The sequence below is a fragment of the Dasypus novemcinctus genome, chromosome 24, assembly GCF_030445035.2.
Source record: "Dasypus novemcinctus isolate mDasNov1 chromosome 24, mDasNov1.1.hap2, whole genome shotgun sequence".
Taxonomy (NCBI): Eukaryota; Metazoa; Chordata; class Mammalia; order Cingulata; family Dasypodidae; genus Dasypus; species Dasypus novemcinctus.
Genome location: NC_080696.1, coordinates 50,159,100 through 50,220,047, shown reverse-complemented (window position 1 = coordinate 50,220,047; position 60,948 = coordinate 50,159,100). Strand labels below are relative to the sequence as shown.

Below are 60,948 nucleotides of genomic sequence, written 5' to 3'. Positions count from 1 at the left end.
AAGGGAACAGAAGGGGAGGAGAGGATATGGCCATGGTCCAGGAAAGCCAAGGAACCCAAGGTTTGCAGGTCATTTGGAACCTACTGACTCAGGAGGAAACAAACCATGAGTCAATGGGTTTCTCTGGTAAGCCACCCATCGTATGGTGCTTGTCTTAGCAGCCTGGAAACTAAGACAAACCAGTTAGGAAAGTTTCACTCTCCTCTGTGGACTCTGACCAAATGCCCAGAAGGCTGGAACTTTTGAGAGAGCTGGCAGAAAATTACCAGGAGGATGGGTTCTGTTGACTTCTCAAATTGTTTACTTTTGAAATAAATCATACCAAAGAAAAATTCATAATATATATCTTTAGCATTTAAACAAACACCCATGCACCCATCTACCAGATGGGTAAGAGTTAGGGGTGGGGGTAAGTTATGCGTAATAACATATAAGAACTCCCCTTTGTTCACCTCACTGATTGCCTCCTACTACCTTGAAATTTTATGAATCATTTTCTTATTCTCCTCTTTAGTTTTATTGTGTTATGCCTTAAAACAATATATAATTTAGGTTTCCCTAAAACTTATACTTGGTTTTGAATATTCTACATTATAAAAATGAATAATACCTTTGTAGTCTTTTCTGATTTACATATTTGATTCAATATATTTTTTAAAGATTTATTTTATTTCTCCCCACCACCTCATTGTTTGCATTTGCTGGGTCTATCCATCATATCTTGTCTTCTTTTCTTTTTAGGAGGTACTAGGAACCAGACCCAGGATCTCCCATGTGGGAGGGAGGTGCCTAATTGCTTGAGCCACCTCCACTCCCTGCTTTGTTATATCTCTCATTGTGTTTTGCTCCTTCAGTCTCTTGTTATGCCAGATCGCTGTGCCAGCCCGTCGCTCCAGCTCGCTGTCTTGCCCATCTTCTTTAGGAGGCACTGGAAACCAAATCTAGAAACCTCCCGTGTGGTAGGTGAGAGCTCAGTCGCTTGAGCCACATCTGCTTCCCTCATTCAATATTTTTTATATTCATCTTTGTAGATGGGTACAGTTCTAGTTCATTCAGCTGTGTATGAATCGCCCTCAAGTTATCTGACTATTCTACTGTTGAACTTCTGAGTTATTTCCAGTTATTAATATCATAAGTAATGTTACAAATATTCCTGTACTTTTTTTAGTGAACATATATATATGCGTTTCCATCTGGTATATTCTTAAGGAGTGAAAATACTCGATCACAGAGTATGTGATGTTCAGCTTTAGAGCTATTACCAAAGAATTTTCAAAATAATTGCACCTGTTTACATTCTTATCTGCAGTGAATAAGAATTCCAGTTGCTTCACATCTTTGCAACACTTTTTATTTTAATCATTTTCATGGGTGTGTGGTGATATTGAGCCGTGATTTTAATTTGCATTTTCTTTAATGAATAACGAAATTTAGTGCCATTTCACATGTTTATTGGCCAATTGCATATCTTCTTTTGTAAAATGTCTGTTCAAATCTTTTGCCTGTATTTTCTCTCTGTTTTTCTGCTTGTTTCTTACTCATTTGTACAAGTTATTTATATATGCTGGATCAGTCATTTTTTGGACAGGTGTATATTATAAATATCTTCTCTCATTTTATAGCTTACCTTTTCACTCCTTTATTGAGCATTTTAAGAACAGAAGTTTTTATTTTACTGTAGTGCCATTTATCCATTTTTCTCCCTCTATGGTAAGCTTTTGTGTGGGTGTCCTTATACTTCCCATGTTTTATTTTTAAAAGCATTGCCTTACCTATCATTCATTGACTTGTGTGTATGCTCTAAAGTAGGGGTTAAGATTCCTTTTCTCCATATGAACATTCAGTTGGCCCAGCATCACTTTTTGAAGATATTCTTTTCCCACAGTACTACAGTAACATCTTTGTCATAAATCAGGTGATTTTATATGTGTGGCTCTATTTCTGGACTCTCTGTTCTGCTTCACTGGCCTGTCTGTGCCCGGTTGCTCCAGTACCACACTGTGTTCATTGCTGTAGCTTCGTGATAAGGCTTGCCATCCAGTGCAGGAGTTGTCCTGCTCTACCATTGCTCTGGTAGTGTCATTGTTGTTCTTTCTTCTCCCTTCCTCATTTTCTTCTCCTCTTCTTAAATCTCTATCAATTAAAAAAAATCACTAGGCCCAGAGGGTTGTACAGATATGTTCTAGGGTCAGAAAACAAATCCTAGAAAAACTCTTTCAAAGAAAAAAGGGAATGTTCCCCAATTGATTTTATAAGACTTTTTTACATGAAACCCTGAACCTAGACCCAGAAAGAAAAAATACAGGTCAATATCACTAATACATTACCTAGATAAAAATTAGCCATCTAGCAGAGTGGGTGTAGCTCAGGGGTTGAATGACAGCTTTGCATGTACAAGGTCCCACATTCAATCCCCTGTAACTCCACTCCCCCAGAAACTTAGCCATCTAACTCAGAAATGTATTATAGCCATGCTTTATAGATGAAAACCTATAGATGATCTTACTCATTTTAAAAGATTTATGTCTCCCCCCTTCCCTTGTTTATACTTGCTCTCTGCTTTCTGTGTCTGTTCATTGTGTACTCCCTGTGTCTCCCTGGATTCTTTTTAGGAGGCACCAGGAAGCAAACCCAGGACCTTCCATGTGGGAGGGAGGTACCCAATTGCTTGAGCCACCTCTGTTCCCTGCTTGTTGTGTCTCTCGTTGTGTCTCTTTGTTGTGCCCTTTCACTGAGTCAGCTCGCTGTCTTTCTTTTCTTCTTTTGGAGGCACAGGAACAGAACCCGGGACCTCCCATGTGGTAAGTGGGCAGCCTACCCCTTGAGCCATATCTGCTTCCCAGCTTACTTGTTTTTAATGGTGGCCTAGCATTGCTTTCTATGCATATACCATAGCTACATGTGCATGTACATTATTCTCGACTATTGCATGTTTATGTTCTTTCCTCTTTTATTTCTATTATAAACCATGATACAATGTGTTGGAGATTTGGACCCAAAGGGTATCGGGAATGAAAGAAAGAGAAAAGGAGAGAGTGAAACAAAGAGAAAGAAAGAGAGAACTGGGATCAGGGGCTCTGCGAGTAGTCACTCCTCAGACAACTTTATTTTCTACACGTGGCATTATATATACTCAAACTATCGAGATAACAAGCAGTGTAACTACCCATTAACAAGACTCGTAAATTAAAGAACTTATCTCAAAGTACAAAGATTTAGTATTCCTTTCAAACTACAAAGTGTGTTTGCTCATATTTCTCTCTGCCCGGGACAGCTCTGTCTTGTTGACTCGAAAGGCTTAATCGCTGCATTCCTATGTTAAAAGCGTAGCCATGGAAACAGCACGTCTCCCTTTGTGAGACCACCATGCCTCAGTTTCCAACAACAATGGACATCTGTGGAGAAGTAACTTTGTAAATGTAGGTATTATGCTAAAAACTCACATCTTGAGAAACAATTAAAAAGCAACTCTATTTTAGTCTTCTCACTAATTTTTAAACTTTACTTATTGAAAGACCCTCTCACTGGATAAAAACTCAACAAGATCCATGGTTTTTATGCTTACTTTGAGGTGACAAGCACACCTGCTACAATAGTGTCGATTTACTCATTAAAAGGAAAGCCCTAGACACTAATCAACTCTATAATCTTCATTTGATGTACATGGATGAAGATCCCTTCAACTCTATAATCTTCAAATCTTCATTTTCCTCACCCTCTGGCTGAATAGAAATGCAAGGAAGAAAAGTCAGGATACAATATCCCAAGTATCTGGTCATATTAAGTAAAACTATGATTTCTTCCTGGGTTAGAGAGAATCTGTGGCATATATACTATTTATATAGACATCCTGCCTGAGAGCAGAGTCTGAACTAGGATTTGGGTGCAGGTAGTTTTTTGGGGAGATGACTCCAGAAAATAGAAATGAGGGAGTGAACAAAGTAAGATGAAAAAGGGAAGAGATTCAACAAAGGGTTATCATTAATAGTAAGGTCAGTGCTTCAGGAAACGGAATCAATTCTGCCAGGATCTCTGAGAAACTACAGAAAGTTTCTAATATTATTTTTCTGAAGGACTGAAGTCTAGAGCATTTCTTCATCATTGTCTTCCTGGTGGAACTGTCCTGATTCATTCAAGAACCAAGAGCTCTAAGGCAATAAAGTTTAAAGTTGCAGGGATGGGAAGCTCAAATTCTGCAAGAGGGAGTAATGGTAAAAAGGCCAAATCTTCTGTCATCCCTTTGCTCCCAGCCTTTTTATGGCTACTGAGGACAAAGCATCACATATCTGCCATGGTTCAATACATAAGCTACATCCTGGTGCAGAGCATCCCAAACTCTCAGAGTATTCTCCTAAAACTGTTGTCTTAGTCGACCCTTTAAGCCAGGGTTTTTAAACAATTTTTGTCCCATGGACCCTTTGCCAGTCAGGTGAAAACCATGAGCCCCTTACTAAGTCCACACTGTTGTGACCAGATTCCGTCTAGGTTCTTGGCTATGCTGCAGAAATGAATTTCAAGAGCACACCAGGTGAGTTAGGCCAGTAATTTATTCAGGTAGGGAGGGACGAGAAATGGGATAAAATAACAGAAAATAACAGAGCAGGCATCCCAGGTAGTGAGGAAGGGGATGAAAAGGGATGAAGTGGGCTAATTTACAAGCTACAATTCCCCATTATAGATTATAAGTCCCCAGGGTTACTTGTGTGGTCACATGGCAGAGGAAAAATGGCAAAAGTGGCATGCAGAGGGCAGGACACGTCCACAGGCAAAAGTGTAAGGTGAGAGAGAGCGCACTCAAGCCTCCTGGCTTCCTTTTAAATTGCTAATTATTCCCCCCCTTTACTAATGGAAGGGAGGGGGTTCCAGCTGTTTGCTGTTTGGATTGATTTCCCCTCTCATCAATTCCTTAGTGAGGACTCAATGATAAAGTTTCTAGGGAACATCCGGGTTTTTCCTTGTTCTCAGGAAGGAGTCCTTGTTCAAGGTAGCAGAATCCTGGGGTGGGATTCCTCCAGTAGCCATCTTTGGGGTTTCTGATGTCCATGTGGACTCCCTGTCAGATTCCAGATCCATCTATTAATTCCCTATCTTATTAGCCTGCTTCACAACTTTAATTAACAGAGGGATAAAGAATCTCTTTAACACTTATAACACTTTCAACCATTTTCCATTCAACCCAGAACATATCAAAGGAACTTAACTATTTTATTATTTTAATTTTTTCAAGGTAAAAGAACAAATCTTTTGCAATAGTTTGAAAGAAAAAGATACTTTTCAGGATCTGACTTTGAGAAAGTAGGTTTGAATACTACATTCCTCCAAAAGTGATAAGCCTTGCTTTTTCTTAGAAAACCAAGGAAACGATAAGGCTAAATTACAAGAAGCTACTTTGAAAAAACAGACTTTTCTTGGTATACTGATTATTCAGAAGAAGAACTCTTTACAAATTTTTACTAAAACAGCCTAATTACTTGAGAAACTTTGAGAAATAACAAAATTTAACTTGGTATAATATTTGCTATTAAAGGTTTAAAACTTTATAGATAGACCCATTAGATCGGACTCAACTTTAACCAAAAAATTCCTTTTGCACAACCTTCTGTACTTTCTGTGTTCATTCAGGTTTTGTCCCACATTTTACTCTTTCTTACTCTTTCTTAATAACCAACCATTTTGTCTTATGTTACCAAAATGATTTTGGAAACTGTCTGCAAGCTTACCAAAATGATTTTGGAAACTGTCTGCAAGGAAACTTCTGGAGTTGATGGACTCGAGGGTATCAGGAATGAAAGATAAAGAAAGGTTGTGTTCAGGGGATCTGCGAGCATTGAAGCCTCAAGCTCATCAGACAAATTTATTAATCTCAGGGGCTTCTTTATATACCCCAAGCAGTTGTGAGAACCAGCAACTATTCTAGCTAACCATTCCCATTATCTCATTCTAAATAACACAGTGCACAGTGGATTAGGTATTTACCAAAGCTCATAATGTTCTATTATATTATTGAAACAAATACACTCATTAATCTTGTTGCCCAGGTTACTTGAGATATCAAGTCTGAGTTCTGCTGGAAAGTTATGTTTCCAGAGAAATTAGCCTCCTGCACATATATCTCTAGGGACAGCATGACCCAGTGGTCAGAAAGTAACTTGCTTCCATGGAAACAACATGCCTTTGTTTCCCACATTTCCCCCTTTTTGTTTTAGTCAGGGTGGCTGTGCCTGTCTTAGGTTGCCCTCCTCTGAGAGTCTTACCCATCATTGACTACCAGCCAAGCGTTCTGACCATGGGAGCTATATTAGACTTTTTGAAAGTACCAAATTATTAGCTTGTCCCATTGCATCAACATGGTGCAGTCTTCGGCATACTCCTCGTCCCAGGAAAGCGACAACAATGAGCAACAAGATTAATACACAAAATCCTATTCCTAATGCTGATAAAAATGTTGAGACTTCCAGCAATCTACTGGAATAAACTTATTAAAATGAGAAATCAAATCATTAAAGATATCTTTACCTTCAGCTACATAAATCTAATTATGGGACATTTCTAATATCTTTTTTTTGTAATTCTTCTATTTCTAATGACATATTACCTTTATTACCTATCAAATGATTTTTAATCTTTTCCCAATTAAACATAGAATTATTATAAGCAAGTGGAGTAATACAAAAGTTACTTTCATTCCAATCCCATTTCAATCCCCTTAAGTTTAAATTATACAGTTGATCTCCAATATGCAAAACAGCTGATTCTAAATCATTAACTCTACTGTTTAATTCTCCATCAATATGTTCTTGACTATGCCATAAGTCACTAGCATTCTTATGCCATTCATGCACATATTGTTGAGTCTGCACCATCTCATGCAAGGCCATGGTAGCTATAGCGGCAGCTTCAGTGACACCAATCAATCTTAATATGCCAGCTATTATCAGTCCCACAAATCGCTTTGAGCGCTTCAGGATTTCTTGAGCCATATGGAACAGCAGTTGACTCTCAGGTGACAATTGCCAAATTCAGTTCAGTCACACTGGGATCCACACTCCTTACCGCCTTCAAGCCATTGTAATGAAATCTCCATTCTGTAAAATATTCTCAGACAAACAAGTATGCAAGGCCCCACTTTTATAAAATAGAGCATTCTTGGTTATAGTTAATTTTCTGACCACAAACACATAAGAATCTTTTACACACGATTGAAAATGATGAATTTGATCTAAATGCAGATATTGACCATTCTTACTATTATTCCCAATCCATTCTATAGTAGGAGCTAGTCTTAGAAAAACTTTCCACAAATTCTTTTATTTATGTATAGATGTAATGTTACACCATGGAGAAGGGATCCATTTCCCTTTCTGTTTCCAAATATTATTATTTTTAGTAAAAATTATTTTTTGTTGTCCTTTACTATTTAGACCATGCCAAATAAATCTGTCATTATATTCAATGGAACTCCCCATAGGGGCACTTTCCCACACTATTCCATAGGAATCATTAAAAATGGCAGATCCTCTTCCTATATGGCACTCTTGCCATCCTTCTTTATCCCTATTGTCTTTTTGCGGACAATCATAAGTAGGATTTTTGGTCATGAATAAATTGAAAGAGGGAAATAAAGTCACAATAAGCTGAGTATTATTATTTTTGAAGATAATTATGGCCCGATTTTTAAAAAATTATTTATTATTTTTTTTTAAATTACATTATGAAAAATATGAGGTCCCATTCAACCCCACTGCCCCAGCCCCCCACTCCCCCCACAGCAACACTCTCTCCCATCATCATGACACATCCATTGCACCTGGTAAGTTCATCTCTGAGCATCACTGCACCCCATAGTCAATGGTCCACATCATAGCCCAGACTCTCTCACGTTCCATCCAGTGGGCCCTGGGGGGATCTACAATGTCCCGTAATTGTCCGTGAAGCACTATCCAGGACAACTCCACGTCCCAAAAACGCCTCCACATCTCATCTCTTCCTCCCGTTCCCCACACCCAGCAGCCACCATGACTACCGTTCCCACACCCATTCCACATTTTCTCTGTGGACATTGGATTGGTTGTGTCCATTGCACATCTATGTCAAGTGAGAGCTTAGATTCCACATGGGTACTGGATGCACTCCTCCCGCTTCCAGTTGTAGACACTCTAGGTCCATGTTGTGGTGGTTGACCTTCTTCAACTCCATGTTAGCTGAGTGGAGTAAGCCCAATAAATCAAAGTGTAGGAGCTGAAGTCTGTTGAGGCTCTGGGCCTGGGTGTCATATTTTCAGTCCAGAGATTCAAATCCCCTACATATATCTTAAACCCAGCACCAACTACAATTCCAATAAAGTAGCATGCAAGTCTTGTGAAAAGAGATCCCCTCTGAGTCCAATTCCATCACGCAGAAACACCAGCTCCAAAGAAGGGCCATCTGTCATGGCAGTGAACCCCTTCTGCCATGACCATAGAACCCGTGGGTCTCTTTATCCCTCAAAAGAACCAATACCTGGGGTTGTATCTACCTTATCTGTCTCTTAGACTCTGTTCAGTTGTACATAGGGCTATTCCTTCTGACAACCTCCAGACTCTTTTTTAGAGACTCACAGCCTTATAATCTCATTTCTCCTTTCCATTTCCCCCTTACATTAGGTCAAACAGCTTCCCGAAGTCATGTTATTATATGTAGACAGGTATATTCTGCTGTTCCGCATTGAATCTTTAATTCAAGGTCATTTTCTAGTTGCTTCTTCAGCTTGTATGTGGTAGTGATCCCTCGGTGCCAGGGAGGCTCATCCCCGGGTGTCGTGTCCCACGCTGGGGGGAATGCATCGCATCTACACGCTGAGTTTGGCTGTGAGAGTGGTATGGCCCGATTTTTAACACACATACTGGAAGGATGGTTAACAATGCATAAGGGTCAATAATCAAATGGTAATACGAGATTATCAATTATTTGTCCTTCTTCATAGGGTTTAATTGGCAATCGATCATCAATTGGTCCAGGGAATATATGGGTCTTATTCAGATATATATGAAAGAATGGATCTTTCCAGGTTAACACGTTAAGTAATGGGGGGTTAGGTATATAGGCCCAATAAGTGTAATTACCGGCAGCTTCTTCATTACTTACAATCACCATCATCAGAGTTGCAGGAGACCCCATCTCTTCATTCTGGGGTTTAATCCTCTTCACAGGTAACCAAATTTGTTCTCCATTTTCTGAAATGATAATAGCATAGCCTCACCACCACACTTTAATCCTGCCTTTTTTCCATTCATTGCTTAAAATATCTTTCCAGAATATTGGTTGATCTTCATTTCCTGCGTCCACTGTAGATGTTTGACATTTTCCAAAGTGACATTGCGCAGGTGTCAATGAATTATAAACATCAAGAAAATTTAAAGTAAATAAAGCTTTTGCCAATTGATCTTTTGGTGTTATAATACAATCATCTCCCCCTTTTTGTTTTAAAAGCATAGTTTTTAGGGTATGATGGCTGCTTTCAACTATGGCTTGACCTGTAGGATTATAAGGAATGCTGGTAACATGTTCAATACCATATTTTAAACAGAAAGATTCAAAGGATTTACTAATGTAAGGTCTATTATCAGTTTTAATTTTCAGAGGGCATCCCATTACAGCAAAAGCAGACCATAAATGTGAACGAACATGATGAAAACGTTCACCACTTTGTGCAGTAGCCCACATAAAATGAGAATAAGTGTCAATATAAACATGAACATATTGTAGTTTACCAAAGGATGGTATGTGAATAACATCCATCTGCCACAGTTGATTAGGAGTCAGGCCTCTGTGATTAGTTCCAGCCTGAAAAGGCACCGCTGTCAGTGGTCCACAAGTAGGACAAGTGCGAATAATTTCTTGTGCCTGTAGTCTTGTTAACTTTTGATATTTATTTTGCAGGCCTTTAGCATTAATGTGAGTTAAAGCATGGTAATCACTAGCACTTTGTAAACACCCTACTAAAAAATTAGCTCTAGCATTATTTGCTGTCATAGGACCAGGCAAAGAGGTATGAGAGCATATATGAGTAATGTAAATAGGATACTGTCTTAACCTGATGAGATGTTGCAAGTCAGTGAAAAGTTGAGATAATTCATCAGTAGCAAAGATATGAGCTGTTTCAATATTCTTGACAGTAAGACATACATATTCAAAGTCAGAGACAATGTTCAAGGGCTCTCAAAACATTTGTAAAACCTTAATGACAGCTGAAAGCTCTGTGTGTTTAGCAGATGAATAAGGAGTTTGCCAAACCTGTTCTTTTTGAGAAGTAACGTATGTTGCTTTTTTATTACTATTACTATCAGTAAATACTGTACAAGATGGTTGGGCTATGCACATAGCCCTGAAAAGCACTGCAAAAGTTTATTGTCGGGTTTTTTACAGATAGAGGAATGCAGCTGGCTTGATTTGTCTAAGAAGACACTAAAGAAAGTCTTAGCAAGTTTTAAAACAAAGTGATAGCAACACAGCTGGACATTAACTTTTTGCAACAAACTAGCAATGTTTGGGATTGCTGCATACTACAGTGCTGTTACTTTAATCTATGATAAGAGATTGTTTCTGTGACACATACTCTTTTATAATAATTAAAACCATAATTAACCACATTGTACTTTTCTTTAATATTATGCTGAAATATTGGTAACTTTATACACTCTTAAGCATTTATAGAAATCTTTTACTCATACAACTTTAATTAACAGAGGGTTAAAGGAAAGAAAAAACTTGTTAATTTTATAACACTTTAAAACACCTTCTATTCAACTTATAACATATTAAATGAATTCAACTATTACTTTAATTTTTCTTTCAAGGTAAAAGAACAAATCTTTTATAATTAGTTTGGAATAAAAGGCTACTGTTCAGGATTTGGTTTTGAGAAAGCAGTTTTGAACATTATGTTCCTTTAAAAGAGATAAAACTTTTCCTTCTTGGAACACTGAGGAAATGATGAGGTTAAAGCACAAGAAGCTATTTTGATAAAACAGACTTTCTTTGTATACTGATTATTGAGGATAAAAACTTTTACCAAAACAGATTAATAATTTGAGAGGCTTTGAGAAAGAAGAAAATTTTAACTTTGCATTAGTATACTACTTGATACTAAAGCCTTTAAAATTTTATAGATAGACCCATCAAATCTTATTTAACTTTAACCATAAAAATTCCTTTTCCACGAACCTTCTGCACTTTCAGTATTCACTCAGGTTTTGTTCCATATTTTACTCTTTCTTAATAACCAATCATTTTATCTTAGGACAAAATCATCTCCTGTTTCCTTAATAATAAAAACACATTTCATATAGCCCACATACAAAGTTATCAAGCAAACTTCTTATAACATAATACCATCAACACTAAACAAGCTTGTTAAAATAATGAACTTTTCTTTACTTTAAATACTTAGTAGCATGCAATATCAGAAAGAGTTTCCTAGAAGCAAGTTGTCAAGGGAGGCTGGCTGCAGCCAAGCTTTTCTATTATAAAATTACCTTTTATTATTATTATTATTAATTCAGGTTTGTTTAATAGTGACCTTTTGGAATTAGCCACTTAAACACTTTAATTTAAACAATGCTTCATAAGACCTTTTATAATTATTTATAACCATATAGACTATAATTATATTATTTTAAGACAAATTTTACCTTCACAGAACACATTTCTTTACTTAAAGTTACTACAATATTTTCTATAATTGCCACATGCATTTAAGTTCCAAGAATTTATGAAAATTAGCCATCCTACTTTAAGACAAAACACACCTTTTTGCAAAAATGTATTAAATTTCAGTTAACATTCTCACAAACTTTTAACTTTTTTAATATTCATTTAAGTTTTACATCTTTCATATTATCCTGTGAAGAAAAATTAGCTATTCATTTTAATCTAGGCAAGAACAGCTTATTATAAAAGGACTTATAGTAATTTGTTAATCAAGACTTATGATTTTTATCATTGTAGAGATCTTATTAACATTTAAACTTAAGTATTAATATAAGCGCTTATTTAATTTTTGGCCATTTGAATAGAGCTCTTTTATAAATTTTTATTAATTTATATTACCATCCAGAGGTATCAAAATATACACTGACATTGAACAAACAGGCAAACACAGAACAATCACAACACAGCAACAGAAACATTAAGTTTACAATTGACTCATAATTCTTACTTTCTTGGTATAGCTGCTTTTAAGTTCTCCATTATAGCATATTTTAAATTTTACCTTTTTTTTTTTTTTTTTAAAGATTTATTTTATTTATTTAATTTCCCCCCCTCCCCTGGTTGTCTGTTCTTGGTGTCTTTTTGCTGCGTCTTGTTTCTTTGTCCGCTTCTGTTGTCGTCAGCGGCACGGGAAGTGTGGGCGGCGCCATTCCTGGGCAGGCTGCTCTTTCTTTTCACGCTGGGCAGCTTTCCTCACGGGCGCACTCCTTGCGCGTGGGGCTCCCCCACGCGGGGGACACCCTTGTGTGGCACAGCACTCCTTGCGCGCATCAGCACTGCGCATGGCCAGCTCCACACGGGTCAAGGAGGCCCGGGGTTTGAACCGCGGACCTCCCATATGGTAGACGGACGCCCTAACCACTGGGCCAAAGTCTGTTTCCTTAAATTTTACCTTTTAAGATTTCTTCTGTAATCCATGTTGCCTGTAACATGCAAGCTTGTGCTTGGAAACATTTTTATTAGTTATCAGCAATCAGTTAATAATTTGAGCAGCAGAAATGTAGCTAAACTCTAATCTAGCAGTTTAGACACTGTGAACACACATTTTTGGATTATTACTCTGTAAGACTCTACTGAGACTTGAAATTCAGGAGTAAACTATTGATTTAAAACTGAAAATTCCTTTTTAAACCTTGATAAAAATTTTGTACTAATTTTATTATCTTGGTTAAATAAACCCAATCAGAATTAGCATGGAAACAAAAGTGAACACCAATGTTGCCATGTTTTTCTCTTTTTCCAGTGGCTTAACTCTATTAACCCCCACTAGCCCACAGCCACATTGTCATGTAGACAGCAGGGGGTTTGCAGAGTTGCTGCCAGAACAGTTTCCTTATCTTAGTTAACACTTTAACAGAGAGTTTTCTTACAAGCTTGATTTCACTAACAAAGACTTTATTTGATATTTTTGCCCGTTTTAAATCTTCTAATGGTTTAAAAGGTATTGACTTGGGATGAAACTCGACACCCCCTTGCAGATTCTTTGTATCTGGTGGTATTGCATGTAATGTTACGGTGAAAGCAGATAATAATTGTTTAACATAAGGCAAAACATCGGCAACATCTGAAGACATTCCTAATTTAGGCTTAGTAACAGAAGGCAATTTAGTAGGTGCAGAGGGTTGTACTGCATACACAGAAGATATTTCATTAAGACACTTCACTGAGCTTTTATTGATGAAAAGGTTAATATCAGGATGAGGGAAAAAAACCTGATGGTTCCCCATTCTCCTCAAGCTCCTGTTTTTATTCCAATTTACTTTCTTTCATTTTAAATTTACTTATGGGCTTAGAAAATACAGTAATTTCATCTTTCTTTCCTTCTTCAGACTGTAAAGGATCTAAGGCGGCAGCAATTTGCTGGCACAAAGCCCACACAGATAAAGGAATGGATTCCCCTCTTTGATATACTCTTAGTAAAGCTTTCATTACACCTTTCCACTGTTTCAAATTTAAAACATTAGGCCCCTGAGGCTGAAACTAGTAACAATGTTTCTGAACTAAGGCAAAAAGCTCAATAAATCTGCTGTTTTTATTGTGACTCCAACCATAGGTAAAAGCATTTTTAAAACTTGTAAATATTCTTCCAAGCATCCTGGCTGATTACCCATACCCTGATGCTAGTGGAAACAATATTAAAATATATTTATGCACAGCAATGCCAAACCCAGGTTACTGCTGATTGACGCTCTTACCTTAAAGAAGGCTTTTCTGTTTCTGCGTCCCCGATACTGTCTTGGAAGAATCTCTGCTGAAGTTATTGCCTCGGACCCCACATTGGGCGCCACTTGTCGGAGTTGATGGACCCGAGGGTGTCAGGAATGAAAGATAAAGAAAGATTGGGTTCAGGGGATCTGCAAGCATTGAAGCCTCAAGCTCATCAGACAAGTTTATTAATCTCAGGGGCTTCTTTTTTTTTTTTTTTTTTTTTTTTTTAAAGATTTATTTATTTATTTAATTTCCCCCCCCCCCTGGTTGTCTGTTCTTGGTGTCCATTTGCTGGGTCTTGTTTCTTTGTCCGCTTCTGTTGTCATCAGCGGCACGGGAAGTGTGGGCGGCGCCGTTCCTGGGCAGGCTGCTTTCTTTTCACGCTGGGCGGCTCTCCTCATGGGCGCACTCCTTGCGCGTGGGGCTCCCCCACGCGGGGGACACCCTTGCGTGGCACGGCACTCCTTGCACGCATCAGCACTGCGCATGGCCAGCTCCACACGGGTCAAGGAGGCCCGGGGTTTGAACCGCGGACCTCCCATATGGTAGACGGACGCCCTAACCACTGGGCCAAAGTCCGTACCCTGGACATATGTTCTGTACAGCTCCCTGTCAGTCATATATCATCTGTCATTGGTATCCCATACCAGTATCCCTCCATTGCCATTGTTGAAACACTCTGTGATCCAGAACTCCCCGAAATTTGAAGCCCAATATAATGTCATGGTCCCTTACTAGGGAATGGCATATAGCGATGAGTTTAAAGGATAGATAAAGAACTTGGATAAAGTTAGATAGAGAACTTAGATAAAGAATGTTGACTTGAAAAAATTCCACATCCTATTTCCCCCCCCCCCCCCTAATTATTCAGCTTTTCTTCACAGGAGTCCTAGACCACAGCAATGATATATATAATATACAGCACTCCCACACATCCACCAGAAAACCTTTTCCCTTCCACAGTGATACTCTTATGCCCTATTCATATCATATTTACTTAAAGTGATGTACAGAGTCTGAGACATTAGCTTTCTAACAAGGTGACATCTGTATTTACATTATGGTGCATACTTTAGGATACACAGTTCTTTACATTTTTAGTTATCCTATGTTTTACATTATGGTTTACATTATCAGTCTGTCATCTCCTATATGTTATGGTGTAATATTACATGTTTTATATCCATCCTTGTGTACTCTCAAGAAACTCCTCTCTTACCCCCCATTTACTTTGGTTCCACACATTTAACGTCCATTTTCCCTTCCACCTTAGTGCCCTCAGTGATAGCCAACCTCCGTTTCCTGAGGAGCCACTTCCAGAGATAGATGGAATAGTGTTCAGGGCCTAACTTGCTCAACTGCCCCAATGCCCTGGGAGCCACCCTTTCTCTCGAGGGATACAGTTCCCTCTATTGGATGGCATTAGTCCTCCCCAGGATGTGGGTCCACCCCCACTCTCACTACTTGGGTTTCTACCCCATGGTGTCACCCACTCTGGCAGAATGAGCATTTAGACATTCCCCAGGAGCCCGTCCTGCATCAGACCCTCCCCTCCGAGCATTCTAAACAGGTAACCCTCTTTATTATATTTTGATATGATTTTCTCGGCATTTTACTCTCCACCAACACCTGACCCTCTCCTGGTTCGTATGCTACCCCTCCCTCCCCCCACTTTTGGGCAACGTTACCCACCCGTCCCTCCCCAGCCACCCTCAAACCCGCAAAGCCCCAAGCAAAGGCAACCCCTTGCCCCCCTTTTATCTCTTCTTTGTGTTCATACTTACCACCATCTCGTCTTAAATTCCACCCCTGCAGACATCGGCTCATATCCTTCCTCCACCCTCCGATTTCCTGCAAGCCTATCGTTCAGTCTCTTGCTATCTAGGGCAGCTTGTTTCAGGGGCTTCTTTATATACCCCAAGCAGATGTGAGAACCAGCAACTATTCTAGCTAACTATTCCCATTACCTCATTCTAAATAACACAGTGCACAGTGGATTAGGTAGTACCAAAGCTCACAATGTTCTACTATATTATTGAAACAAATATAGTCATTAATCTTATTGCCCAGGTTACTTGAGATATCGAGTCTGGGTTCTGCTGGAATGTTATGCTTCCCAGAGAGGTTAGCCACCTGCACATATTTCTCTAGTGACAGCATGACCCAGTGGTCAGAAAGTAACTTGCTTTCATGGAAACAACATGCCTTTGTTTCCTGCAGGAAACCTCTTACAACATACAATTACTATCAACACTAAACAAACTTGTTAAAATAATGATTCAGTTTGCTTATACGCAAATATAACATTTCTTCACTTTAAATACTTAGTAGCATGCAATAGTAGAAACAGTCTTCTAGAAACAAGTTGGCAGGATATGCTGCTTGCCAACATGTTTTCCTGTTACAACATCACATTTTGTTATTATTAGTTCAGTTAATGTTTAATAATGATGCTTTGGAATTAGCCATTTAAACACTTTAAACAATGCTTCCACAAACTTCTTACAATTATTTATAACTATGTAGATTATAATTATTTTATTTTAAGACAAATTTCACCTTCACAGAACACATTCCTTTACTTCAAGTTACCACAATAGCTTCTACAACTTGCACATGTTTTCAAGTCCTGTCCTGCATATGTTCATTTTGATTTTATGAAAACTAGCCATCCTCTTTTAGGACAAAACACACTTTTGTGAACAAACTTAATACATTTTAATCATCACTCTCACAAACTTTTACCTTTTTAAATATTCATGTAAGTTGCATATCTTTTATTTTATCCTGTGAAGAAAAATAAACTATTCATTTCAATTTAGGCAAGAACTATTATGTATGAAGAGACTTATAGTAATTTTGCTAATCAAAACTTACAAATTTATCATTGTAGAGATCTCATTAACATTTAAACATATGTATTAATGTAAGTATTTAATTTTTGGCTATTTGAATAGAGCTCTTTTAGAAATTTTTATTTATCAATTTATATTATCATCTGGAGGTATTAAAATATACACTGACACTGAACAAACAGATGAACCAAAAAACAATTACATACAACACACCAACAGAAACATAAAGCTTACCATTTGACTCATAATTCTTACTATTTTAGTATAGTTGCTTTTAGTTCTCTATCATTGCACATCTTAGATTTTACCGCTTTTAAGATTTCTTCTTGGGGCGGTGAACTTGGCCCAGTGGTAAGGGCATCCGTCTACCACATGGGAGGTCTGTAGTTCAAACCCCGGGCCTCCTTGACCCGTGTGGAGCTGGCCCATGCGCAGTGCTGATACGCACAAGGAGTGCCGTGCCACCAGGGGTGTTCCCATGTAGGAGAGCCCCATGCACAAGGAGTGCGCCCTGTAATGAGTGCTGACCAGTGTGAAAGAAAGTGCAGCCTGCCCAAGAATGGTGCCGCACACACGGAGACCTGACACAACAAGATGACACAACAAAAAGAAACAGTTTCCTGTGCCGCTGACAACAACTGAAGCGGACAAAGAAGACTCAGCAAATAGACACAGAGAACAGACAGCTGGGGTGGGGGGGGGGAAGAGAAATAAATAAATAAATAAATAAATCTAAAAAAAAAAAAACATTTCTTTAGGAATCAAGTTGCCTGTAACATGCAAGCTTCCTCTTGGAAATACTTTTATTAGTTATCAGCAACCAGCTAAGAAAACCTGAGTAGCATAAATGCAGTTAAGCTTTTATTTAGCAGTTTAGACAGTTAACACACATTTTTTGGATTTAAGACTTTGGATTTAAGTCTTTAAGACTACACTGAAACTTGAAGTTTAGGAGTGAGCTATTGATTCAAAACCCAAAATTCTTTTTAACACCCTGATAAAAATTTGTACTAATTTTATTAATTTGGCTAAATGGGCCCAATCAGAATCAGCATGGAAACAAAACGGAACACCAATGTTGCCATATTTTCCTCCTCTTCCAGTGGTTTAACTCTATCAGCCCCCACTAGCCCACAGCCACATTATCATGTAGGCAGCAGGGGGTTTGCTCAGTTGCTGCCAGAATATTTTCCTTATCTTAATTAACACTTTAACAGAGAGTGTTCTTACAAGCATGATTCCACCAACAAGGACTTTATTTAGCACTCTTGCCTGTGTGGAATGTTGTACTTGTTGCAAAGGCTCATAGGCTCCAGTGTCCGTAAGCAGGTCCAAGGTAATAGCGATATCATGGACCTGATTACGTTCAGCCTGAGCACTGCATTCTTCAAGCCAATTATGCTTCCAAAGAAGATAATTACCCCTCATCAAGCAAGCTTTAGCCAAGACCATCCAATCTTTGGGACAAAGAGGATCCTGACCTACTGATTCTACCAAGGATAAAGTGAATGGGGGCAGTGGGCCCATGTGTGCTACAAGCAGATTTCAATTCTTTTAACAACTTAAAAGGAAGGGGTTCATGCAGACATACATATTGGCTAGGATTGTTGGGATCAGGTTTTCTGTGATAGGAAAAAGAGTAAATTTAGAAGCATCTGAGCCCTGCATCTGGGTGGACCGGTGACTGGCCTATAAAGGAGGTAGAACAGGAGGGACCACAGCTACAGAGGACACTAGGGAAGGAGAACCCATGTTAGGGGGAAGGCACTGTTGACAGACTGGGGTGGCTTTCTGCAACACTTGTTGTTCCTCCAAAGACAATTGTGACAGCTGCCATTGGAGGGCAGCAGGGGTAGACTCACAATTGTCTTCTTCCGGAAACCAAGGACAAGTCTGCTGGACAAAATCTAAAAATTGTTCTAGTGTTGGGTAGTTACCTTAGAACCTCAGTCAGACAACAGTGCCTTCAACACTTGAACCTACAAATCACGTTGAGGAGAAGTGCGATTCCCCATGTCTTATACCTGGTGAACGGCCCCGTGCTTACCTCTAGCACACGGGCCATGGCCGATGTGTCTATCCCTTTCACCAGTCTTGCTGCAGCTGACAACCACCAGGATAGGACCTCCTCACCTGTTGCATACAGATTCTTTGAAATTCCCCCGTGCCTCAGGTCCCTGTTCGGGCACCACTTGCCGCAACCTGAATGGTACAGTTGCAGCTGAACAGGGTCTGTACAGTCCCGAGGGGGGAGGTGAGAGGGTGAAAAAATGAAAGATATAGCGGGGACCAGGTGAACTGTAAAGATACTGCAGGAGTGCAGCAGCTACCTCAGGCACCTAGGTTAATCAGGCACATTGTTTTATACCTTAAGTGACATCAGCACATTCAGCAGTTCTCAGGGGACACTCTTGTGTCTAGGTCACTAAAATACAATAGTTATTCTTCTTTTCAATAGCCCTCTGATAACAGTTCTCCTGGAATTCTTATCCACACTTTGCATATTTTGTTTAGCACATCACCTTGCCAGGGGCACCTCCTTTTTACCTACATCCTTCATGTGAATTTTGGATCCTTCTTTGCAGGTTTCCATTAGCATGGTATACTTTTCTAGTTAATTAGAAGACTTAATAAGACTTTAAAGAGAGTTTTTCTTTCTGTAGTGACCCTGCACAAAATTTATTACATTTATTTCTTAGTTTTTCTTATTTTATTATAAGCTTATAAAAATCATCAAACTTATTTGCTAATTGTGTGTTGCTGATGTATTCCCTTTGTATCCATCTATCATGATAAACTCTCTTATTTGATTCCAATAATTTACCTGTAGATTTGTTTAGGATTTTATAAACACAGTTGCATCATTTATGACTAATGACAGTTTTGTTCTTTCTTTCCAATACTTGCATTTTTTCTTTCTTTTGCTTGCCTGACTTTGTAGGATAGAATCTCCTATAATATTATTAATATTAATATTTATATTAATATCTATAATATATATTATATATATAATATATATATAGATAGATATATAATATCTATAATATTAAATAGAATTGGAGATAGCATAGTCTTTTTCCTGATTTAAAAACGAGAATTTTAAACATTTTACCCTTAGGTTTGATGATTGCTTTTGGGCATTTTAAAAATCAGATTAAGAGAGTTAGTCTCCATTCCTAATTTGCTCTTTTTAAAAATCATAACTGCATCATATTGAATTTTATGAAATGTTGTTTTGTGTCTGTTAAGATTATGATATATTTTTCCCATGTGATAAATTACATTGAGTTTCCTTTTGTTTTTCTATATGGTACCCGAAGTTGAACCCAGAACCTCATATACATGAAGCAGGTACTCAACCACTGAGCTATTCCGGCTCTGCTACATTGAATTTCTATTGTTAAAATAACTTTGCATCTCTAGGGTAAATTAAAATTGATCATGATGTATTATACTTTTTACATATCACTACAGTTTGTAAATTGTTTATTTAAGGTTTTTTTTAATCTTTGTTCATGTGTGAGATTGGCTCGTAATCTTCCCTTTTCAAAGTATACTGGCCAAGTTTTTAAATTTTTATTTAAAATTTTTAATAGATTTATTGAGGTATAATTGACTTAAATCCTCGTAAAGTTCCGGCATCAAAATTTTGCTTACTTCATAAAATGTGTTGGCAATTCTTTCTTATTTTAAAAAATTGTGTGGAAGACTTTATGTAGTTCTAAAATTATTTGTTCCTGGATTCCTTGATGGACTGTGCTTGTGTAGGTGTGTGATCCTGATACTTTCTTTGTGGGCTGATGACTATTGATTGCGTTTCTAGGAATGGTTAGGGAATTATTCAGAGTTTCCATTTCTCCTTGTGTAGTTCAGTAAGTTATTATTTTTTAACTTACTAATAAGTCAGTAGAAAAATGAGCAAAGGAAACAGTTTCCAGAAAAACAAATACAAGTGGTCCTCAAAAACATGAAAAGATGCTTAAACTAATTGATGATAAAGAAAAAAAATGTTAATTTAAAATTTCAGTGAGTTATTTCTCACTTATTAGATTGATAAAAATCTAAAAATTAGACACTCTGTGGATGAGGTTATAGAAACAGGCAGCTGTAGCCATTATTAGCGAGGATACAGAATGGTTCAACCACTACTGAGGGGAATGTGACAATATCTACCAAAATTTTCAAATGCATTTAGCTTTTGTCCCAGCAATTTTATCTCTGGTAATCTAGCCTGCAAAATAATCCAAGAAATAGTACCACATGTGGTAAAGTTTGTAATAGCAGAAGATTGGAAACAATCTAAGTGCAGCAATGTAAGTTTATTGAAAGCTGTGATAATCCACAAATTATTTGCTCTCAGCCTTAAAAAATACATAGAAACACATGTCCATACAACCATGAACTTACCAACACCCCAAGAACTAGACCATTATCAAAAACCAATAACTTAACGTCAACACACGTGCTTCTCACCCATCCTTTATTTACTGATTTCCAGAGTTAACCACTATCCTGTATTTCAATGTTTATGGTTTCTCTGTTTTTACTTCTTTTTTTTTTTTTTTGATTGTTACTGCGTATGTAAATAGGCAATACATTACTTAGTTTCCTTGGTTTTTGGCTTTATAACAAGCATATAATTTAAACATTGTCTTCTAGGACTTGCTTTTTCATTCAACATTATATTAATTATAATTACATTATGGCTGTATTTCATTTATTTTCACAATTGAATAAATATCTCATTTTTTAAATTTGCCATAACATTTATCCATTGTCTTATTATCAGTAGCAAGGGTTGTTTTCAGTATTTTATTATTACAAACAGTACTTTCATGAGCATTCTTGTGCATATCTCCTGGTAAACATGTGGAAATATTTTTCTTGGATATATATGTAGGAGTGTAACTGCTGTATCATAGCTTGTGCACATAGTCAATTTTCCTCTCCAGTACCAAACTGTTTTCAAATGGGATGAACCAGTATAGAGTCTCACTAGTATTAAAAGAGAGTTCCTTTACTCTTACAAATCAATCAGGAAAACTCGGACAAGCGAATTAAAAATGAGCAAGACACTTGAACAAGCACTTCACAAGACAGGATTTCCAAATTCCCAATAAAAATATAAAAAGGAACTTAACTATCTTCACTATCATTAGGGAAATGCCAATTAAAATCGCAAGGAAATTCCATTCCCTGCCCACTAATTAGAAAGCAGACAGTACCAAGTACTGGCAAAGTTGAAGAGCAACTGGAAGTCACACATTTCTGGTAGAAGGATAAACTTGTGCAACAACATTATATTAATAAAACTGTTTGCAGCATCTATGGCTGCTGAACATATCTATGCTCCATGATCCAACACTTCCATTCTTAACTATGTACAACATAAATTTGTACCTATGTTCTCCAAAACGTATGTACAAGAATATTCATAGCAACACTATTTACTATCCCAAAATAATGGCCACTGTACACTAACAGTAGTTTGTACAAGTTCGTTCTTGGTATTTTCATATAATTTTAAAAAAGCAATGAAAATGTATGACCTACAGGTGTAGACTTCAAAATAGATGAATCTCAAAAACATAATGTTGAACAAAATAAGAAAGACATATGAGGGGGGTAGATGTAGCTCAACTGGTTGAGCGCCTGTTCCCCCATGTATGATGAGTTCCTGGATTTGATCTCTCATACCTCCAAAAATCAAATAAACAAATGGAAGAAAACAGCTCTCCCTGGGGAGCAGATGTAGCTCAGTGGTTGAGTGACTGCTTCCCATGTATGAGGTCCTGAGTTCAATTCTCTGTACTTCCTAAAAAGAAGACATGAAAATAGTACTAGATGATTCCATTTATATACATTGTTGAAACATGCAAAACTAAATATATACTTCAGAACACAGACAAAGGTGGTATAACAATACAGGAAAGCAAGGGCTAATTAACAGAAAACCCAGGAAGTGTTGCCTCTGGGGAGGAGCAGGGCATAGGAGCCTCAAATATTCTCCTCTACCTGGCTGATGAGCTCTGCTCACGTTAATGCTGTTCTTTAACCGTAGGGGTGTGTGCTACCCACTTTCTCATTTGTAGGATGTATTTTGCAGGCAGCCAATTGATTCCATCATCCTGGCATTTGTTCATAGCTCCTTTGAACTTTCAGCCTTGGTAGGCATGTGGTCTAAGTCCTAAGAGGCAAGGAGAAGGGATTTAACCAACGTGTACACCGTCCTGGAATCAACCAGCTTTTTTCCTGGCCTCACTCCCACCTCATCTTAGTCACTTTCAAATTTAGGTTGTGTCCCTGGCAACACCCAACCTCTGGGTATTTTCAATTATGCAGAACTTTGGAAGCAACGACAGCACAGACTAGTCTAGGCAGTAGGTTAATCCACTGGCTTCTGACCCCCACCATGGGGGGCTGTGGGAAGAACTGCTCTCAGGGTAAAGGGAGTGGAGAGCTGGTGCCCCCAGGAGCTTCTCTCACCAGCTCTTCTAGGCTTCTATCTCTCTCGTGTTGGCTTCGCCCTCAGTCTCCAGGTTGGAACCGTGATTTCTGGAGTTCCTATCTCCCAACTCCACCCAAATAGGGACTTCCCGCTTCCCCTTAGTGCCCATTCAAAGGCCTTCAGTAGACCTGGCCTCAGCCATACACACACACACGCAACCCTGTGGCTGCAGGTTACTGAAATTCATTGTACAAAGGAACAGTAGCTCTCCAGAAGAAACGGGGCGTTGCTCTAAGAAGGAGGAAGAGACGCTGGCCCAACAAACTATAGGTGTCCACCTTTGAGATGGTTTCTGTTTTCTTCCTTTCACTTAGGTTCTACTGTTTCTCTCTGCGCACTGAGATTTCAAGGGCTGCATCCCCGTAGAACTCGCCCTTTACTTTCTTGGTGTATCTCAAAGGCCACCTGTGAAATGGCAAAGGGCACAGACGAGTCATTAGACTTCCCAGGCAAATTCACCTTATGGATTCTTTCCCAGGATCCAGGGAGAATGAAGAATAAGACCATGCTGATACCGGGAGGGGTGGAAACGTAGGGGCGCGCTGCGTGGGGCTGGCAGGAGCAGGGCATGTTGAGGGAACATCCCCCGGCTACATGAGCTGGGCAATTTCTTTCTCTCCTTTCAGTCTCCTGCTCTTTCAAAATATGAATCTGGTTGTGATGGTGCCTAAGGGCCAGCAGGGCTGCTCCTCTGGGAGGAGGTGGGACAGCTCTTAGGGCTAGCAAGGTGACATGAAAGAGTGCCTGCCCCTTCCCTCTGTGAATAATCCTTGGGAAGATGCCAAGGTCCCTCCCAGGGAGAGGGAGGCTGTTTCCTGGTAGAAGAAGAGAATGCAGTCCTTCTCCCTCGAAAACCCGCCCCCAGTGCCGGCCCACCTGGAGCTGCATAAAGCCAGGCTCGGCCTCAGCTCTGGGCCAAGCGCGTTCCTGACAACATGAGGTTCCAGGGCGTCTTGGTCGTGTCCGCGCTCCTCGTCCTGGGGCTGCTGATGGTGGAGGCAGCTGTCATGAAAGGTGAGTCCACAGGTGGCCTGGGTGGGGCTGAAATGGACAAAGCACAGGCTCTGAGAGTCCTCTGGGCCCCAAGAGAGAATGTTTCCGGAGCAAGAAGCAGGGCAGGAGGCAAACACTCAGCCTCGTGATTGCTTCCATCCCATCCCAAAAAGCAGGCAGGTGCCACGTGGGTGCCGCGTGCTTTCCACCCAGTGACTGAGCTGTCAGGAGTCTGGGGGCGGAGAGGGGCTGCTGTGAGGCCTGAGCTCGGGGGTTGATACTTGGCAGGATGTGGAATAAAGTGGGTGCCCAAGACTCTGGACCCTCCTGCCTCTGACCGCCCCGTCAGAGCACCCGGGGTGTCAGTCCTCTAAGAGGAGGTGAAGGAGCCAGAGGAGCTCAGGAATCTGCGCCTCTCCCTTTACTAAGGAGCAGACTGAGACCCAGAGAGGAGCGCTGAATAGTCAAGGCCGTTCCCAGAGCCAGGAGGGGGCCGGCACCTCCTGGCACACGGTTCAGGGTCTCCCCCTTCAAGCTTCCTCAGAAGTGACAATGGTCATTTTCTCCTCTGGGAGTCACCCCAGGCTGGTGTCTGCCCCTGAGAGCCCCAGGATGTGGAATGGAGGGTGGGGGAAGAAACGGACGCCCAAGGAAATTGTGGTACTGTCGACCCTTTCCCCAAAGAGAAGGGAATGGCCGTCCAAGCGCCCAGGCTGCAGGCACCCCTGCTACCTCCCCCCATCTCATGTCACGGTTTGGGGGGCGCTGCGGTGGGCAGTGACTGGGCCGAGGAAATGAGCAGGTAGTTGATGCAGAGGCACTGGCCTAACTGGGGATACATCCCTTCTTTTAACACTTCCACCTAAAGGTCAAGACACTGCCGACGGTCCTGTCCTGGTCAAAGGTCAAGATTCAGTTCAAGGACAAGTTCTGGCTAAAGGTCATGATCCAGTTAAAGAGCACGATCTAGACAAAAGTCCACTCACCGAAAAACCTGGCAAGTGCCCTGACATTCCGATGGCATGCCGGGTGCCTAAACACAGACAGTGTGATAATGACTTCAGTTGCCCCGGGAAGAAAAAGTGCTGTGATCCCGGTTGCGGGTACATGTGTTTCGAACCCAAGTGAGGTGAGGACTGGGTAGAGGGCAAGGGGACTTCTGGGGGCACAGGGGAGGTCTGGGCAGGGGACAGCTCCTGCTTGGCAGGGAGAGGGTGTGTGGGGGTGATGGAGATCTGCGGGGCCTGCGTTGACCCTGCCTCCCCACGGCCTCCGAGCCATGTCTCTGACGCTCTTCTCCTCACCAGGTGGAGCCTGTCCTCGCTGCACCGGTGCCACCCCCAGGGCTGCAGGCCCCCGCCTGGCCCTGGGTCCCATGTGGCCTTTTTCCACACTGCCCTTTCTTCCTCTCATTCAGGACGTCCTACCCTGGGACCGACTCTCTCGTGTACTTCCCAATAAAAAGACCCGCCTCTGCTGCATTTGCTTCTGGCTCCTATGACTTCTGGGCCCCTGGAAGCTCCAGCCACGTGGGTGTGGAGTTGGGACTCCCTCCCCTATGGATAGGGAGAGGGACCCATGGGACCTGTTCCGGGTGTACTGGGGAGAGAAGGGACAGGAGCAGGAGGCCCAGCCCTAGGGCTTGGTATTATAAATCCAATAATCGACTCAGTACCGCAGCCTCCATTGCACCAGGCAGGGGCATCCTGAAAGCTTGCCTGGGCCTAGGACGGGCTGGGAGGGCTTAGACGCTGCCTGAGGGGCAGCTGGGTCCTCCCCCGCCTGGACCTGGCTACTGTCAGCCCTGCCAGCGTGACCAGCCGACCTGTGGCCAAACCTGTAGCCCCTTCCTCTCTTTTTGCTAATGTTTCCCGGGGATCTCTATTCCTCCCAACAAGTCATAGAAAGAATGCTGGTACAGATAGTGGGAAATCCCTGCTCCTTAAGATTAACTGGGGTCAGAGAGGACTCGCCCTGTGAGGAGGGGGGAGGCCACATGTGGGCAAACTCGAATGACCCTAAGCCTTGCTCTGGGTCCACCCACCTCCCCGCCCTCAAGGGAGCTCCCGGGGAAGGACCAGGCCCGGGAGGAGGAAGCACTGTGGGTGGAGGGAAGGAGCTTCGGCCCTGGAGTCGCATGACATGAGCTCTAGTCCCAGCTGTGTCTTCTCCCTTGTTGGGTGACCTCAGACGAATCTCTTCCCTCTCTGAGCCTGAGTTTCTCTGCCTAAATTGAGGCGGTGGGTGTAATTATCCTGGAGCTCTGATCCAGCGGGCGAGCAGGGCGCCCTGGGCCTCTCCTTGGCCCTCGCAGCATGAGCGCGCAGGCCTGACGTCCCCCTGCTCCTTCTCCAGGGATCGCCTGGACTGGTGCGGGGCTTTGGTTCCAGGGAAGCGGGGAGTCCAGGCGGAGCAGCGCCCAAACTTCAGCCTGACAAGTAGCTGACAGATCATATTTTATTATATGCCTACACCAGGCAGTTAGAAAATAGAACAGACAGCAATTCCCACTTACAGTATCAACAAAAGCATCCCATTCCTACAAATAAACTTAACGAGAGGCTGGCACAACTTTTAAAAGGAAACCTATACAACTTTCCCAGTGTACATTAAAAAAAAAGGCTTGAATACTTCAATAAATTTTAAAAAATGAAGAAAGAAGGTCTTGAATAAATGCACACTGGGCACCTGAACGGGAAGGCTCTACATGTAAGATGTCAGTATTTACCACTTTCTTCTTTAAATGTGCCCCATCAACTATCCTACTTGGAGTCCTTTAATTGAATCTGTTCTCACAGGAGAGGAGAAGTGGCAGACGTGGGCAGCGTTACAGCCTGGGGAAATGTCTGAGAAAGTGAAGTTATCAGGCGGAAAGAAGCAGAGGTGAGAGACTGAGTAATTGAGAGAGAGGGGCCTGCAGGGTGTTTTATTCTCATTTATCTGAGGGCAGCTCTATCCATTCCCTTCCTGCTTGCTTTTGTCCCCCAATATTCACCTTTTGGTCAAAGCGAGGCTCTGCTGGGTCCTGTCATTGGACAGCAGCAGTCCTGGGTCAGGCTGAATTGAGCACCTGGAGGGGGCTGTTGCCAGGAACAACACCTGAGGCGTGGAAGTTTCTGAGGGGAGGTGGGTGGGGTGGGGAGGGAAGGGTCCCTCCACCCTAAGAAACGGGAAGCCTTGTTACTGAAGATGAACCATGTGAGAGGCTGAATTATGTATCTCCCTCATCCCCCCAAAACCCACCTGTTCTTGGTCTTGGTCTGTGTCCTGTGGGGTGAGCCTGTTGTTAATGGTGTCTCTTGAAGACCTTGTTTTAGATAGTTAGGGTGTGGCCCGAATCTGGTTACTGGAGACCTTTCTAAGCAGAAGAAATTCAGACAGAGAGGGAGAGAGAGCCATGGGAAGGAGCCAGAAGCTGGAGGCCAAGGGAACAGAAGGGGAGGAGAGGATATGGCCGTGGGCCAGGAAAGCCAGGGAATCCAAGGATTGCAGGTCAGTTCGAACCTACCGACCCAGGAGGAAGCAAACCATGAGCCAACGGGTTTCTCTGGTAAGCCACCCATCGTATGGTGCTTGTCTTAGCAGTCCGGAAACTAAGATAAACCAGTTAGGAAAGTTTCACTCTGCTCTGTGGACTCCGACCAAATGCCCAGAAGGCTGGAGTTTTTTTTTTTTTTTTTTAATGTTACATTCAAAAATTATGAAGTCTCCATATACCCCCCAACCCCCTCACCCTACTTCTCCCCCCATAACGACAATCTCCTCCATCATCATGAGACATTCATTGCATTTGGTGAATACATCTCCGAGCACCACTGCACCTCATGGTCAATGGTCCACATGATAGCCCACACTCGCCCACATTCCACCCAGTGGGCAATGGGAGGACATACAATGTCCGCTAACTGTCCCTGCAGCACCACCCAGGACAACTCCAAGTCCCGAAAACGCCCCCACATATCATCTCTTCCTCCCATTCCCTACCTCCGGCAGCCACCATGGCCACTTTCTCCACACCAATGCCACATTTTCTTTGATTACTAATCACAGTAGTTCTTGAATAGAATATCAGTAAGTCCACTCTAATCCATACTCTATTCCTCCATCCTGTGGACCTTGGAATGGTTGTGTCCACTCCACATCCATATCAAGAGGGGGCTTAGATTCCACATGGATGCTGGATGCAATCCTCCTGCTTTCAGTTGTAGGCACTCTTGGCTCCCTGGTGTGGTGGTGAGAGCTGGTAGACAATTATCAGGAGGATGCGTTCTGTTGGCTTCTCAAATTGTTTACTTTTGAAATAAATCATATCAAAGAAGAATTCATAATATATATCTTTAGCATTTAAACAAACACCCATACACCCATCTACCAGATGGGTAAGCATTAGGAGTAGGGGCAGGTTATGGGTAGTAACATAGAAGAACTCCCCATTGTTCACCTCACTGATTGCCTCCTACTACCCTGAAATTTTATGAATCATTCTCCTGCTTTCCTCTGTAGTTTTATTGTGTTATGGCTTAAAACAATATATAATTTCAGTTTCCCTAAACAATATACTTAGTTTTGAATATTCTACATTTAAAAAATGGATAATGCTGTTTGTACTCTTTTCTGATTTACATATTTGATTCAATATATTTTTTAAAGATTTATTTTATTTCTCCCTATCCAGCTCATTGTTTGCACTTGCTGGGTCTGTCCATCATATGCTTGTCTTCTTTTCTTTTTAGGAGGTACTGGGAACCAGACCCAGGACCTCCCATGTGGGAAGGAGGTGCCTAATTGCTTGAGCCACTTCCACTCCCTGCTTTGTTATATCTCTCATTGTGTTTCCTCCTTGTGTCTCTTCTTACGCCAGATCGCTGTGCCAGCCCGTCACTACAGCTTGCTGTCTTGCCAATCTTCTTTAGGAGGCTCTGGAAACCAAATCCAGAACCTCCTGTGTGGTAGGTGGGGGCTCAAATGCTTGAGCCACATCTACTTCCCTCATTCGATATTTTTTATATTCATCTTTGTAGATGGGTACGTTCTAGTTCATTCAGCTGTGTATGAATCGACCTCAAGTTATCTGACTATTCTACTGTTGAACTTCTGAGTTATTTCAAGTTATTAATATCATAAATAATGTTACAAATATTCCTGTACTTTTTTTAGTGAACATATATATATATATGCGTTTCCGTCTGGTATATTCTTAAGGAGTGAAAATGCTGGATCACAGAGTATGTGATGTTCAGCTTTAGAGCTATTAACAAGGAATTTTCAAAATAATTACACCTGTTTACCTTCTTATCTGCAGTGAATAAGAATTCCAGTTGCTTCACATCTTTGCAACATTTTTATTTTAATCATTCTGATCGGTGTATGGTGATATTGAGCCATGATTTTAATTTGCATTTTCTTAATGAATAATGAAATTTAGTGCCTTTTCACATGTTTATTGGCCAATTGTATATCTTTTGTAAAATGTCTGTTCAAATCTTTTGCCTGATTTTCTATCCATTTTTCTGCTTGTTTCTTACTCATTTGTAGGACTTATTTATGCTGGATCAGTCATTTTTTGGACAGGTGTATATTATAAATATCTTCTCCCATTTTATAGCTTACCTTTTCACTTCTTTATTGAGTGTTTTAAAAAAAGAAGTTTTTATTTCACTATAGTGCCATTTATATATTTTTCTTCTTCTATGGTTAGCTTTTGTGTGGGTGTCCTTATACTTCCCATGTTTTATTTTTAAAAGCATTGCCTTACCTATCATAGGTTGACTTGTGTGTGTGCTCTAAAGTAGGAATTAAGATTCATTTTCTCCATATGAACATCCAGTTGGCCCAGCACCACTTTTTGAAGACATTCTTTTCCCACAGTACTACAGTAACATCTTTGTCATAAAGCAGGTGATTTTTTATGTGTGGATCTATTTCTGGACTCTCTGTTCTGCTTCACTGATCTGTCTGTGCCCCCTTGCTCCAGTACCACACTGTGTTCATTGCTGTAGCTTCATGATAACGCTTGCCATCGAGTGCAGGATTTGTCCTGCTCTACCATTGCTCTGATAGTGTTATTGTTGTTGTTTCTTCTCCCTTCCTCATTTTCTTTTCCTCTTCTTAAATCTCTATCAACTAAAAAAAATCACTAGGCTCAGAGAGTTTTACAGATATGTTCTAGGGTCAGAAAACTAATCCTAGAAAAACTCTTTCAAAGAAAAAAGGGAATGCTCTCCAATTGACTTCATAAGACTTTTTTTCATGAAACACTGAACCCAGACCAAGAAAGGAAAAATAAGGGTCAATATCACTAATACATTACCTAGATAAAAATTAGCCATCTAGCAGAGTGGGTGTAGCTCAGGGGTTGAATGCCAGCTTTGCATGTACAAGGTCCCACGTTCAATCCCCTGTAACTCCCCCTGCCCCCCAAAAATTAGCCATCTAACTCAGAAATGTATTATAACCATGCTTTATAGATGATCTTACTAATTTTTTAAAAGATTTAATTCTCCCCCCTTCCCTTGTTTATACTTGCTCTCTGCTTTCTGTGTCTGTTCGTTGTGTGCTCTCTGTGTCTTCCCGCATTCTTTTTAGGAGGCACCAGGAAGCAAACCCAGGACCTTCCATGTGGGAGGGAGGTACCCAATTGCTTGAGCCACTTCTGGTCCCTGCTTGTTGTGTCTCTCATTGTGTTTCTTTGTTGTGCCATTTCACTGAGTCAGTTTGCTGTCTTTCTTGTCTTCTTTGGAGGCACAGGAACAGAACCCGGGACCTCCCATGTGGTAAGTGGGTGCCCAACCCCTTGAGCCATATCTGCTTCCCAGCTTACTTGTTTTGAATGGTGGCCTAGCATTGCTTTCTATGCATATACCATAGCTACATGTGCATGTACATTATTCTCGACTATTGCGCATTTATGTTCTTTCCTCTTATTTATATTATAAACCATGATGCAACGGACATCTGTGGAGAAGTAACTTTGTAAATGTAGGTATTACGCTAATAACTCACATCTTGAGAAACAATTAAAAAACAACTCTATTTTAGTCTTCTCACTAATCTTTAAACTTTACTTTTTGAAAGACCCTCTCACTGGATAAAAACTCAGCAAGATCCATGGTTTTTTTGCTTACTTTGAGGTGACAGGCACACCTGCTACAATAGTGTCGATTTAGTCATTAAAAGGAAAGCCCTTGACACTAATCAACTCTATAATCTTCATTTGATGTACATGGATGAAGATCACTTCAACTCTGTAATCTTCAAATCTTCATTCTCCTCACCCTCTGGCTGAATAGAAATGCAAGGAAGAAAAATCAGGATACAATATCCCAAGTATCTGACCATATTAAGTAAAACTATGATTTCCTCCTGGGTTAGAGAGAATCTGTGGCATATATACTATTTATATAGACATCCTGCCTGAGAGCAGAGTCTGAGCTAGGATTTGGGTGCAGGTAGTTTTTTTGGGAGATGACTCCAGAAAATGGGAGTGAGGGAGTGAAGAAAGTAAGATAAAGAAGGGAAGAAATTCAGCAAGGGTTATCACTAATAGTAAGGTCAGTGCTTCAGGAAACTGAGTCAATTCGATCTCTGAGAGACTACAGAAAGTTTCTAATATTATTTTTCTGAAGGACTGAAGTCTAGAGCATTTCTTCATCATTGTGTTCCTGGTGGACCTGTCCCCATTCATTCAAGAACCAAGAGCTCTAAGGCAATAAAGTTTAAAGTTGCAGGGATGGGAAACCCAAATTCTGCAAGAGGGAGTAATGGTAAAAAGGCCAAATCTTCTGTCATCCCTTTGCTCCCAGCCTTTTTCTGGCTACTGAGCACACAGCATCACGTATCTGCCATGGTTCAATACATAAGCTACATCCTGGTGTACAGCATCCCAAACTCTCAGAGTATTCTCCTAAAACTGTTGTCTTCGCTGACCCTTTAAGCCAGGGGTTTTTAACCATTTTTGTCCCATGGACCCCTTTGCCAGGCAGGTGAAAACCATGAACCCCTTACTAAGGCCACACTGTTGTGACCAGATTCCGTCTAGGTTCTTGGCTATGCTGCAGAAATGAATTCCAAGAGCACACCAGGTGAGTTAGGCCAGTAATTTATTCAGGTAGGGAGGGATGAGAAATGGGAGAAAATAACAGAAAATAACAGAGCAGGTGTCCCAGGTAGTGAGGAAGGGGATGAAAAGGGATGAAGTGGGCTAATTTACAAGCTACAATTCCCCATTATAGATTATAAGTCCCCAGGGTTACTTGCGTGGCCACATGGCAGAGGAAAAATGGGGAAAGTGGCATGCAGTGGGCAGGAGAGATCCGCAGACAAATGAGTAAGGTGAGAGAGTGCACACTCAAGCCTCGTGGCTGACTTTTAAATTGCTCATTAACTCCCCCCCCACCCCGCCTCCTTTGCTAATGGAAGGGGAGGGGGTTCCAGCTGTTTGCTGTTTGGATTGATTACCCCACCAATCAATTCCTTAGTGAGGACCCAATGATAAAGCTTCTAGGGAACATCCGGGTTTTTCCTTGTTCTCAGGAAGGAGTCTTTGTTCTAGGTAGCAGAATCCTGGGGGTGGGATTCCTCCAGCAGCCATCTTTGGGGTTTCTGATGTCCATGTGGACATCAGGTTCCAGATCCACTATTAATTCTCAATCTTATTAGCCTGCTTCACAACTTTAATTAACAGAGGGATAAAGAATCTCTTTAACACTTATAACACTTTTAAACATTTTCCATTCAACCCAGAACATATCAAAGGAACTTAACTAGTTTATTATTTTAATTTTTTCAAGGTAAGAGAACAAATCTGTTGCAATAGTTTGAAAGAAAAAGATACTTTTCAGGATCTGACTTCGAGAAAGCAGGTTTGAACACTACGTTCCTCCAAAAGTGACAAACCTTGGTTTTTCTTAGAAAACCAAGGAAACGATAAGGCTAAATTACAAGAAGCTACTTTGATAAAATACTTTTTTTGGTATACTGATTATTCAGGAGAAAAACTCTTTACAAACTTTTACTAAAACAGATTAATGTCTTGGGAAACTTTGAGAAATAACAAAATTTAACTTAGTATACTATTTGCTGTTAAAGCTTTAAAACTTTATAAATAGACCCATCAGATCTTACTGAAATTTAACCAAAAACTTCCTTTTCCATGAACCTTCTGTACTTTCTCTATTCATTCAGGTTTTGTCCCACATTTTCTTAATAACCAATCATTTTGTCTTATACATCTTACATACATAAGTTACCAAAATGATTTTGGAAACTGTCTCCAAGCAAACTTCTTACAACATGCAATTACTATCAACACTAAACAAACTTGTTAAAATAATGATTCAGTTTGCTTATATGCAAATATAACATTTCTTCACTTTAAATACCTAGTAGCATGCAATAGTAGAAGCAGTCTTCTAGAAACAAGTTGGCAGGATATGCTGCTTGCCAACATGTTTTCCTGTTACAACATTACTTTTTGTTTTTATTATTAGTTCAGTTTATGTTTAATAATGACGCTTTGGAATTAGCCATTTAAACACTTTAATTTACACAATTCTTCCACAAAGTTCTTGTAATTATTTATAACTGTGTAGATTATAATTATTTTATTTTAAGACAAATTTCACCTTCACAGAACACATTCCTTCACTTCAAGTTACCCCAATAGCTTCCACAATTTGCCACATGTTTTCAAGTCTTGTCCTGCATATGTTCATTCTGATTTTATGAAAACTAGGCATCTTCTTTTAGTACAAAACACACTTTTTTTAACAAACTTATTAAATTTTAATCATCACTCTCACAAACTTTTTACCTTTTTAAATATTCATGTAAGATGTATACCTTTTATCCTGTGAAGAAAAATAAACTATTCATTTCAATTTAGGCAAGAACTATTATGTATGAAGAGACTTATAGTAATTTCATTAATCAAGACTTACAATTTTTATCATTGTAGAGATCTCATTAACATTTATTTATTTATTTATTTTTAAAGATTTATTTTTTATTTATTTAATTCCCCTCCCCCGGTTGTCTGTTTTCTGTGTCTTTTTGCTGCGTCTTGTTTCTTTCTCTGCTTCTGTTGTCGTCAGCGGCACGGGAAGTGTGGGCGGCGCCATTCCTGGGCAGGCTGCACTTTCTTTCGCGCTGGGCGGCTGTCCTTATGGGTGCACTCCTTGCGCGTGGGGCTCCCCTACGCGGGGGACACCCCTGCGTGGCAGGGCACTCCTTGCGCGCATCAGCACTGCGCATGGGCCAGCTGCACACGGGTTAGGGAGGCCTGGGGCTTGAACCGCGGACCTCCCATATGTAGACGGACGCCCTAACCACTGGGCCAAAGTCCGTTTCCCTCATTAACATTTAAAACTTACGTATTAATATAAGGGCTTATTCAATTTTTGGCCATTTGAATAGAGCTCTATTAGAAATTTTTATTTATCAATTTATATTACCGTCTGGAGGTATTAAAATATATACTAACATTGAACAAACAGACGAACACAAAAACAATTACATGCAACACACCAATAGAAACAGAAAGTTTACCATTTGACTCATAATTCTTACTTTTTTGGTATAGTTGTTTTTAAGTTCTCCATCATTTCACATCTTAGATGTTACTGCTTTTAAGATTTCTTCTGGAATCATGTTGCCTGTAAATGCAAGCTTGCTCTTGGAAATACTTTTATTAGTTATAAGCAACCAGCTAAGATAACCTGAGCAGCATAAATGCAGCTAAGCTTTTATTTAGCCATTTAGACAGTTAACACACATTTTTTGGATTTAAGACTTTGGATTTAAATTTTTAAGACTACACTGAAACTTGAAGTTCAGGAGTAAGCTATTGATTCAAAACCAAAAATTCTTGGGAAACGGAATTGGCCCAGTGGTTAGGGCATCCGTCTACCACATGGGAGGTCCGCGGTTCAAACCCCAGGCTTCCCTGACCCGTGTGCAGCTGGCCCATGCGAAGTGCTGATGCGCGCAAGGAGTGCCCTGCCACGCAGGGCTGTCCCCCGCATAAGGGAGCCCCACACGCAAGGAGTGCGCCCGTAAGGAGAGCCGCCCAGCGCGAAAGAAAGTTCAGCCTGCCCAGGAATGGCGCCGCCCACACTTCCCGTGCTGCTGACGACAACAGAAGCGGACAAAGAAACAAGACGCAGCAAAAAGACACAAAAAAACAGACAAGCGGAGGAGGGGAGGGGAATTAAATAAATAAAAATAAAAATCTTAAAAAAAAAAAAAGATTTAGCCAAGACCATCCAATCTTTGGGACAAAGAGCATCCTGGCCTACTGATTCTACCAAGGATAAAGTGAATGGGGGCAGTGGGCCCATATGTGCTATAAGCAGATTTCAATTCTTTTAACAACTTAAAAGAAAGGGGTTCATGCAGACATACGTGTTTGCCAGGATTTGGGATCAGGGCATTCTGTGGCAGGAAAAAGTAAATTTAAAAACATCCTAGACCTGCATCTGGGTGGACGAGTGACTGGCCTATAAAGGAGACAGAACAGGAGGGACCACAGCTGCAGAGGACACTAGGGAAGGAGAACCCACGTTAGGGGGAAGGCACTGTTGACAGACAGGGGTGGCTTTCTGCAACACTTCTTGGTCCTACAAAGACAAATGTGACAGCTGCCATTGGAGAGCAGCAGGGGTAGACTCACAATTGTCTTCTTCCAGAAACCAAGGACAAGTCTGATGGACAAAATCTAAAAATTGTTCTAGCTGTTGGGTAGTTACCTTAGAACCTTGGTCAGACAACAGTGCCTTCAACATTTGAACCTACAAATCATGTTGAGAAGAAGTGCGATTCCCCATATCTTATACCTGGTGAACGGCCCCGTGCTTACCTCTAGCACACGGGCCATGGCCGATCTATCTATCCCTTTTACCGGTCTTCCTGCAGCCGACAACCTCCAGGATAGGACCTCTTCACCTGTTGCATCCAGATTCCTTGAAATTCCCCTGTGCCTCAGGTCCCTGTTGGGGCACCACTTGCCTCAACCTGCACAGTATAGTCGCAGCGGAACAGGGTCTGTACGGTCCCGAGGAGGGGGAGGTGAGAGGGTGAAGAAATGAAAGAAAAAGAGGGACCAGGTAAACTGTAAGGAGACTGCAGTGGTGCGGCAGCTACCTCAGGCACCTAGGTTAATCAGGCACATTATTTTATACCTTAAGTGACATCAGCACATTCAGCAGTTCTCAGGGGACAAGTTCTTCTTTCTAGGTCACTACAAATACAATAGTTATTCTTCTTTTCAATAGCCCTCTGATAACAGTTCTCCTGGAATTCTTATTCACACTTAGCATGTTTTGTTCAACAGGTCACCTTGCCAGGGGCACCTCCTTTTTACCTACATTCTTTATGTGAATTTTGGATCCTGCTTTGCAGGTTTCCATTAGTATGGTATACTTTTCTAGTTCATTAGTAGACTTAATAAGACTTCAATGAGAATTTTTCTTTCTGTAGTGACCCTGCACATAATTTATTATGTTTATTTCTTAGTTTTTCTTATTTTATTATATGATTATAAAAATCATCAAACTTATTTGCTAACTGAGTGTTGCTGATGTATAGAATGCAATTGATTTTTGTGTATTCCCTTTGTATCCATCTATCATGAAAACTCTCTTATTTGATTCTAATAATTTACGTGTAGATTTGTTTAGGATTTTATAAACACAGTTGCATCATTTATGAGTAATGACAGTTTTGTTCTTTCTTTCCAGTGCTTGCACATTTTCCTTCTTTTTCATGCCTGACTTTGTAGGATAGAATCTCCTGTATAATATTAAATAGAATTGGAGATAGCATAGTCTTTTTCCTGATTTAAAAAGGAGAGGTTTAAACATTTTACCTTTAAGTATGATGATTGTTGTTGGGTTCTTTTTTTTTTTTTTATCAGATTAAGAGAGTTATTCTCCATTCCTAATTTGCTCTTTTTTTAAAATCATAACTGTATCATGATGAATTTTAACAAATGTTGTTTTGTGTCTGTTAAGATTATAAATATATTTTTCCCATGTGATAAATTACATTGAGTTTTTTTTTTCCTTGTGGTATCAGAAATTGGACCCAGAACCTCATATAAATGAAGCAGGTACTCAACCACTAAGCTATACCTGCTCTGCTACATTGAATTTCTGTTGTTAAAATAACTTTGCATCTCTAGGGTAAATTAAAATTCATCATGATGCATTATACTTTTTATATATCACTACAGTTTGTAAATTGTTTATTTAGGATTTTTTCAATCTTTGTTCATGTGTTAGATTGGCTTGTAAGCTTCCATTTTCAAGGCATCCTGGCCAAGTTTTTAAATTTTTATTTAAAAATTTTAATGGCTTTATTGAGGTATAATTGACATAAATCCTTGTAAAGTTCTGGCATCAAAACTTTGCTTACTTCATAAAATGTGTTGGGAATTGTTTCCTTTTAAAAAAAAAATTGCGTGGAATACTTTATGTAGTTCTAAAATTGTTTGTTCCTTGATTCCTTGATGGAATGGGCTTGTGTGGGCTGATGACTATTGATTGCATTTCTAGTAATGGATAGGGAATTATTCAGAGTATTCATTTCTCCTTGTGTAGGTTTCAGTTCAGTAAGTTATTATTTTTTAACTTAATAATAAGTCAGTAGAAAAGTGAGCAAAGGAAACAGTTTCCAGAAAAATAAATATATTTGGTCCTCAAAAACATGAAAAGATGCTTAAACTAATTGATGATAAAGAAAAAAATGTTAATTTAAAACTTCAGTGAGTTATCATTTCTCACTTATTAGGTTGATAAAAATCTAAAACTTAGACACTCTGTGGATGAGGTTATAGAAGCAGGCAGCTGTAGCCATTATTAGTGGGGATACAGAATGGTTCAACCCCTATTGAGGGGAATGTGATAATATCTACCAAAATTGTCAAACGCATTTAGCTTTTGTCCCAGCAATTCTATCTCTGGTAATCTAGCCTGCAAAATAATCCAAAAAATAGTACCGTATGTGGTAAAGTTTGTAATAGCAAAAGATTGGAAATAATCTAAGTGCAGCCATGTAAGTTTATTGAAAGCTGTGATAATCCACAAATTATTTGCTCTCAGCCTTAAAAAATACATGTAAACACATGCACATACAACCATGAACTTACCAACCACCCCAAGAACTAGACCATTACCAAAAACCAGCAACATAACGTCACACACGTGCTTCTCACCCATCCTTTATTCACTCATTTCCACAGTTAACCACTATCCTGTATTTCAATGTTTATGGTTTCTCTGTTTGTTTGGTTTTTTTTTGAGTTTTACTGCATATGTAAACAGGCAATATATTACTTAGTTACCTTGGTTTTTGGCTTTATAACAAGCATATAATTTAAACATTGTCTTCTAGGACTTGCTTTTTCATTCAACATTATATTAATTATAATTACATTATTGCTGTATTTCATTAATTTTTACAATTGAATAATATTTCATTTTTTAAATTTGCCATAACATTTATCCAGTGTCGTCTTATCAGTAGCAAGGGTTGTTTTCAGTATTTTATTATTACAAACAGTACTTTCATGAGCATTCTTGTGCATATCTCCTGGTAAACCTGTGGAAATATTTTTCTTGGATATATGTGTAGGAGTGTGACTGCTGTGTCATAGCTTGTGCACATAGTCAATTTTCCTCTCCAGTACCAAACTGTTTTCAAATGGGATGAACCAGTATAGAGTCTCACTAGTAATATATGAGAGTTCCTTTAGTCCTACAAATCAATCAGGAAAACTCGGACAAGCCCATTAAAAATGAACAAGACACCCAAATAAGCACTTCACAAAAGAGGATTTCCAAATTCCCAGTAAAATTATGAAAAGGAGCTTAATTATCTTCACCACCATTAGGGAAATGCAAATTAAAATCACAAGGAAATACTGTTCCCTGCCCACTAATTTGAAAGCAGACAGTACCAAGTACTGGCAAAGTTGTAGAGCAACTGAAGCCACACATTTCTGGTAGAAGGATAAACTGGTGCAACAACATTAGCATATGAATGAAACTGTTTGCAGCATCTATGGGCATCTATGGCTGCTGAACATGTCTATGCGCCATGATCCAACACTTCCATTCTTAGCAATGCACAACATAAATTTGTACCTATGTTCTCCAAAAGATATGTACAAGAATATTCATAGCAACACTATTTACTATGTCAAAATGATGTCTAGTGTACACTGACAGTAGATTGTATTAGTACGTTTTTGGTATTTTCATATAGTTTTTTAAAGGCAATGAAAATGTATGACCCACAGGTGTAGACGTCAAAATAGATGAATCTCAAAAACATAATGTTGAACGAAATAAGAAAGACATATGAAGTGAGTAGATGTAGCTCAACTGGTTGAGCGCCTGCTCCCCCATGTAAGATGAGTTCCTGGATTTGATCCCTGATACCTCCAAAAAACAAATAATCAAATGGAAAAAAAATAGCTCTCACTGGGGAGCAGATGTAGCTCAGTGGTTGAGTGACTGCTTCCCATATACGAGGTCCTGAATTCAATTATCTGTACTTCCTAAAAAAAAGACATGAAATGGTACTAGATGATCCCATTTATATACATTTTTGAAATATGCAAAATTAAATATATAGTTCAGAATACAGACAAAGGTGGTATAATGATACAGGAAAGCAAGGGCTAATTAACAGAAAACCCAGGATATGTTACCTCTGGGGAGGAACAGGGCATAGGAGCCTCAAATATTCTCCTCTACCTGGCTGGTGAGCTCTGCTCACGTTAACGCTGCTCTTTAACCATAGGGGTGTGTGCTATGTACTTTCTCATTTGTAGGATGTATGTTGCAGGTGGCCAATTGATTCCGTCATCCTGGCATTTGTTCATGGCTCCTTTGAACTTTCTGCCTTGGTAGGCATGTCTTCTATTCCTAAGAGGCAAGGGGAAGGGATTTAACCAACGTGTGCACCGTCCTGGAATCAGCCAGCTTTTTTCCTGGCCTCACTCCCACCTCATCTTAGTCACTTTCAAATTTCAGGTTGTGTCCCTGGCAACACCCAACTTCTGGGTATTTTCAATTAGGCAGAACTTTGGAAGCAACGACAGCTCAGACTAGTGTAGGCAGTAGGTTAATCCACCAGCTGTGACCCCACCATGGGGGGCTGTGGGAAGAACTGCTCTCAGGGTAAAGGGAGTGGAGAGCTGGTGCCCCCAGGAGCTTCTCTCACCAGCTCTTCTAGGCCTCTCTCTCTCTCTGTTGGCTTCATTTTTCTCAGACAGGTGATTCGCCCTCCCTCTCCAGGCTGGAACCAGGGTTTCTGGAGTTCCTATCTCCCAACTCCACCCAAATGAGGGACTTCCCTCATCCCCTTAGTGCCCATTCAAAGAAAGGCCTTCAGTAGATCTGGCCTCAGCCACACACACACACACACACACACACACACGTAACCCTGTAGCTGCACGTTACTGACATTCATGGTACAAAGGTACAGTAGTTCTCCAGAAGAAAGAGGGCGTTGCTCTAAGAAGGAGGAAGGGACGTTGACCCTACAATCTGTAGGTGTCCACCTTAGAGATGGTTTCTTTTTCTTCCTTTCACTTAGGTTCTACTGTTTCTCTCTGCCCACTGTGATTTCAAGGGCTGCATCTCCGTAGAACTCTCCCTTTACTTTCTTGGTGTGTCTCAAAGGCCGCCTGTGAAATGGCAAAGGGCACAGACGAGTCATTAGACTTCCCAGGCAAATTCACCTTATGGATTCTTTCTCGGGATCCAGGGAGAATGAAGAATAAGCCCGTGTTGATACCGGGAGGGGTGGAAATAGGGGCGCGCTGCGTGGGGCTGGCAGGAGCAGGGCATATTGAGGGAACACCCTTCGGCTGCATGAGCTGGGCAATTTCTTTCTCTCCTCTCAGTCTCCTGCTCTTTCAAAATATGAATTTGGTTGTGATGGTGCCTAAGGGCCAGCAGGGCCGCTCCTCTGGGAGGAGGTGGGACAGCTCTTAGGGCTAGCAAGGTGACATGAAAGAGTGCCTGCCCCTTCCCTCTGTGATAATCCTTGGGAAAACCCCGAGGTCCCTCCCAGGGAGAGGAAGGCTGTTTCCCGGTAGAAGAAGAGAATGCAGTCCTTCTCCCTCGAAAACCCGCCCCCAGTGCCGGCCCACCTGGAGCTGCATAAAGCCAGGCTCGGCCTCAGCTCTGGGCCAAGCACGTTCCTGACAACATGAGGTTCCAGGGCGTCTTGGTCGTGTCCGCGCTCCTCGTCCTGGGGCTGCTGATGGTGGAGGCAGCTGTCATGAAAGGTGAGTCCACAGGTGGCCTGGGTGGGGCTGAACTGGACAGAGCACAGGCTCTGAGAGTCCTCTGATCCCCGAGAGAGAATGTTTCTGGAGCAAGAAGCAGGGCAGGAGGCTACACTCAGCCGCGTGGCTGCTTCCATCCCATCCCAAAAAGCAGGAAGGTGCCACGTGGGCTCCGCGTGCTTTCCACCCAGTGACTGAGCTGTCAGGAGTCTGGGGGCGGAGAGGGGCTGCTGTGAGGCCTGAGCCTCGGGGGTTGATACTTGGCAGGATGTGGAACAAAGTGGGCGCCAGGATTCTGGACCCTCCTGCCTCTGACCGCCCCGTCAGAGCACCCGGGGCGTCAGTCCTCTAAGAGGAGGCGAAGGAGCGAGAGGAGCTCAGGAATCTGCGCCTCTCCCTTTACTAAGGAGCAGACTGAGACCCAGAGAGGAGCGCTGAATAGCCAAGGCCGTTCCCAGAGCCAGGAGGGAGCCGGGGCCTCCTGGCACACGGCTCAGGGTCTCCCCCACCAAGCTTCCTCAGAAGTGACAATGGTCCTGCTCTCGTCTGGGAGTCACCCCATGCTGGTGTCTGCCCCTGAAAGCCCCAGGACATGAACTGGAGACAGGGGAAAGAAACGGATGCCCAAGGGAAACGTGGTCCCGTAGACCCCAAAGGGAAGGGAATGGTCGTCCAAGCGCCCAGGCTGCAGGCACCCCTGCTACCTCCCCCCATCTCAGGTCACGGTTTGGGGGGCGCTGCAGTGGGTGGCGGCTGGAGAAGGGGAATGAGTAGGTAGTTGATGCAGAGGCACTGGCCTAACTGGGGATACATCCCTTCTTTTAACACTTCCACCTAAAGGTCAAGACACTGCCGAAGGTCCTGTCCTGGTCAAAGGTCAAGATTCGGTTCAAGGACAAGTTCCAGCTAAAGGTCATCGTCCAGTTGAAGTGCAAGATCTAGGCAGAAGTCCACGTGCCCAAAAACCTGGCAAATGTCCCAACATATTGATCGGATGCTCGAAGCCGAATTCCAGGCAGTGTCGTAATGACTTCCAATGCCCAGGGAAGGAAAAGTGCTGTTACATCGACTCTTGCGGATACATGTGTTTGCAAGCCCAGTGAGGTGAGGACTGGGTAGACGGCAAGGGGGCTTCTGGGGACACAGGGGAGGTCTGGGCAGGGGGACAGCTCCTGCTTGGCAGGGAGAGGGTGTGTGGGGGGCGATGGAGATCCGCGGGGCCTGCGTTGACCCTGCCTCCCCACGGCCTCCGAGCCACGTCTCTGACGCTCTTCTCCTCACCAGGTGGAGCCTGTCCTTGCTGCACCGGTACCACCCCCAGGGCTGCAGGCCCCCTGCTGGCCCTGGATCCCCCGAGCCTTCTTCCACACTGCCCATTCTTCCTCTCATTCAGGACGTCCTAGCCTGGGACTGACTCTCTCGTGCGCTTCCCAATAAAAAGACCCGCCTCTGCTGCATTTGCTTCTGGCTCCTATGACTTCTGGGCCCCTGGAAGCTCCAGCCACATGGGTGTGGAGTTGGGACTCCCTCCCCAGTGGATAGGGAGAGGGACCCATGGGACCTGTTCCTGGTATATTAGGGAGAGAAGGGACAGGAGCAGGAGGCCCAGCCCTAGGGCTTGGTATTATAAATCCAATAATCGACTCAGTACCGCAGCCTCCATTGCACCAGGCAGGGGCATCCTGAAAGCCTGCCTGGGCCTAGGACGGGCTGGGAGGGCTTAGACGCTGCCTGAGGGGCAGCTGGGTCCTCCCCCGCCTGGACCTGGCTACTGTCAGCCCTGCCAGCGTGACCAGCCGACCTGTGGCCAAACCTATAGCCCCTTCCTCTCTTTTTTGCTAATGTTTCCCGGGGATCTCTATTCCTCCCAACAAGTCATAGAAAGAAAGGTGTTACAGATAGCGGGAAATCCCTGCTCATTAAGATTAACTGGGGACAGAGAGGACTCGCGCTGTGAGGAGGGGGGAGGCCACTGTGGGCAAACTCGAATGACCCTAAGGCTCTGCTTTGGGTCCACCCACCTCCCCGCCCTCAAGGGAGCTCCCGGGGAAGGACCAGGCCCGGGAGGAGGAAGCACTGTGGGTGGAGGGAAGGAGCTTCCGCTCTGGAGTCGCATGACCTGAGCTCTAGTCCCAGCTGTGTCTTCTCCCTTGTTGGGTGACCTCAGACGAATCTCTTCCCTCTCTGAGCCCCAGTTTCTCTACCTAAATTGAGGTGGTAGGTGTAATTATCCTGGAGCTCTGATCCAGCGGGCGAGCAGGGCGCCCTGGGCTTCTCCTTGGCCCTCCCAGCATGAGCGCGCAGGCCTGACGTCCCCCTGCTCCTTCTCCAGGGATCGCCTGGACTGGTGCGGGGCTTTGGTTCCAGGGAAGCGGGGAGTCCAGGCGGAGCAGCGCCCAAACTTCAGCCTGACAAGTAGCTGACAGATCATGTTTTATTATATGCCTACACCAGGCAGTTAGAAAATAGAACAGACAGCAACTCACACTTACACTATCAACAAAAGCATCCCATTCCTACAAATAAACTAAACGAGAGGCTGGCACAACTTTTAAAAGGAAACCTATACAACTATTCACAAAGTAATATATATATATAAAGCCTTCAATAAATACACACTGTGCACCTGACCGGGAAGGCTCTAATGTAAGATGTCAGTATTTACCACTTTCTTCTTTAAATGTGCCCCATCAACTACCCTACCTGGAGCCCTTTACTTGAATCCACTTCCACTCCCTGCTTTGTTATATCTCTCATTGTGTTTTCCTCCTTGTGTCTCTTGTTACGCCAGATTGCTGTGCCAGCCTGTCGCTCCAGCTCGCTGTCTTGCCTATCTTCTTTAGGAGACTCTGGAAACCAAATCCAGAACCTCCTGTGTGGTAGGTGGGAGCTCAATTGCTTGAGCCACATCTACTTCCCTCGTTCGATATTTTTTATATTCATCTTTGTAGATGGGTACAGTTCTAGTTCATTCAGCTGTGTATGAATGGACCTCAAGTTATCTGACTATTCTACTGTTGAACTTCTGAGTTATTTTCAGTTATTAATATCATAAGTAATGTTACAAATATTCCTGTACTTTTTTTAGTGAAAATATGTATATGCATTTCCATCTGGTATATTCGTAAGGAATGAAAATGCTGGATCACAGAGTATGTGATGTTCAGCTTTAGAGCTATTACCAAAGCTGTTACAAAATAATTGCACCTGTTTACATTTTTATCTGCAGTGAATAAGAATTCCAGTTGCTTCACATCTTTGCAACACTTTTTATTTTAATCATTCTAATGGGTGTGTGGTGATATTGAGCCATGATTTTAATTTGCATTTTCTTAATGAATAATGAAATTTAGTGCATTTTCACATGTTTATTGGCCAATTGTATATTTTCTTTTGTAAAATATCTGTTCAAATCTTTTGCCCATAATTTCTCTCCGTTTTTCTGCTTGTTTCTTATTCATTTGTACGAGTTATTTATATATGCTGGATCAGTCATTTTTTTGACAGGTGTATATTATAAATATTTTCTCTCATTTTATAACTTACCTTTTCACTCCTTTATTGAGTGTTTTAAAACAGAAGTTTTTATTTTACTGTGGTGGCATTTATCCATTTTTCTCCCTCTATGGTAAGCTTTTGTGTGGGTGTCCTTATACTTCCCATGTTTTATTTTTAAAAGCATTGCCTTACCTATCATATGTTGACTTGTGTGTATGCTCTAAAGTAGGGGTTAAGATTCATTTTCTCCATATGAACATCCAGTTGGCCCAGCACCACTTTTTGAAGACATTCTTTTCCCACAGTACTACAGTAACATCTTTGTCATAAAGCAGGTGATTTTATATGTGTGGATCTATTTCTGGACTCTCTGTTCTGCTTCACTGGTCTGTCTGTGCCCCCTTGCTCCAGTACCACACTGTGTTCATTGCTGTAGCTTCGTGATAAGGCCTGCCATCCAGTGCAGGAGTTGTCCTACTCTACCATTGCTCTGGTAGTGTCATTGTTGTTCTTTCTTCTCCCTTCCTCATTTTCTTCTCCTCTTAAATCTCTATCAAATAAAAAAATCACTAGACCCAGAGGGTTGTACAGATGTTCTAGGGTCAGAAAACTAATCCTAGAAAAACTCTTTCAAAGAAAAAAAGGGAATGCTTCCCAATTGATTTTATAAGACTTCTTTACATGAAACACTTAACCCAGACTAAGAAAGAAAAAATACAGGTCAATGTCACTAATACATTACCTAGATAAAAATTAGCCATCTAGCAGAGTGGGTGTAGCTCAAGGGTTGAATGCCAGCTTTGCATGTACAAGGTCCCATGTTCAATCCCCTGTAACTCCACCCCCCCCCCCAAAATTAGCCATCTAACTCAGAAATGTATTATAGCCATGCTTTATAGATGAAAACCTATAGATGATCTTACTCATTTTAAAAGATTTATCCCCCCTTCCCTTGCTTATACTTGCTCTCTGCTTTCTGTGTCTGTTCATTGTGTGCTCCCTGTGTCTCCCTGGATTCTTTTTAGGAGGTACCAGGAAGCAAACCAAGGACCTTCCATGTGGGAGGGAGGTACCCAATTGCTTGAGCTACCTCTGTTCCCTGCTTGTTGTGTCTCTCGTTGTGTCTCTTTGTTGTGCCATTTCACTGAGTCAGCTCGCTGTCTTTCTTTTCTTCTTTTGGAGGCACTGGAACAGAACCCAGGACCTCCCATGTGGTAAGTGGGTGCCCAACCACTTGAGCCATATCTGCTTCCCAGCTTACTTGTTTTTAATGGTGGCCTAGCATTGCTTTCTATGCATATACGAAAGCTATATGTGCATGTACATTATTCTCGACTATTGCACGTTTATGTTCTTTCCTCTTTCAATTATAAACCATGATACAATGTGTTGGAGATTTGGACCTGAAGGGTATCTAGAATGAAAGAAAGAGAAAAGGAGAGAGTGAAACAGAGAAAGAAAGAGAGAGCTGGGATCAGGGGGTCTGTGAGTAGTCACTCCTCAGACAACTTTATTTTCTACATGTGGCATTATATATACTCAAACTATCGAGATAACAAGCAGTGTAACTACACATTAACAAGACTCGTAAATTAAAGAACTTATCTCAAAGTACAAAGATTTAGTATTCCTTTCAAACTACAAAGTGTGTTTGCTCGTATTTCCCTCTGCCCGGGACAGCTCTGTCCCGTTGACTCGAAAGACTTAATCGCTGCATTCCTATGTTAAAAGCGTAGCCATGGAAACAGCACGTCTCCCTTTGTGAGACCACCATGCCTCAGTTTCCAACAACAATGGACATCTGTGGAGAAGTAACTTTGTAAATGTAGGTATGATGCTAAAAACTCACATCTTGAGAAACAATTAAAAAGCAATTTATTTTAGTCTTCCCACTGATCTTTAAACTTTATTTATTGAAAGACCCTCTCACTGGATAAAAACCAGCAAGATCCATGGTTTTTATGCTTACTTTGAGGTGACAGGCACACCTGCTACAATAGTGTCGATTTAGTCATTAAAAGGAAAGCCCTAGACACTAATCAACTCTATAATCTTCATTTGATGTACATGGATGAAGATCACTTCAACTCTGTAATCTTCAAATCTTCATTCTCCTCACCCTCTGGCTGAATAAGAAATGCAAGGAAGAAAAGTCAGGATACAATATCCCAAGTATCTGGCCATATTAAGTAAAACTATGATTTCTTCCTGGGTTAGAGAGAATCTGTGGCATATATACTATTTATATAGACATCCTGCCTGAGAGCAGAGTCTGAGCAAGGATTTGGGTGCAGGTAGTTTTTTGGGGAGATGACTCCAGAAAATGGGAGTGAGGGAGTGAAGAAAGTAAGATAAAGAAGGGAAGAAATTCAACGAAGGGTTATCACTAATAGTAAGGTCAGTGCTTCAGGAAACTGAGTCAATTCGATATCTGAGAAACTACAGAAAGTATCTAATATTATTTTTCTGAAGGACTGAAGTCTAGAGCATTTCTTCATCATTGTGTTCCTGGTGGACCTGTCCCCAACATTCAAGAACCAAGAGCTCTAAGGCAATAAAGTTTAAAGTTGCAGGGATGGGAAGCTCAAATTCTGCAAGAGGGAATAATGGTAAAAAGGCCAAATCTTCTGTCATCCCTTTGCTCCCAGCCTTTTTCTGGCTACTGAGCACACAGCATCACGTATCTGCCATGGTTCAATACATAAGCTACGTCCTGGTGCACAGCATCCCAGACTCTCAGAGTATTCTCCTAAAACTGTTGTCTTCGCTGACCCTTTAAGCCAGGGGTTTTTAACCATTTTTGTCCCATGGACCCCTTTGCCAGGCAGGTGAAAACAATGAGCCCCTTACTAAGTCCACACTGTTGTGACCAGATTCCATCTAGGTTCTTGGCTATGCTGCAGAAATGAATTCCAAGAGCACACCAGGTGAGTTAGGCCAGTAATTTATTCAGGTAGGGAGGGATGAGAAATGGGAGAAAATAACAGAAAATAACAGAGCAGGTGTCCCAGGTAGTGAGGAAGGGGATGAAAAGGGATGAAGTGGGCTAATTTACAAGCTACAATTCCCCATTATAGATTATAAGTCCCCAGGGTTACTTGCGTGGCCACATGGCAGAGGAAAAATGGGGAAAGTGGCATGCAGTGGGCAGGAGAGATCCGCAGACAAATGAGTAAGGTGAGAGAGTGCGCACTCAAGCCTCGCGGCTGACTTTTAAATTGCTCATTAACTCCCCCCCCACCCCGCCTCCTTTGCTAATGGAAGGGGAGGGGGTTCCAGCTGTTTGCTGTTTGGATTGATTACCCCACCAATCAATTCCTTAGTGAGGACCCAATGATAAAGCTTCTAGGGAACATTCAGGTTTTTCCTTGTTCTCAGGAAGGAGTCTTTGTGCCAGGTAGCAGAATCCTGGGGGTGAGTTTCCTCCAGCAGCCATCTTTGGGGTTTCTGATGTCCATGTGGACATCAGGTTCCAGATCCACTATTAATTCTCAATCTTATTAGCCTGCTTCACAACTTTAATTAACAGAGGGATAAAGAATCTCTTTAACACTTATAACACTTTTAAACATTTTCCATTCAACCCAGAACATATCAAAGGAACTTAACTAGTTTATTATTTTAATTTTTTCAAGGTAAGAGAACAAATCTGTTGTAATAGTTTGAAAGAAAAAGATCCTTTTCAGGATCTGACTTCGAGAAAGCAGGTTTGAATATTACATTCCTCCAAAAGTGACAAGCCTTGGTTTTTCTTAGAAAACCAAGGAAACGATAAGGCTAAATTACAAGAAGCTGCTTTGAAAAAACAGACTTTTCTTGGTATACTGATTATTCAGGAGAAGACCTCTTTACAAACTTTTACTAAAACAGACTAATGACTTAAGAAACTTTGAGAAATAAAATTTAACTTGGTATAATATTTGTTATTAAAGGTTTAAAAACTTTATAGATAGACCCATTAGATCTTACTCAACTTTAACCATAAAAATTCCTTTTCCACAACCTTCTGTACTTTCTGTATTCATTCAGGTTTTGTCCCACATTTTACTCTTTCTTAATAACCAATCATTTTGTCTTATACATCTTACATACTTAAGTTACCAAAATGACTTTGGAAACTGTCTGCAAGGAAACCTCTTACAACGTATAATTACTATCAACATTAAACAAACTTGTTAAAATAATGATTCAGTTTGCTTATATGCAAATATAACATTTCTTCACTTTAAATACTTTGTAGCATGCAATAGTAGAAACAGTCTTCTAGAAAGAAGTTGGCAGGATATGCTGCTTGTCAACATGTTTTCCTGTTACAACATCACATTTTGTTATTATTATTACTTCAGTTTATGTTTAATAATGATACTTTGGAATTAGCCATTTAAACACTTTAATTTAAACGATGCTTCCACAAACTTCTTACAATTATTTATAACTATGTAGATTATAATTATTTTATTTTAAGACAAATTTCACCTTCACAGAACACATTCCTTTACTTCAAGTTACCACAATAGCTTCCACAACTTGCACATGTTTTCAAGTCTTGTCCTGTATATGTTCATTTTGATTTTATGAAAACTAGCCATCCTCTTTTAGGACAAAACACACTTTTGTGAACAAACTTAATACATTTTAATCAGCAGTCTTACAAACTTTTACCTTTATAAATATTCATGTAAGTTGTATATCTTTTTTTTATCCCGTGAAGAAAAATAAACTATTCATTTCAATTTAGCCAAGAACTATTTTGTATGAAGAAATTTATAGTAATTTCGTTAATCAAGACTTATAATTTTATTATTATAGAGGTCTCATTAACATTTAAACGTATTTATTAATGTAAGTATTTAATTTTTGGCCATTTGAATAGAGCTCTTTTAGAAATTTTTATTTATCAGTTCATATTACCATCCGGAGGTATTAAAATATACACTGATATTGAACAAACAGATGAACACAAAAACAATTACATACAACATACCAACAGAAACATAAAGCTTACCATTTGACTCATAATTCTTACTTTTTTGGTATAGTTGTTTTTAGTTCTCCATCATTTCCCATCTTAGATTTTACTGCTTTTAAGATTTCTTCTGGGGGGGGCGGACTTGGCCTAGTGGTTGGGGCATCCATCTACCACATGGGAGGTCTGCGGTTCAAACCCCCGGCCTCCTTGACCCGTGTGGAGCTGGCCCATGCACAGTGCTGATGCGCACAAGGCGTGCCGTGCCACAAGGGGTGTTCCCGTGTAGGGGAGCCCCACGCACAAGGAGTGCTCCCCGTAAGGAAAGCCGCCCAGCGTGAAAGAAAGTGCAGGCTGCCCAAGAATGGCGCCGCCCACATGGAGACCTGACACAACAAAATGACACAACAAAAAGAAACACAGTTTCCTGTGCCGCTGACAACAACTGAAGCGGACAAAGAAGACTCAGCAAATAGACACAGAGAACAGACAGCTGGGGCGGGGGGCGGGGGGAGGGGAAGGGGAGAGAAATCAATCAATCAATCAATCAATCAATCAATCAATCTTAAAAAAAAAAGATTTCTTCTGGAATCAAGTTGCCTGTAACATGCAAGCTTCCTCTTGGAAATAATTTTATATGTTATCACCAACCAGCTAAGAAAACCTGAGCAGCATAAATGCAGTTAAGCTTTTATTTAGCAGTTTAGACAGTTAACACACATTTTTTGGATATAAGACTTTGGATTTTAGTCTTTAAGACTACACTGAAACTTGATGTTCAGGAGTGAGCTATTGATTCAAAACCCAAAATTCTTTTTAACACCTTGATAAAAATTTTGTACTAATTTTATTAATTTGGCTAAATGGGCCCAATCAGAATCAGCATGGAAACAAAATGGAACACCAATGTTGCCATATTTTCCTCCTCTTCCAGTGGTTTAACTCTATCGCCCCCGCTAACCCACAGCCACATTATCATGTAGGCAGTAGGGGGTTTGCACAGTTGCTGCCAGAATATTTTCCTTATCTTAATTAACACTTTAACAGAGAGTTTTCTTACAAGCATGATTCCATCAACAAGGGCTTTATTTAGCACTCTTGCCTGTGTGGGATGTTGTATTTGTTGCAAAGGCCCATAGGCTCCAGTGCCCGTAAGCACGTCCAAGGTAATAGCGATACCGTGAACACAATTACGTTCAGCCTGAGCACTGCATTCTTCAAGCCAACTACGTTTCCAAAGAAGATAATTGCCTCTCATCAAGCAAGCTTTAGCCAAGACCATCCAATCTTTGGGACAAAGAGGATCCTGACCTACTGATTCTACCAAGGATAAAGTGAATGGGGGCAGTGGGCCCATATGTGCTACAAGCAGATTTCAATTCTTTTAACAACTTAAAAGAAAGGGGTTCATGCAGACATACATATTGGCTAGGATTGTTGGGATCAGGGTGTTCTGTGATAGGAAAAAGAGTAAATTTAGAAACATCCTAGCCCTGCATCTGGGTGGACCAGGGACTGGCCTGTAAAGGAGGCAGAACAGGAGGGACCACAGCTACAGAGGACAGTAGGGAAGGAGAACCCACGTTAGGGGGAAGGCACTGTTGACAGACAGGGGTGGCTTTCTGCAACACTTGTTGATCCTCCAAAGGTGATTGTAACAGCTGCCATTGGAGGGCGGCAGGGGTAGATTCACAATTGTCTTCTTCCAGAAACCAAGGACAAGTCTGATGGACAAAATCTAAAAATTGTTCTAGCTGTTGGGTAGTTAACCTTAGAACCTCGGTCAAACAACAGTGCCTTCAACATTTGAACCTACAAATCACGTTGAGAAGAAGTGTGATTCCCCACGTTTTATACCTGGTGAACGGCCCCGTGCTTACCTCTAGCACACGGGCCATGGCCGATCTATCTATACCTTCTCCAGTCTTCCTGCAGCCGACATCCTCCAGGATAGGACCTCCTCACCTGTTGCATCCAGATTGCTTGAAATTCCTCTGTGCCTCAGGTCCCTTTCTGGCACCACTTGCCGCAACCTGCATAATACAGTCGCAGCTAAACAGGGTCTGTACGGTCCCGAGGAGGGGAAGGTGAGAGGGTGAAGAAATGAAAGAAATAGTGGGGACCAGGTGAACTGTAAGGAGACTGCAAGGGTGCGGCAGCTACCTCAGGCACCTAGGTTAATCAGGCACATTGTTTTATACCTTAAGTGACATCAGCACATTCAGCAGTTCTCAGGGGACGCTCTTGTTTCTAGGTCACTACAAATACAATAGTTATTCTTCTTTTCAATAGCCCTCTGATAACAGTTCTCCTGGAATTCTTATCCACACTTAGCATATCTTGTTCAGCCCGTCACCTTGCCAGGGGCACCTCCTTTTTACCTACATTCTTTATGTGAATTTTGGATCCTGCTTTGCAGGTTTCCATTAGTATGGTATACTTTTCTAGTTCATTAGTAGAATTAATAAGACTTTAATGAGAGTTTTTCTTTCTGCAGTGATCATGCACATAATTTATTATGTTTATTTCTTAGTTTTTCTTATTTTATTATATGATTATAAAAATCATCAAACTTATTTGTTAATTGTGTGTTGCTGATGTACAGAATGCAATTGATTTTTGTGTATTCCCTTTGTATTCTTCTATCATGATAAACTCTCTTATTTGAGTCTAATAATTTACCTGTAGATTTGTTTAGGATTTTATAAACACAGTTGCATCATTTATGACTAATAACAGTTTTGTTCTTTCTTTCCAATACTTGCACTTTTTCTTTCTTTTTCTTGCCTGAGTTTGTAGGATAGACTCTCCTGTATAACAATAAATAGAATTGGAGATAGCATAGTCTTTTTCCTGATTTAAAAAGGAGAGGTTTAAACATTTTACCTTTAGGTATGATACTGTTGTTGGGCATTTTTTTTTTAAAATCAGATTAAGAGAGTTATTCTCCATTCCTAATTTGCTCTTTTTTAAAATCATAATTGCATCATGTTGAATTTTATCAAATGTTGTTTTGTGTCTGTTAAGATTATAATATATTTTTCCCATGTGATAAATTACATTGAGTTTCTTTTTTTTTTTCCCATGTGGTATCAGGAGTTGAATCCAGAACCTCATATACATGAAGCAGGTACTCAACCACGGAACTATACCTGCTCTGCTACATTGAATTTCTATTGTTAAAATAACTTTGCATCTCTAGGGTAAATTAAACTTCATCATGATGCATTATACTTTTTACATATCACTACAGTTTGTAAATTGTTTATTTAGTTTTTTTAAATCTTTGTTCCTGTGTGAGGTTGGCTCATAATCTTCCCTTTTTAAAAGTATCCTGGCCAAGTTTTTAAATTTTTATTCAAAAATTTTAATAGCTTTATTGAAGTATAATTGACATAAATCCTTGTAAAGTTCTGGCATCAAAATTTTGCTTACATCATAAAATGTGTTGGGAATTCTTTCCTTTTTTTAAAAAATTGTGTGGAAGACTTTATGTAGTTCTAAAATTATTTATTCCTTGATTCCTTGATGGAATGGGTTTGTGTAGGTGTGTGATCCTGATACTTTCTTTGTGGGCTGATGACTATTGATTGCATTTCTAGTAATGGATAGGGAATTATTCAGAGTGTTCATTTCTCCTTGTGTAGGTTTCAGCTCAGTAAGTTATTATTTTTTAACTTACTAATAAGTCAGTAGAAAAATGAGCAAAGGAAACAGTTTCCAGAAAAATAAACACAAGTGGTCCTCAAAAACATGAAAAGATGCTTAAAATAATTCATGATAGAGAAAAAAAATGTTAATTTAAAACTTCAGTGAGTTATCCTTTCTCACTTATTAGGTTGATAAAAATCTGAAAATTAGACACTCTGTGGATGACGTTATAGAAACAGGCAGCCATAGCCATTATTAGTGGGGACACAGAATGGTTCAACCCCTATTGAGGGGAATGTGACAATATCTACCAAAATTTTCAAATGCATTTAGCTTTTGTCCCAGCAATTCTATCTCTGGTAATCTAGCCTGCAAAATAATCCAGGAAATAGTCCCACATGTGGTAAAGTTTGTAATAGCAAAAGATTGGAAACAATCTAAGTGCAGCAATGTAAGTTTAGTGAAAGCTGTGATAATCCACAAATTATTTGCTCTCAGCCTTAAAAAATACATGTAAACACATGCACATGCAACCATGAACTTACCAACCACCCCAAGAACTAGACCATTACCAAAAACCAGTAACTTAATGTCACACACGTGCTTCTCACCCATCCTTTATTCACTCATTTCCAGAGTTAACCACTATGCTGTATTTCAGTGTTTATGGTTTCTCTGTTTGTTTGTTTTTTTGAGTTTTACTGCATATGTAAATAGGCAATATATTACTTAGTTTCCTTGGTTTTTGGCTTTATAACAAGCATATAATTTAAACATTGTCTTCTAGGACTTGCTTTTTCATTCAACATTATATTAATTATAATTACATTATGGTTGTATTTCATTTATTTTCACAATTGAATAATATCTCATTTTTTAAATTTGCCATAACGTTTATCCAGTGTCTTATTATCAGTAGCAAGGGTTGTTTTCAGTATTTTATTATTACAAACAGTACTTTCATGAGCATATTTGTGCATATCTCCTGGTAAACATGTGGAAATATTTTTCTTGGATATATATGTAGGAGTGTAACTGCTGTGTCATAGCTTGTGCACATAGTCAATTTTCCTCTCCAGTACCAAACTGTTTTCAAATGGGATGAACCAGTATAGAGTCTCACTAGTAATATATGAGAGTTCCTTTAGTCCTACAAATCAATCAGAAAAACTCGGACAAGCCCATTAAAAATGAGCAAGACACCTAAATAAGCACTTCACAAAAGAGGATTTCCAAATTCCCAATAAAAATATGAAAAGGAGCTTAATTATCTTCACCACCATTAGGGAAATGCAAATTAAAATCACAAGGAAATACTGTTCCCTGCCCACGAATTAGAAAGCAGACTGTGCCAAGTACTGGCAAAGTTGTAGAGCAACTGGAAGTCACACATTTCTGGTAGAAGGATAAACTTGTGCAACAACATTAGTATATTAATGAAACTGTTTGCAGTATCTATGATAGCTGAACATATCTATGCTCCATGATCCAACACTTCCATTCTTGGCTATGTACAACATAAATTTGTACCTATGTTCTCCAAAAGGTATGTACAAGAATATTCATAGCAACACTATTTACTATGCCAAAATGATGGCTAGTGTACACTGACAGTAGATTATATATGTACGTCTTTGGTATTTTCATATAATTTTTAAAAAGCAATGAAAATGTATGACCCACAGGTGTAGGCTTCAAAATAGATGAATCTCAAAAACATAATGTTGAACTAAATAAGAAAGTCATATGAGGCGAGTAGATGTACCTCAACTGGTTGAGCACCTGCTCCCCCATGTATGATGAGTTCCTGGATTTGATCCCTGATACCTCCAAAATACAAATAAACAAACAGAAAAAACAGCTCTCACTGGGGAGCAGATGTAGCTCAGTGGTTGAGTGACTACTTCCCATGTACAAGGTCCTGAGTTCAATTCTCTGTACTTCCTAAAAAAAAAGACATGAAAATGGTACTAGGTGATTCCATTTATAAACATTGTTGAAACATGCAAAACTGAATATATAGTTCAGAACACAGACAACGGTGGTATAACGATACAGGAAAGCAAGAGCTAATTAACAGAAAACACAAGAAGTGTTACCTCTGGGGAGAGGCAGGGCATAGGAGCCTCAAATAGTCTCCTCTACCTGGCTGGTGAGCTCTGCTCACGTTAACGCTGCTCTTTAAACGTAGGGGTGTGTGCTACATACTTTCTCATTTGTAGGATATATTGCAGGTGGCCAATTGATTCCGTCATCCAAGCATTTGTTCATGGTTCCTTTGAACTTTCTGCCTTGGTAGGCATGTGGTCTGCGTCCTAAGAGGCAAGGGGAAGGGATTTAACCAACGTGTGCACTGTCCTGGAATCAGCCAGCTTTTTTCCTGCCTCACTCCCACCTCATCTTAGTCACTTTTAAATTTCAGGTTGTGTCCCTGGCAACACCCAACCTCTGGGTATTTTCAATTATGCAGAACTTTGGAAGCAACGACAGCTCAGACTAGTCTAGGCAGTAGGTTAATCCACTGGCTTGTGACCCCACCATGGGGGGCTGTGGGAAGAACTGCTCTCAGGGAAAAGGGAGCTGAGAGCTGGTGCCCCCAGGAGCTTCTCTCACCAGCTCTTCTAGGCCTCTCTCTCTCTCTGTTGGCTTCATTTTTCTCAGACAGGTGATTCGCCCTCCCTCTCCAGGCTGGAACCGGGGTTTCTGGAGTTCCTATCTCCCAACTCCACCCAAATGAGGGACTTCCCTCTTCCCCTTAGTGCCCATTCAAAGAAAGGCCTTCAGTAGACCTGGCCTCAGCCACACACACACACACACACACACACACACCTGTGGCTGCAGTTTATTGCCATTCATGGTACATAGGAGCAGTAGTTCTCCAGAAGAAAGAGGGTGTTGCTCTAAGAAGGAGGAAGGGATGCTGGCCCTACAATCTGTAGGTGTCCACCTTAGAGATGGTTTCTCTTTTCTTCCTTTCACTTAGGTTCCACTGTTTTCTCTCTGTGCACTGTGATTTCAAGGGCTGCATCCCCGTAGAACTCTCCCTTTACTTTCGTGGTGTGTCTCAAAGGCCACCTGTGAAATGGCAAAGGGCACAGATGAGTCCTTAGACTTCCCAGGCAAATTACCTTATGGATTCTTTCTCAGGATCCAGGGAGAATGAAGAATAAGACCATGCTGATACCGGGAAGGGTGGAAATAGGGGCGCGCTGCGTGGGGCTGGCAGGAGCAGGGCATGTTGGGGGAACACCCTCCGGCTGCATGAGCTTAGGCAATTTCTTTCTCTCCTCTCAGTCTCCTGCTCTTTCAAAATATGAATCTGGTTGTGATGGTGCCTAAGGGCCAGCAGGGCTGCTCCTCTGGGAGGAGGTGGGACAGCTCTTAGGGCTAGCAAGGTGACATGAAAGAGTGCCTGCCCCTTCCCTCTGTGAATAATCCTTGGGAAAACCCCGAGGTCCCTCCCAGGGAGAGGGAGGCTGTTTCCCAGTAGAAGAAGAGAATGCAGTCCTTCTCCCTCGAAAACCTGCCCCCAGTGCCGGCCCACCTGGAGCTGCATAAAGCCAGGCTCGGCCTCAGCTCTGGGCCAAGCGCGTTCCTGACAACATGAGGTTCCAGGGCGTCTTGGTCGTGTCTGCGCTCCTCATCCTGGGGCTGCTGATGGTGGAGGCAGCTGTCATGAAAGGTGAGTCCACAGGTGGCCTGGGTGGGGCTGAAATGGACAGAGCACAGGCTCTTAAGGTCCTCTGATCCCCGAGAGAGAATGTTTCTGGAGCAAGAAGCAGGGCAGGAGGCTACACGCAGCTTCGTGGCTGCTCATCCCATCCCAAAAAGCAGGAAGGTGCCACGTGGGCTCCGCGTGCTTTCCACCCAGTGACTGAGCTGTCAGGAGTCTGGGGGCGGAGAGGGGCTGCTGTGAGGCCTGAGCCTCTGGGGGTTGATACTTGGCAGGATGTGGAACAAAGTGGGCGCCCAGGACTCTGGACCCTCCTGCCTCTGACCGCCCCATCAGAGCACCCGGGGCGTCAGTCCTCTAAGAGGAGGCGAAGGAGCGAGAGGAGCTCAGGAATCTGCGCCTCTCCCTTTATTAAGGAGCAGACTGAGACCCAGAGAGGAGCGCTGAATAGCCAAGGCCATTCCTAGAGCAAGGAGGGAGCCGGGGCCTCCTGGCAAACGGCTCAGGGTCTCCCCCCCCCACAAGCTTCCTCAGAAGTGACAATGGTCCTTCTGTCCTCTGGGAGTCACCCCAGGCTGGTGTCTACCCCTGAGAGTGCCAGGATGTGCAATGGAGGGTGGGGAAAGAAACGGACGCCCAAGGGAATTGCGGTCTGTAGACCCTTTCCCCAAAGAGAAGGGAATGGCCGTCCAAGCGCCCAGGCTGCAGGCACCCCTGCTACTTCCCCCCATCTCAGGTTACGGTTTGGGGGGGCGCTGCAGTGGGCAGTGGCTGGACCAAGGGAATGAGCAGGTAGTTGATGCAGAGGCACTGGCCTAACTGGGGCTACATCCCTTCTTTTAACAGTTCCACCTAAAGGTCAAGACACTGCCGATGATCCTGCCTTGGTCAAAGGTCAAGATTCGGTTCAAGGACAAGTTCCAGCTAAAGGTCATGGTCCAGTTAAAGTGCAAGATGTAGGCAAAAGTCCACGTGCCCAAAAACCTGGCAAATGCCCCAACATATCGATCGCATGCTTTGCGCCGAATACCAATCAGTGTCGTGGTGATTTCAGTTGCCCAGGGACGGAAAAGTGCTGTTATACCGGTGGTTCTTGCGGGTACATGTGTTTGGAACCCCAGTGAGGTGAGGACTGGGTAGAGGGCAAGGGGACTTCTGGGGCACAGGAGGTCTGGGCAGGGGGACAGCTCCTGCTTGGCAGGGAGAGGGTGTGTGTGGGGCGATGGAGATCCGCGGGGCCTGCGTTGACCCTGCCTCCCCACGGCCTCCGAGTCACGTCTCTGACGCTCTTCTCCTCACCAGGTGGAGCCTGTCCTCGCTGCTCCGGTGCCACCCCCAGGACTGCAGGCCCCCGCCTGGCCCTGGGTCCCCCGGGCCTTTTTCTACACTGCCCTTTCTTCCTCTCATTCAGGACGTCCTACCCTGGGACTGACTCTCTCGTGCACTTCCCAATAAAAAGACCCGCCTCTGCTGCATTTGCTTCTGGCTCCTATGACTTCTGGGCCCCTGGAAACTCCAGCCACGTGGGTGTGGAGTTGGGACTCCCTCCCCAGTGGATAGGGAGAGGGACCCATGGGACCTGTTCCGGGTGTACTGGGGAGAGAAGGGACAGGAGCAGGAGGCCCAGCCCTAGGGCTTGGTATTATAAATCCAATAATCGACTCAGTACCGCAGCCTCCATTGCACCAGGCAGGGGGATCCTGAAAGCCTGCCTGGGCCTAGGACGGGCTGGGAGGGCTTAACGCTGCCTGAGGGGCAGCTGGGTCCTCCCCCGCCTGGACCTGGCTACTGTCAGCCCTGCCAGCGTGACCAGCCGACCTGTGGCCAAACCTGTAGCCCCTTCCTCTCTTTTTGCTAATGTTTCCCGGGGATCTCTATTCCTCCCAACAAGTCATAGAAAGAATGCTGGTACAGATAGTGGGAAATCCCTGCTCCTTAAGATTAACTGGGGTCAGAGAGGACTCGCCCTGTGAGGAGGGGGGAGGCCACATGTGGGCGAACTCGAATGACCCTAAGCCTTGCTCTGGGTCCACCCACCTCCCCGCCCTCAAGGGAGCTCCCGGGGAAGGACCAGGCCCGGGAGGAGGAAGCACTGTGGGTGGAGGGAAGGAGCTTCCGCCCTGGAGTCGCATGACATGAGCTCTAGTCCCAGCTGTGTCTTCTCCCTTGTTGGGTGACCTCAGACGAATCTCTTCCCTCTCTGAGCCTGAGTTTCTCTGCCTAAATCGAGGCGGTGGGTGTAATTCTCCTGGAGCTCTGATCCAGCGGGTGAGCAGGGTGACCTGGGCCTCTCCTTGGCCCTCCCAGCATGAGCGCGCAGGCCTGACGTCCCCCTGCTCCTTCTCCAGGGATCGCCTGGACTGGTGCGGGGCTATGGTTCCAGGGAAGAGGGGAGTCCAGGCGGAGCAGCGCCCAAACTTCCAGCCTGACAAGTAGCTGACAGATCATGTTTTATTATATGCCTACACCAGGCAGTTAGAAAATAGAACAGACAGCAATTCCCACTTACAGTATCAACAAAAACATCCCATTCCTACAAATAAACTTAACGAGAGGCTGGCAGAACTTTTAAAAGGAAACCTATACAACTTTTCACAGTGTACATTAAAAAAAAAGACTTGAATACTTCAATAAAGTTTTAAAAATGAAGGAAAAAAAGGTTTGAATAAATACACACTGTGCACCTGAACGGGAAGGCTCTGCATGTAAGATGTCAGTATTTACCACTTTCTTCTTTAAATGTACCCCATCAACTATCCTACTTGGAGCCCTTTATTTGAATCCATTCTCGCGAGAGAGGAGAAGTGGCAGACGTGGGCAGCGTTACAGCCTGGGGAAATGTCTGAGAAAGTGAAGTTATCAGGTGGAGAGAAGCAGAGGTGAGAGACTGAGTAATTGAGAGAGAGGGGTCTGCAGGGTCTTTTATTCTCATTTATATGAGGGCAGCTCTATCCATTCCCTTCTTGCTTGCTTTTGTCCCCCAAAATTCACCTTTTGGCCAAAGCGAGGCTCTGCTGGGTCCTGTCATTGGACAGCAGCAGTCCTGGGTCAGGCTGAAGTGAGCACCTGGAAGGGGGCTGTTGCCAGGAACAACACCTGAGGCGTGGAAGTGTCTGTGGGGAGGTGGGTGGGGTGGGGAGGGAAGGGTCCATCCACCCTAAGAAACTGGAAGCCTGGAAGGACCGAACACCCCCACCCCAATTTAGACCTGCGGGTGCTGCTTGCTCCATGACCTCCGCCAAAGCCTATGTAAGGAGCTGAGTCCTTAAAGATGGAAGAAATACTACTTGCTGGGGGGAAAAAAATTAAATAAAATGGAAATTTAAGCTTTAAAAAAAAAAAAAGAAACTGGAAGCCTTGTTACTGAAGATGAACCATGTGAGAGGCTGAATTATGTACCTCCCTCATCCCTCCAAAACCCACCTGTGCTTGGTCTGGTCTGTGTCCTGTGGGGTGAGCCTGTTGTTAATGGTGTCTCTTGAAGACCTTGTTTTAGATAGTTAAGGTGTGGCCCAAATCTGGTTACTGGAGACCTTTCTAAGTAGAAGAAAT

At 41.8% G+C, this 60,948-nt stretch overlaps 1 protein-coding gene and 1 long non-coding RNA gene across 2 annotated transcripts; one reads left to right on the top strand and one right to left on the bottom strand.

Moving 5' to 3' along the window:
- Positions 1 to 7,784: 7,784 nt before the first annotated feature.
- LOC131275851 (uncharacterized) lies at positions 7,785 to 14,775 on the bottom strand. Its single transcript, XR_009183319.2, has 3 exons — positions 13,944 to 14,775; positions 9,124 to 9,212; positions 7,785 to 8,881 (listed from the first exon to the last, which is right to left on the bottom strand). It is a non-coding gene; the product is annotated as an uncharacterized lncRNA (long non-coding RNA).
- Positions 14,776 to 24,178: 9,403 nt separating this feature from the next.
- On the top strand, positions 24,179 to 25,787 carry LOC111766916 (elafin-like). Its single transcript, XM_023592119.3, has 3 exons — positions 24,179 to 24,333; positions 25,181 to 25,441; positions 25,620 to 25,787. Exons 1-2 carry the CDS (start codon positions 24,255 to 24,257, stop codon positions 25,438 to 25,440), a joined length of 339 nt encoding a protein of 112 aa, XP_023447887.1. The 5' UTR covers positions 24,179 to 24,254; the 3' UTR covers position 25,441; positions 25,620 to 25,787.
- Positions 25,788 to 60,948: the final 35,161 nt, after the last annotated feature.

Coding starts and splice junctions, on each gene's coding strand:
- LOC111766916 (XM_023592119.3), top strand. CDS start 24,255: ATGAGGTTCCAGGGCGTCTTGGTCGTGTCCGCGCTCCTCGTCCTGGGG. Junction 24,334..25,180: donor GGAGGCAGCTGTCATGAAAG/GTGAGTCCACAG, acceptor TTCCACCTAAAG/GTCAAGACACTGCCGACGGT.